This window comes from Numenius arquata, chromosome 11 (genome assembly GCF_964106895.1).
Source record: "Numenius arquata chromosome 11, bNumArq3.hap1.1, whole genome shotgun sequence".
Lineage (NCBI taxonomy): Eukaryota > Metazoa > Chordata > Aves > Charadriiformes > Scolopacidae > Numenius > Numenius arquata.
In genome coordinates this window covers 28,380,376-28,452,464 of record NC_133586.1, presented here as the reverse complement: position 1 = coordinate 28,452,464, position 72,089 = coordinate 28,380,376, and the positions used below count along the sequence as shown (strand labels likewise).

At 39.2% G+C, this 72,089-nt stretch overlaps 1 protein-coding gene across 2 annotated transcripts; it reads right to left on the bottom strand.

The window, feature by feature from the left end:
• Positions 1-37,757: 37,757 nt before the first annotated feature.
• Positions 37,758-69,416, bottom strand: LCP2 (lymphocyte cytosolic protein 2). 2 transcript variants are annotated; one of them, XM_074155895.1, is made up of 21 exons: positions 69,101-69,404; positions 66,086-66,148; positions 62,489-62,535; positions 54,267-54,332; positions 53,143-53,174; positions 52,271-52,305; positions 50,715-50,913; positions 50,265-50,365; positions 48,291-48,360; positions 47,995-48,078; positions 47,177-47,202; positions 47,066-47,085; positions 46,855-46,959; positions 45,904-45,934; positions 45,251-45,263; positions 44,414-44,534; positions 42,413-42,465; positions 41,458-41,558; positions 40,487-40,564; positions 39,265-39,420; positions 38,135-38,554 (listed from the first exon to the last, which is right to left on the bottom strand). In XM_074155895.1, the coding sequence occupies exons 1-21, from the start codon at positions 69,176-69,178 to the stop codon at positions 38,432-38,434; spliced, it is 1,602 nt and encodes a 533-aa protein (XP_074011996.1). In that variant the 5' UTR covers positions 69,179-69,404; the 3' UTR covers positions 38,135-38,431. The 2 variants fall into 2 exon arrangements, with proteins under 2 accessions (XP_074011997.1, XP_074011996.1); XM_074155896.1 differs by lacking the exons at positions 45,251-45,263; positions 47,066-47,085; positions 47,177-47,202 and having other exon boundaries at positions 37,758-38,554; positions 42,413-42,462; positions 45,900-45,934; ... (1 more) ...; positions 47,991-48,078; positions 69,101-69,416.
• Between the last annotated feature and the right edge of the window lie 2,673 nt (positions 69,417-72,089).

The following is a 72,089-nucleotide window of genomic DNA, read 5'->3' as shown; positions in this document are numbered from 1 at the left end:
GAAATGCCAGCAATGTGATCTGCAGGCTGAGGAGGTGCAGTGTGTCATCAGATTTTGTCCAGCTTATGCTTGAGCTAGGCTAAAGAGCAAAAGGAATTTGGAGCTTTTACCTCTTTCCTGTGTATTTTTAAAATCATTGTACACTTTAGTACAACTTGCAGTTCCAGCTAAAAGCTGTAAAAGTTGCTGTGTTCCAGGTCATAAATTGGGGTGAGATGGCAGTGCTGTGTGATGAGGCTTGCATAATACCCACACAGTTTATATCCGACTGAAGGCTTTGCTATTAATTCCTCACTTTCGTGAACACAAAATTCACATCCTGTTCTTTTTCCACTCTCTGAAGAACGCCTCCAATTACATGCCACAAGCAGAAATCTCTTTCTAGACAGTATAAAATTCCTCGAGATGTAAGGCAGTGAAGCAAGTTCGTCTCTGAAATGAGGTTATGCATTTCCCCATTACCCAGTGCCTCACATCACTGGAAAATGAAATGAGTTCCTGGCCTGAACGTTCCTGCTGTTATCTAACTCTCACTGTACTTCATGTCAATTATTAACATCAGCAATGATAGAAATCTTAACACATATTAAGAAACAAGACTCCTACATAATTTTTGTTAATCTGTATTATTTTCCCCTATGATCTTTGTTTTGGAGCCTACCTTTCTCCATCTCCTTCTCCAGTGTGGTCTCACAATTGGAGTGTTTTGGGCTGATATATTTCTTTCAGTCTTTGGAGGACAGGATGCAAAAGCTGTTTGCTCTCTCTTTCACCCTCCAGTCAAAGATCTTATTCATCATATATAAGCCTTCTGTTTACGAGCTAATGTTACCCATTAATACCACAAAGACTTTAACAGAAGACAGTAGACACCACTAAATGATTTAGCTGAGCTTTTGGATCAGAACATATTTATATATACTAAGGAAGTCACTGAATATCTGCCTTAAGTGTGAAAAGCGTTATTTATGTTGGCTCACTTAATATTTTTTTCAGTGAATTTCAGACCCAGTGATGCTCCTTTGATTTTCCTCAAGATAATAAATAATGACGTGTACAATCCGCTAACTGCTAAAAAAGCAAACATTCCAGTTATGTAAAGCGTGGGGTTGGAGGTGCATTCCAGGCACTTGGAATAAAGCATGAATGAGAGGCTGATTTGGCTTTACTTCCAATGCAGGTTTGAAACAGTACATGCTGACCAGAAAGTAGTTAGGATTCTCCAGCTGGGAAATCTGAATCTGTATCCAGTCCCCAGGAAATACTAATCTTGGTACAGCTTGTGTATTGGGGATGGAGAAAAATGTGACTGGAGACACGTCTTTCTGCTATTTCTTTTCAGAGGATGCAGTTTTAAGCTTTGTCATCTGTCAAGTGTCAAAACAGATTTCCGTCTCCTTCACCTTCTCCAGGTTTGGGTCTTGGGGAAGAGATTGAGAGCACCATAGCTTGCCTCTTGACAGCCCCACTGTCCCGGCCTTTGTCCAACAAAAATGGTTACACCCTAAATCTTACTTGGGAGAAGTTTGGGGGTGAAAAAAGTGCAGGACTGAGCTGATGGCATGCGGGTTTCTCAACTGGATAAATGATGGTAGTATCCCATTCTGTGTAATCCCACCCCCATGTTTTTTCAGTCTCATAATGTAAGCGCATGTGTGTAAATGGCATCATATGTGTCTCCTTTCTTTTTGCAATTGAATATTGTTAGGTACCTGGGACAATGAAATACAGAGATCAGCTAGAAAAAAAGATACCAGAAACTTTTACAGCTGAAGTTTCCTGAGCTTCATGGAGCCGTATCAGAACAGCTGGTTTAGTATTGCAGGTGTGAGCTAGTCATTTATTCTGAAGTGTCACAGCCTGTTACTTTTTCTCTTTTCCTTTCTCAACTAGAAAAAAGCTGCCAGGAGTAATCCATAGATGCGAACGTACTCAGCCTTCTTTGCAAAAAAACTGATCTCTGAATCACAATTCCGAGAGAAGTCAGCTAAATGGCAACCAGGCTGTAGGTTGCATTTGTACAGGCCATACATTAAAAGAAGAAGTAGCATTAAATAGTACCAGAATGAGTCTGTGATCCAGGCATGTAGAAGTGCTACTTTTAAATCCCTAGGAATTACAAAATTGCAGAACGCTTTGGATTAGAGAGCGGTATAGGACAGCCATAAAAATACAGCTCCTTTTTAAAGTCATTGGTATGTTTTATCTTTTCAGCTGTAAGGTGATTCAGTCTGGAAGCTCTTTGTGTTTGCTTTATTTCACATCAAATCACTTATTAAATGTAGAAAGGTGTAAAATTGAGAGCATCTAACTGGATTTTTATTTTAAATGCAGAAGTTTTAGAACAGATTCTCCCAATAAACTTTAGGAGAGCAGGGCAAATTCCTACTTAGAAAGAGAAGAGGTGGTGTTAGGTTCTAATAGACAAAATGAGCTAGTAAAAACCATCAGTTGAACTCAGAATGTCAGAAGAGTATATTGCATTTTCTTTGGTGTTAATTGTGGCTAGCTGCTGAACTACATAGCATGCAGGAGATAAAATATATGCCACCACTTCCTGGAACCCTTTTTTGAATGTGAAACTGTCTGTGTTTCAGTATGGCTTGAATTGGTAGCTAGCCCCACTGAGCTTCTAGGCCAAGGACTGAATGAAACTTACTCTGTTTAGGATGCTGTGCAATGCCAGATACCCTGGATATTGTGTTATTTCGTGTTCACAGGTGGAGGGAAAATTTATTGCTAGATACGAGCATAAGGCAAATGAGTGTGTTAGATTTTCTTCCCCTGTGGCGTGGCTTGTCTTTACCCAAGTCACACACATAAATACGTCTCATCCGGAGATGCACATGTCACCAGTGCAGTGGCCTCTGGGAGGGGTTTAGCATTCACCCAAGCCCTGCCAGTACAAGTACTGCAATGTTTTGATACTATCGGAATATCCCCCATTAGGATCAGCTGAGCCCAGCCATAGATAATTTGCTGCAGCATCAGAACACACAGTGCTAAGCACAAATAATTTTGGAAGAGTTGATACATTTGGGATGGATATCAAGTATGAGATCCTCATTATATGAGAAATGTTGCTGATTATTCCATTGTGCAATCACGGGACACTTTTCTGATGCCAGGAGCAGTTCTTTGTGTTTCAGGTCAAATGCTTTCTCAGAAACAAAGCCAAAACTCACCAAAAAATATAACCTGCAAAAGAAGTCAGGAAGAAATTAGTTTTTATGTTGCAATGTACTGCAATTGTGTGAGAGAGATGTTGAGAAGCAGTGGTCATAAAAGTACTGTTAGAAATTTTCTCCTTAGTACACAGGATTTATGATGGAACTAATCACACTGATTTCAAGAAAAATTCCAGAAGGCATTCTCCTGGAACGAGAGAGGTTTTATTTTAGAAAATTCAATTGAAAAAAGAAATTATCATAATACGTGAATTACTATCGGTTTTGCAGTGATATACCAGTATCAAAGCTCTTAGCTGACCTTGGATCCATCACTGTGAGAATTCGGCAGCTATATTACTTCTGTGAGCTGAAAAGTATGCTGTTAAGACATATGGTGTGTATTAGATTTCTACATAATTTTATAGTTGTGGAATCAGTTATATAGGAGCATGGGCGGATATTATCACCATTCTAAAATGGGGTACTTGAGATGCAGTCTTGTTTGTCTTCAACTGTGGCGTGGTGATGGCAGAATTGGAGATTGTACTGGCAGCTCTCAGTTTATTCCTCCTCCAAGTCCTCAGAATACATGATAACGTTGCCATCCCTAACTCATCAGTGCTATAAAAGGCACATGTGGTGTCATGATGAATTTCCAATAGACTTGAAGTATTAAGGCCAGTGATTTGGGGATTATTCATGTGGAATATAGTTATTATCTATCACCTGTGCTCAGGGAAGGAGAGTAAAATGGGAACAGGCAGAGAGAATTGTTACTAAAATGTTCAAGGAATTGGAGGGTTTCATCATAGCATAAAAGACAGAAACATGTTTAATTAAGCAAAACAGAGGCAGAGTAGGGGCTAACAGATAATGTTGACACAAGAACCAAAAAAAAAAAAATCTAGAGTGGAATTTTCATATAAGGTCAATTAGAGAAAAGAAATTCTGAAATAGTCTTCTAAGAGAGGTGGTGAGAGGGAAAAATAATCTAATTTTAAGATGGAACATAGTACTTTTATGAAAGGACAAAATTATGCAGTGCCATAAAAGGCAGCTCTGCTCAGTTACTCAGGAGATCACCTTCCAGTAAGTGTTCTTCTTATTCTAAATTCCTATGTACCATTTGAAAGCAAGAACAGAATTGTTACTGCTTGCAGGCGAGAATTTCATTATCACAGAATTAGGCTGTTTCTTGCCCTAGACACAGGGCTACCACAAATTTTACAGATTGCTCATAGTAGGTATTGGTTAATCAAGGGCTGGCACAGAGGGCTATGCTGATGTAGCTGCTACAGCATATGGGACATATATTTAGGAACTGCAGTCCTGCATCATCTGCTACTGAGTCATGTGGCACTACATGGACAGCAAAACAGGTGAGCTAATGATACTTCCAAGGACTCGCCTTATTTTTTGCCTTTTCTTTAATAATTACTGTTTAGAACAACCTTAATTCTATGCTGTCATTAGAGCCTGCTGTTACACTAGGGCTTTATCACCTTTCTGTAAGGTGATTCTTGAAATACCATGCTGCCCTCTTGAGGTTGCATAGGAGTTTGGGTTTGGGGTTTGTTAGCCACTTACTGGAAATAAAAAAGACATTTTAATGAAAATCTATTTCTTATGGAAATAAGCATATGAGGCATGAGGATTTCAAAGCCATCTCCATGTTTTGAATGTTCCAAAAGGAACTGGGCATGCAGGTCCTTGCAATGTCATTTCTCCACCTTAACTCTTCAAAAGATCTAGAGGATCATGTACAGAAGTGCAAATGGCTGGCCATAGGCATAGGGTTGTTTGGTTACAAACATTGTGCTCTTTAGATTTGCAGCACTGGGAAGAATCACGTTTTTAGTTCTCTGGTGTCGGCCAACAATCTTGCATGAGTTTGGTGCTGCTATTGTTAACCGTGGTAAGGCATACACTGGCTGATAATGTCCTCAGCTACCTGGTCTGGCTGCCTGATAGTTCCTTCCAACTGCAGTGTCTCGTTTGCAATGATTGCTTAAGAGAACTAAATGTGTCTATATTGGCAAAATGAGGAACGCAAGTGGTTAGAACAAGTGTTGTAAAGCACATGCAAAGTATAAGCACAGAGGAGGAAGACAGTGTGACAGAAATTGCCTCTGATAGTTTGGGGGTTTTAACCATTAAAAAAAGTGAAGTTACTGGAGTAACTGTGTAATAGTCTCTCTTAAATGAGTTGATTAATATGAGACCAGATGGACAATGGTGGGAATACACTTAGGTGAAGTAGGTTGCCTAATTGCTCATTTTTTATTCATTGCTCTGGGAATCGATTTATAGTACAGTGTGTTCATCATAGACAAACAGAGTGGAACAAAAGAAGAGGGAGCTGGTTAGGTCCCATGTGTTCCTGTGCCACTATAAGGCTTGTATTTGACAGGATATGAGAAGACATTTTAGCCATCTGTCTTCTCCCCTTCTGCTCCACAGCTCCTGTGCCATTCCAAGGGGTTCCTAGAGAAGATGAATGATACCAGCTAGAAGCAGAGCTATGCTGGGAGTGATTTCTAGTGGCAGAAAGTTTGGCAGAGCTTCTACTCTGCCTTGACTAGAGGCAAAGATTTCCATTTGTCCATCTAGTTTTTGAATATTTGCTGCCTGTCCCTGAGGGTTCATTCAAGCCTCAGCTGTGTTAACATGAGTGAGGCTCAGAGTCAGTGCAACGTTTGGTGAAGCTTCTTTCAGACTGGCTGCCGTGCTTGGCAGACAGCACTTCATTGGCAATGAGGGTGGGAATGACTGGCAGTTGTAATAGCAATGCCAAAATGAATGCTGGCCTATAAATTTCCATTCCAGCTGCTCAAACAGGAATCACGGGTCCCTGTAGTGCATCTCCAGTCTGCTTGCCTTGACTAGAAACTAGTAATTGTACTTCGCTGAGCAAACGTCTGTGGAATGGCTAATGCCAATGAACCTCAAAACCATCCCCAGTACAGGGACTAGTGTTACTAAATATAGGAGAAGTGTGTATTCTTAATATCATATAAAAGGAAAGCTAATGGCCTTTTCTGGTATCTTCTAAAATTCCTGAAAAATAGGCAATGGTCCATGTATTTATTTTTTTTTTCAAAAGTAGATATAAATGCTCCTTAGCCAGTCTTTTTGTATGCAAAATTTCCAGGCCCCAGTACTATACTTCCTCATACATATTTTCAAGTATTCTTGTATTCTCTCTGTAATGATTGGCACATATAACGAGTAAACACCACTACAAATAAGAAAAAGCCAAGTAAAAAATGAACTAGAAGTGTTTGTAGCTGACTGTGAAAAAGAACTTCCTTTTTCACAGCTTGCGTGGTTGAAAGCCAAACATTACATTCACTTTCAAATGATCAAACTCTTATTTTCAGATCAGGCTACACCTGATAAGGCCAGCAACCATGTTAAAAAAACCCAAACACAACAACCAGACCCCAAAACCCCCAAGAGCTTGACAGGGTTGTATTTCAAGTATGGAATAATGTGTTTAGAAATAATTTGAGAAGCAGGGCTGCTGACACAAAAACCTTAAGTTTCTTCCTGAAAATTAATCCTATTTACTGACACCATGACTTTTCACAAACAAAACTTTTTTAGTGTGAAGAGAGCTTAACTGAGTACGATCTCTTTCCTTTCCCTAATGCAGAATAGGTATCCCTTGCTCCTAAAGGCAATGTGACTCTCCAGCAGCTTTCCTGCCTGATAGAGCATGCCTCCTCACTTCTGGTGTTCATAACTTTAACTTGGAGACCTGCAAATTGAAAATACTGACATAGGTCCTCATGCCTTGGGATATTGGTGGGTAATTACAGGAAAATAAGTACTGAATAGAGAAAAGATATATGTTCAGCCGCCTCGCATCTCTCTGGTGGTGTTGCTCTCGTTCCCTTTTTAACAGGAGAGGGGAGAAACAGATAAAGAGGAAAGGAAGTTAAGGGAGGATTGGAGCTGTTAGTCCTGTTTTCTTGATACCACTGACACCACTCTGACAGGGGAGAAGATGGGATACATCGTGCGCATAAAAAGGCACTCTGAGCCTGTTGCTAGTCCCCTTTTGACAAAGAGGGGCTTTAGTCTGAAAGATGTTCCAAAGTGTTATATGGGCGCAGGGGGTGCCAGATACAGTATTTTGCTCTTTGTGCTTATTTTCAAAGCAATAAGTTGTGACATATCCACAGTTCTGGAATACATTATAAGAATACTGTTGCAAACATGGCCAGAATGCAGAGCTTCTTTATGAGCAAAATTTCTGAAAGAACCCTTAGAAATAGAACTAGGGACATGATGAGAACTGGTAACTGGTAACAAACAGACATTTTTTAAAAATGCCTATCCTACATTTTATATCTCAACGGCAGCTCTGTTCTTCAGAAATTTCTTCCTTTGAGACAGTGTACATGCAGACGGATCAATGTGTGACTTCATAAGCCAAGTGTACTCAGTGATGTTTTGGCTATAACATCTAGAGCAGTGCTTTTCAGAATTTTTGTGGACCCCAAGATGTCCACAAATGAAAGGGAAGTGAAGCAAGTGAAAACTTGCTTAGACATCTCGCATGCAAAAATTGTTGTAGAGCTCTCATTGAGATTCATGCACTTTTCATACTTGTTTTATTGGTTTCCAGAAGTTCATGGAAAGTGCTGTTGTAAAGTTCCTAATTTTCCTTTCATTGTTGTCAAATTAACATTAAATAGGGACATTACTTATACATGCTTCATTTTAATATCCGCTGTTATCCTGGTGAAATGTCTGACATGAAACCTAAGCGCACATTTAGTAGGAGCTGCGAAGTATCTGTATATTTGTGTGCTACATTTCTTCTATTTTATTCTGCCAACCACCATCTGTATCTTATTTCCCTGAACTAGTGTGTTACAGCCTTAACAGAGGAAAGCTCAAGCTTTTGTATGCAGTAGAAATATGCATCAGTAAACAAAAGCGGCAGCTGTGAACTCAGCATCTATAAACTGTGCTGGTTTGTGTATTTCTCTTCTTTTTAAACTGAAATTGTACATAACATCCAACTTAATGACTAGGCTTAGCTCATTTTGCCTGAAGCCATATGACCTTGAACTCTGACACTGTCTGATTTCAGGCTAAACAAGGTTGGTCTGGATCGGTACTAAACTGTGAAGAAACAGGAAATGACCTTCAATAACAACGCTTACTGCTGGTTCGGAGGGGGCGTATTCAGTAAGGACACACTTGTTCCTGAGTTGGTACTGAGCAAGGTGGGAAGCAAAGTGTTATTAAAAATGCTGCCCAAAGTAAAATTTCATCGACACTTATATATTCAGTCTTATTCTCAATTATAAGATACCTCTTTCTATGCTTGCATTTACATATCTAAACTAGAGAAGTGTTTCAGAATATGAAACAAGTGATATGTAAAATATTATTTTATTAGTAACTAGTAGCAAGTTGTTTCTGCCTCAGAATCTGAGTGTAAACAAAAAGAAATTTGATCTTGACAGAGGCAAATACATTTTTTGCTGAAATCTTATGGAGAGATCCTATGAGAGCAAAATTCTAATTTTCAGCATAAGTTCCTCTGAAACCAAATATCTGCAAAGATGTATGGAGCTGAAAAGAAAATGTAATGTGAGTTCAGCAGATTATCTGGGCTTGTCACATGTTTTGGAGGTCTTACTGACAGAAGTGTCCATAGACATTCTAGGCTTGAAACAGCCAGTGTTACATTACTAGAATTTCTTATGCAACTGTTTTCATGGCTTTGTTTAAGATAAGGTATTGTACACTGCTATAGTAATCCTTAGATAAGTGTAATTAATAATAGTACATTATACAATTTGTCATCTCAGATTCTGTTTCTTGGCAATGGAGCATATTGGTTTACGTGGTTTCATTCTGCTACTATATACCCGCTGCTTCTGAAGCGGCACGACTCTAACCCTTTTCAAGGTATCCAGATAAAGAGTTAAGTTCTGTTGTTTTATACATAGACCTGGAACCCCTACTTTTCAGACAGCTGAGACAAAAATGATAAAAGGTTATGTACACAGCAAATAGAAAGTTCTCCCTGAAGCTATCATGGGCATCTTCCTAGTGGAGTAATGAAGGAAATGCCTGAGAACCTTAACCACAAGCAAAAGGTAGGAAGATCCAAAAGACTTTTGTGCAATCCAAAAAAGTCTGTCTTGGAAAGAAGCTTCTGTCTATGGAGGTAATTAGAGAAGCTGCTGAGAAGGTCTTGAATAGAGAACTTGCCCTGTGGCTTCTTACTCATTCTTGCTACACTGAGGCGTAAGAGGAGTAGCTGTGAATTTCTATGTAATACATATTCTGTATATATATAACACTGAGAAATTTGAAGTGTTACTTTACTCTGAAAATGACTACAAATCTTACTTCCTTATCAGTCAGATCTTCATGCTATGTATATCCAGTTACAACTTCTTACTTTAAATGAAGAAAAAGGATTAAAGAAACTTTGCTTCAAACATTAGTCCCACAGACCCAACTCCGCTAACAATTAGGGAGCCGGATTCATTTTCCATCACAGTAGCTGCATTTCTCATGAGGTTCTAAATGGTGACATGTAAACAGAGACACTCTCGTCAGTACAGAGATGCAGCCTGCAAATCTCTCCTGGTGTTAGTAGTGTCAGGATTAGAAAGGACTCCTTTAAACTGACAGTCCACAAGACTGGAAATTAAAGGGAGAAAAGTGTGTGTGACATGATCATAATAACAATTTAAACACTTTAAAGGCACTGCTTGAAATAGAAAATGTGTTGAGTGTAAAAAGTGTACTAACAAACCTGATGCCTTTTCAGAATCTTGAAGAAGTACATTATACAGTTTGCATATTTTTTTCTCTTTCTTTCTAATTGGCTCTCAATACAGTTTTCCCTCTGTGATTATGAGTCAGCCTGGGCTCAAGTGTCCTGGAGGACGTGTAGTGGTCCTTCACTAAACAAATATAGATGGCCACCTAAGCATAATTTGAAGTAAGCATTTGCAGTGATATAGATACACCATACAACTTGGCATATTCATCATTTGGACAAAATGGAACCTATTTTCATTAAGATCAGATCATCAGTTAAAAAGTTTTTGCAGTATCAAGTTTTTCAAGCTTCATTATAAGATACAAAGTTTTAAATTCAGGAGTATGCTTTGACAGCGTGAGGGATTTCTCTTTAAACGTTTCAAATATTAGATCATGATGAAACATCATCTTTAGGTGACCTTCTGAAGGTCATGATGAAGAAAAGACTTTTGGGTTGTTTTGGTAACAAACGTATCACCAATAATGGCAAAACAGGACGGACTGAACTTATAAACATTACATCAGACCTGTTGCTAGAGATAACATGTTTGCTAAACTACTCAAAATGAGCTGATACCACGAGTCATCTGGTTGTGATCAGCACAAGGACTATTTCCTGCTAAGACTGGCTACTAGACTGGTATATTATTGCTTGCCCAAAATATTGAACTTATGAAGTGAAGCTATCTTTATTTTGTGTAAATAAGTACAAGCGTTCTCCCCTGGAAGGACAAAAAGGTTGCTAGCAAATGCAAATAATGGTAAATACCAGTGTGCTAATGACAAAGACATTTGGAGATAATCTATTTTTAAGGAAATCTTATTATTACATTGATAAGTGTGAAATTTATACCTTTCAGTCTTTTCAAACAACATAATGTGTATATTTTGAATTCAGCAAAATTGGGCTTTTATATTTAAATAGGTTCTCATCATGCTACAGGATCTTAAATTTTAGGAAGTTCAAAAAGCACTAGTCTTAGTAATCAGTGAAATAGGGTAGAAATTTGTTCAGATTTTGCTGTGAGCTGTTTATTGTCTTCTCAGAGACCACTTCATGTTCAGGAATTTTCCAAAAGCTAAGGAGAACAGTGCCGAGTCCACTTAATTAGGAGGACAGGGATAAAAAGAAAAGTAGAGAAATAAATGTGTAAAACTAGATCAGAGCACTTTCCTGCATTTACAGAAGGAAGTAGCTTGAATTGGTAATGGTATTTTTGTAAAAAATTGTAAGTATTAAAAATATTCCGTAGATAATCAGGCTAATTTTCAGTGGACTGTAAAGCCAGATTTTATGACCTGGTATGGACCAATGATGAGTCTGTGGGAACTAACATAACTTGGCAAATAAAACATTGTGCAAAAGTTGTTTTAGTTGCTGGACAGAAAAGGATGAGTATTTTGTAGGAGGTGTCCCTATCCAGTTTGACCATGGCTCTGTTACCAGAGAGAAACTCATAGAAAAACAGCACCGGCTTGTGGGTAATTATTAGACGGCAACTAATGCAAGTCAAACTGAACAGATCTTTCAGTTTTTTATTTATACTCTGTGCTGCAGACTGTTGGCATCTTGAGCCATCTTTGGATCATCTTATCTGGCACTGAAAACCTACTGAGGAAGTAAAGACTAATTTACTTGAGATGATGAGAAGCAAGGCAAAATTAGCTTTGTTGTCTGGGCTCTGTGGCCAGATTCTATCCACTAGCTCAGGCACCTCTATGTTAACACAAGTGACACTTTCAATGTCCTTTCCCTTGATTTTGTTTCATAACTAGCAAGCTTTCTTACAAAAACAAAGTATCATTTGTTGTCTATCAAGCAAAAAACATATTTCATGTAAGATTACAAGCTAGATGTGAAATTTAGCACTGCTGCTGAAATTTAGGTTATATCTCTAATGCAACGCACAGCAGCCCTGCGATGAAAGCAGAACTGGTTCTATTGTGCAGCAAAGCAAATTAATGCTTTGCATGAAGGCTCAGGTCGAAATAGTTGATAGCTTGTGTGCAGAAGCTATTCCGTTATGCGATTGGGCTGTAGTATATAAGTAGAAATCTGAACACATACTCGTATTTATTTTCAAATTTCAATTGGGACGTTTTGGAAACCATTTGTTTTTAGGATCAGCATTAGTAACATTTCTTATGTTAGAAGAGAACCCCATTTATACAGAGAGCAGATGACCTTTTCGAGTAACATATGCTGAATATGTTAAATATTTTAATTAATTTTAAGTGAAGAAATAGGTAATATTATTTATTTGCAACATAAAAATGCCAATGAGCTTGAAAGAAAATTAAGTTTACATCCAATTGTGTATTACCTAATCTTTGCTACTTATCCGTATTTTCTTTGTTTTTCTTAGGACTCCAAATTTAACCAATATTTCAGTTACATATCTTTGAAAGACAGTTGAGCTAAAAACAAGATAAGTATTTTTATATCACAAAGTAAAACTCCTGAGTAGTTTTGGAAATGTGACTGATAATTAGGGAATTTTCAAATTAACTTTAAAGTGTTGTAAGCAAAACCTTGCCTTCCCTAGGACTTCATGAGTCAGTTTTGATTTCTGTATCTTTTTCTGCTTGTGAAGAATCATTAAAGAAAACATTCTGTCATATTAAAAAAAAAGCCACATTGCTGGCCCTGCAAAAAGCACATTCTTTTTCTCCTAAGGTTCCTCCAGTTGACTATTTGTCCAAAAATGAGTAAAAATGTTTACAAAGGCAGTTGTATGTTACTTCCAAAGGCACCAGTGTTCAGTCTCCACATTGTTCTCATGGTGCACATTTTATTAGTTGCTTACTTGCAGACACAAGTGCTATCTTGAATTTTTCAGTCCTTACAACTATCCATTTCCTTTATTTAATTAAACTTTATGTTCAGAAAAGATACAGCATTTACATTTCAAATCCTATCATACTATTTAATCCGTTTTTCTGGTGCTAGATTTGCGTTTAATTCAGGATTTGAATTAGGCTCACCCTCATTGTTCCAAGTAATAGAGTTTATTAGGATGCATATAGACAGTAGTGCACATAATGAAAATGTGAGAAACAGAAAGATAAATTGCAAAGCCAACAGTGGAACAAAAAAGACTAGCAATTTTGGGTGACTCCATTTTGGAAGGCCAATGTGTTTCCAAGGCCTCGTTTTCCAAAAGCGTCACTAGTGCCGAGAAGATCTGTTGTAATTTCTTATTAATCAGACTAAGTCCGAAAATCACACCCTGTACATTTTCAGAAATGGTGTCAAATTCCTTGAATAATTGAAAGGAAAATTAAAATCTTCCATTCTCAGCAATGTTTTGTAGCTGTTGTTGTAGCTTTCTTTTCATATTTCCTACACTACAGTAAGACAAACTGTCCTAAAACTTATGTTCGGTACCTGAAGGAAACACCTCTCACATTAATACAACTCTAATAAACCTTATGAGACTGCCTTCTCAGTTGCTTACATGTATGAGAGATTTTTGCTATTTGGTGTTAAAAGTAAGCTTCATAAAGTCGGAAGAGGAAGAAAAAAATCTTTAAAAATAATGTAGAAATTGATTCATAGAATCATAGAATCGTAGAATCATCTAGGTTGGAAAAGACCCTTGGGATCATCGAGTCCAACCATTCTTTCATTTAGTGAAAAATGAGATTAAAAAATGAAATGAATTAGCTTTTAAGGCATTCTTAAACAAGAGGATGTATTTTTAAGGAAAAAAACAAACAAACAGCAGATGTGGATCAGTATTTCTGTAAATAAAAATTACCTTCTTATTTCTAGGTACATGCCTTAAGATTGAAAAGAATTTCCAGTTACCTGCCTTATGCATCACTAAAATGTAAAAGTAAGTAAAACCAACTTAATTACACGCAAAACTTCATGCACTAGAAAGCATTTATTAGGTAGAGCACAGATGTGCATTACTTCCCCCTAAAAATAAATGTTTACTAATCATTTCTTATTCCGTCCTCCCAGTGACACAGTGGTTTTGCTAAATCCCAGAATTATAAGTAGTAATAGAACTATTTTCTTGCGTCCCCCCTTCCCATCCTTCCCATGATTATCTAGTAGATTTAAAGCACTAGTTAGACTAAAATATCTTCAGATTACTTTGCATTAGTAATATTCCCTCTCGAAAATTATTTGTATGAAATAATTTGACTAAAATAATCACTTAAAAATAACTTCCCTGACTTGTAATCCAAACGCGTATCGACAGTTCTTGTTGAAGTAACTTTCCCATAGATTCAGCCAATAAACCATATTGAAGTACCATATGATCACCTGTGTCACTGCATGATGCTATCCCAAGAAACGGGGCTTTCTCAAAGTGAGCTTAGTGGATCTCTGCTCTGGGATTTATACAATGCAATAAAAAATGACAAAAAAACACAAATGCAAATATATTTTAAAATATAATATTAGCATTGTCAACACGAAAGACTTTATTTACTGGATGGAAAAGAAAATATTCAGAATAGTGTACTTTGTTTCGGGGAATGCGCAAAAAAGTTTCAACAACTAACACACAGTGTTTCTTTGCAAAATAGCCCTTTGCATGATGCTGAAGCTGAAATGGTTTTTGCCCACTGGTATCTACATTCTTGTAAAAGAAGGTCATTAGCCTCTATTGTTACTGCTCCTTTTGGATTACCTGTCTTTGTCTTTACACAAGTCAAACAATAAATAAAGGTTGTCTGTTAATATAGATTAGAGGTTAAACTGTTATTTATTGTCACATTTTATGGAGAGATTCTGTAGAGACTCTTTTATTGACCTTCTCTGCCTACAAAATAAGAGTCATGTATTTATCCCAGGCAATCCATTTGCAATGAAAAAGAAATTATAGTCTTTCTGGAGAGGTACAGGCATGCATGCAGAAACTCAGGTACAACAATAAATCCTGACAAGGAACAGTTGCTGAGTTAAAGTGCGTCACAAATTCACATCATGTTATGTCTCTGAGCGTATTAGATGAGGAAGTAGGTGAGAAACAACAGATTTCCTCCTGCAATTTTTGAAGTCTTCATTTAAACGTTGTCTGTGATTTGGATAGAGTTGAGCGTGAGAAAAGTATCAAGCACATTTTCATTCCTTTTTTATGTAATAAAGTTTATGTAATAAAAACAGCTGTAAAAGTAATGAAAAAAATTTACATTCTCTTTCGTATAGAAATAGCTGAAGAAAAATCAACATAACAGCCACCCACTTAGTGTGCCTTAATCACATTAACAGCATGCCCTTACGTTGGTTTGTGACAGTACTGCTGCAACATACCCAAAGTCAGAACACACCTCAGAAATAGGTCTGCAAGGGTCGCTATAACCTTGAAACCATGAAAGTACTTCCTGACTGCATATAGTACGGAAGCTTCTTGTTATAGAATGAAAAGAAACTCCTTAGCTGAACACCTTAAATTGTGAGGATGTCAGAAATCCACACTAAGCCTCACATAATGCTAAAAATGGAGAGGAGAGGAAGAAAGAGAAGACCTCACAAAAATGTACTTCTCTTTTGTATAAAGCAGTCACAGTCTTCTGCTTCCTCACCCAGTCTATCGTTCAGGCCCAGACCTGAGCAAACTCTGACCATTTGAAAAACTTTAAAAGCTACTTTCTTCTGCAGCCCTTCCAGCCTGCCTCCTTGTCACTTCACCCGTTACCACACCACAGTATTACACACAGAAGTAAATGAGCCATAATGCCTCTTTGAAGAAGAAATTATACCCATCCAAGACATGGCCTTCTTTCCTAGCCTGACTTGTCAAAGCATGTGAGAAAATGCTCAGAGGAGGCAGCAAAGAAGTCTTACAGGCAGGTGGATAACTACTGGTAGTATAGCTCTGCCTAACAGCAAAAGCAGAGTAGGGAAGGGAGTGCTCTACAGCCAAGTATGAGATAGGTTTGAAGTGGTGGCAAAGAAACTGTCTAACATTGCTTCTGCATTTTGTCTTTGCAAAGGATTACACAACTGCATTGTTCCCTTTTTGTCCAGAACTAAATGGTCTGCAGGACACTGGTTGGCTGCTCAGACTAACAGAGGTAAGAGGACAGTCACTCTACTTACTTACTGCATCTTCCTTGTTTCAAAAACAAAACACTTAGATTAAAATATTTTAAACACTTGAAGAACTAGGGTCGTGGTTCATTTCCCAGCTGATATCTGGGCAAGTACCTCAGAAGTCTGCTGTCTTTAACTACTGGAGAAGCATTCTGATTAGTTTATTTCTTCATTCATTCTTGTTTATTCTTCAGAGTAAACCCCAAATTATCAAATTCATTAAATAAGACACATAGATAAGTAAGTCCTTATCCAGTGCTCTCTTACAAATACCTTCACAAAAAGTACACGAAAAACAGCCAGGAAACATCATAAGGAAATGAGGAAATTGTAGCATAAAAATAAGACAATCACATTTTCCAGAAACTTCTGACTTTTTCAGGACGATGCTTATCTGGAAAAAATATTACTGAGAGTAGGCTAGATATGATTGTACTAGCCACAACCCTGGAGATAATACAAGGTAAGAAAAATGTGAGATAAGGCCTCAGCTCCTCAACAGCATTTTAATGGTATGCTCCTGCTAACAACATTGTTCTACCTAAAAGTTTTTTGACTTCAGTTGCGTTGCCCTCCTTGTAGCACGTACTCTAATTTGGAAAGAACGTCTACACATTGGCAAGGTTTCAGTAGTCGCGTATTTTTGGGACAAAACCTACCAAATCTAGTACTGATATTTTGTTTGTGAATGGATTGTTATGAAATATGTCTTGCTTTTCATTTTTATAAATTCCTTCTTGGAAAATCTGCCTTTTTAATGACCAAAGTTTTTCTTTTTCCCCTCTTAGTATTAGAAATGACAAAAATTTCCAAAGGAATTCTTTTCATGATAGCACATTGGTTCAGATTTGTGCTTACTCTTGGGTTTAGGTCCCCCAAAGCAGGATCTGCTGAATATCTCCTAATTTTGTTTTTGTTTAACATACAAAGGATTCGTTATTTTCTTGTGTACCACACTTGCACTTTACATTGAATCCTGTCTCCAAACACCTTCCAATGTCCCCCACAAATATCTTGACAGTTGATCCTTTATATATACACCTCTGTTTCTCTCTGAAGCATCCAAACATTTGTGAATAAGTAAATTCCATCTCATTTTTCAAAACTATATCTTAATTTAGTCAAACTACGAGTCCTGTACTTGACAAGATGTTGACTGAGGAATAAAATAAGCAAAGTGCTTTAATGAAGGTGATTACTTTCATCTAAAAGTGGCAGAAGGTGGTTCAATATTTTTATGAGGTGTATGTGGTTCTACATGTCATGTTAGACAGATGAGTTGTACAATAACATTTTTTTAGCTAAAATGGATGGTGAGGGACGTTTAGTGAAACAGTGCCCCTTGCTGGGAGTTTTGTGTTACTGTTGCGGGTTATTTTGGTTTTGAAAGCTCATGCGGAGGTCAGTTTCTCATTTTAATGAGTTCATTCCTGGAGGGTATATTAAACATGTTATTGCTAACAATAAACACCACCTTGCTTATGTTATCAAATTATTTTAGTACTGGCTATAGAAAGAGGTGGGTAAGATTGGGAATAGAAAGGAAACATTTTCAGTGACATCCCCCGTTCACAAGCATATGTGTTAGATCTGTCAGAGTGTACATCTGTAAAAGGTTTAAAAGGTGTAATAGTTTACTTCTGCTGTCACAAAAGACAGTACCTACCTCTCTTTCTTTCTTTTTTTCTTTATTGAGGACACAGAGGGAATCATCACTATTGTGAGCATGCCTTGAAAAATGCAGAATACTAGAATAAATGGGTGGCCTTTCTTACATGGGAACATAATCCCTGAAAAAAATTACTTTATTCCCTGAAATCCCTGAAAAAGTTTAAATCCATGAATCAAATTTACCCCTTTTCTTTCCTGTGTGAGAGTCACAGTGAGCCAGACTGCCATAGTTACTGTTTCTGGCCCAAAATCTCGTTGCTTACATAGTTCTCCCCAGGGTAGTATTAGAGAGAATCGTTTCAGGTGCAGTCAAATTAACATCTCAACAGGTTAGTCCAAAGTGCTTCTATTTACTGGTTACACCATTAAAGCTTAGACAAATGAATAGGAACAATTGAACTGCTAATTGTTGGTACATCAGACCTCCTGGCATGTGCATTCCTGAGTAATGTGCATCTTATTTTGTGTACACCCATATACACAATGAAAACTCTGTATTTTTCAAACCCAGCAAGATCATTTTAAGTGACCTTAAGACTCACTTGTTCTGCTGTTCATATCATGGTTAATATGGATTTTTTTTTTTCCTCAAATACATTACATTTTATTATACAGTTATTTCTAAAGTAGTTCAGCCTTGCTTTCACCTCAAATACAGAGACACATTTTACTGGCAGATTAGTGCTGCCACTGCAGTTTTTCAGATTGATTCCTTCTGAAAACAATTAAAATGGGTTGTTACCACCCATATTAACCAGGTTATCGTTCAGACTATCAGCTGTATGCACTGTCCAAAATTTTTAGCCACCTGACAGGTGTACAGAGCTTGATTTAAAGTGACTGTATGCCACTTGTCCAGCTATTGTATCCTGCAGTCTCTGGGTTACCAGTGGCAGACTTGCAGGACTCTGCAGGGAGGCAAGGTGAGAAGGTATCAGTGACTCATGCTCTTACTCACAATCAAGCTGCACCTTAAAGTACATTGGGAGGTGGAAGTTTAAATTTCTTCTGCATCAGCTGTAATATTTTATTTGCTTATTTTCAGGTTGCCTGTTTGCAGCCAAGTAAAATAAAATTTAGGGAGCTTTTTAAACCAAGATTTTAACTTATGTATTCCAAGATCTTGAGCACTGCACTACACAGAACGTTAAAGGTGCTTCATTGCTGCCAATTCTGCTTCACAGCAGCAAGGAAAGAGGGATTTAATCAGACAAGAGTACCTGGGCAAAGTGATAAATCATGCACCACTTTCCAACAGTGGGCAGTGCCAGTCAGATTAGGCACAGTAGATTCTACATCCAATGCATTTAAAAGGCTTAACAAATATATATCTTATCGCATTGGCAGTTGCCAACAAATCCTTGCTAATGTGATCAAAGTGTTAATGAACAATGGCATGAAAGTTGCTTCTTGCAGCTTTTTCAGAAAGTGACCAAGGCCACGCTACTTATGCAGTGACGTTCACCTGCTGATAGACCTGTGTCAGAGAAACTTTTAAGAAGGAAGCAATAAAACAACCTTATGTGAATCATCTTTGTGAAGTAAATTGACCTCCATATTTTGGAATGACTTCGTACTTGTATTTGGGAATATATTTATGGCACTTGTAGTATTTTTTTCCACTGGTACAGTCATCAAAAACAAATGTATAACAGTTAGAAGATGGACTTCTTGAGAGTAAAACCAACAAGTGGGTAATAAAACATTGAGTATCAGAGAACTGATGAATTTTTGCTTCACTAAAGGTTGATTTGCAAGAGGGGCCAGGATTTGTTACATGTACACAGTGCACATTGCTCTGATGAGATATGATGATTGAAGTAAGTCAGCATGGGATTTTAGACTTCTAAATTCCTCTTTACTGTTTTTTATACTTTTTTAAAACATTTACATTGAAAGTCCTTCTTAGAGGAAAAAGCTGTAAAAAGCAGACACTGAAGCAATATAACCTTGGTGTTATAAAAAGCTTGGGCAGTAAAGTGTCATCATTTTTCTCCAGAAAATAATTGCTGTCATGTCATTCAGTGGAGGCCCATTGCTTCCTTTAAGTAATAAGGTGGAGTGGGAGAACATGTGGCTAGTGAAAGGAGATAAAGAAGTGATGGGCACAGAGCAGTGACACTGAAATGATCCTAAAGTTTAGTGATCAGTTGCTAGTATCAGCTGTGCCAAGGTAGCTAAGACCGCAACGTAGAATCATATCATAAGGCATAAAAATTACTCCATAAATTACTAAGGGATATATATCTGAGAAGAGCCCTTTTATGCCATGATATTTATTCTTCCTACTTTCTTTTTGGATTTTAGAGGCATACACAGATTTTAAGTGTTCAGTTGCTGAAAAGACACAGTAGTTAAGCACAGTCCTTAGAGGCCAAACTTTTTATTATATTCAAATCTTCACTAACACAAAACTAAAAAGAAAAATCTTGTACTTCTGTTTGAATACCATTTTTGTGCTCTCACAGATTTAATTCCTGTTCTTCCACTCTTCAGCAGAGCCTGGATTATGAGACAGCTCCTTAGGGTCCCTCTAGGTCTTTCTTTCTGCAAGAAAAGCCCAGGCTGGAGTCTGGGTCCTGCTCTGGGTCCAGGCCTCCACTTTGACATAGCAACTAGTTTCCGTAATTGTTCAAGAGATTTTGTGGCTTCTTGGTCCACTTCCTAATTCAACCACTGGTTTCTTTGGCTTCTCTCTCACCTGTGCAAGAACAGGATAGGTTTGTTAAAAGTACAGCTGGGCTTGGGTCATTCTTAAAGGCATTAGTTATCCTGCAGCAAAAGGTGATATTAATTGCCTCACTGGTGTGTGTTTGCTGGGCTGTTACATCATGAAAAGGGTATTTGTTGGAATCTGCTCTGTGCTTGCTCTCTTCTCCCTGAGACACAGAAATGGACACATTAGCAGAGCAAGATCTCTCTTACATCGTAATCAGTCACTGTCTGTAGTCTTTGTTTGATTCCATTTAGAAAATAAAAATACAAACACACAACCTGGAACCTGCACTCTTGCTTTCTGAAGAAAGGGAAGCTGCTGGGCAGGAAATGATTTTCACAATGTCATAATGAAGGACTGTCACAATGAATGAAGCAAATGAATGTCACCGTCTTGATTTGAATGTCACCATCTTGATCATCACCAGATGACTGGAGGGTGGTCAATGTGGCGCCCATCTACAAGAAGGGCCGGAAGGAGGATCCGGGAAACTATAGGCCTGTCAGTCTGACCTCGGTACCAGGAAAGATCATGGAGAGGATCATCTTGAGTGAGCTCTCATGGCAAGTGCAGGGCAGCCGAGGGATCAGGGCCAGCCAGCATGGGTTTATGAAAGGGAGGTCTGGCTTAACCAACTTGATCTCTTTCTGTGACCATGTGACCCGCCTTCTCGATGCGGGGAAGGCTGTGGATGTTGTCTACCTGGACTTTGGTAAGGCCTTTGACACCGTCCCCCACAGCGTTCTCCTGGAGAAGCTGGCGAATCGTGGCATAGACAAGTGTACTCTTCACTGGGTAAGCAACTGGCTGGATGGCCGTGCCCAGAGAGTTGTAATTAATGGGGTGAAATCCAGTTGGCGGCCGGTCACCAGTGGTGTCCCTCAGGCTCAGTTTTGGGGCCTGTCTTGCTTAATATCTTTATTGATGATCTGGATAAGGGCATTGAGTGCACCCTAAGTAAGTTTGCAGATGACACCAAGCTAGGTGGGAGTATTGATCTGCTTGAGGGTCAGCAGGCTCTACAGAGGGACCTGGACAGGTTGGATCAATGGGCCAAGGCCAATGGGATGAGGTTTAATAAGGCCAAGTGCCGGGTCCTGCATTTCGGTCACAACAACCCCAGGCAACGCTACAGGCTTGGGGAAGAGTGGCTGGAAAGCTGCCCAGCAGAAAAGGACCTGGGGATGTTGGTGGACAGCCGGCTTAACATGAGCCAGCAATGTGCCCAGGTGGCCAAGAAGGCCAAGAGCATCCTGGCCTGTATCAGGAATAGCGTAGCCAGCAGGAGTAGGGAAGTGATCGTACCTCTGTACTTGGCCCTGGTGAGGCCTCACCTCGAGTGCTGTGTTCAGTTCTGGGCCCCTCACTACAGGAAGGACATTGAGCTGCTGGAGCGTGTCCAGAGGAGAGCCACCAAGCTGGTGAGGGGTCTAGAGAACAAGTCATATGAGGAAAGGCTGAGGGAACTGGGCATGTTTAGTTTGGAGAAGAGGAGGCTGAGGGGGGACCTCATTGCCCTCTACAGCTACCTGAAAGGAGGTTGTAAGGAGGTGGGTGTTGGCCTCTTCTACCAAGGGAATAATGACAGGACCAGAGGAAATGATCTGAAGTTGGGGCAGGGGAGGTTTAGATTAGATATTAGGAAGAATGACTTTCCTGAGAGAGTGGTCAGGCACTGGAACAGCCTGCCCAGGGAGGTGGTGGAGTCGCCATCCCTGGAGGTATTTAAGAAACGTGTAGACGTGGCACTTCAGGGCATGCTCTAGTGCCTGGGATTGTTGGTTTGTGTCTGTGGGTGGGTGGGGTGTGGTTTTTTTTTGTTTGGGTTGTTGGTTTTTTTTGTGTTGGTTGGACTAGATGATCTCAAAGGTCCCTTCCAACCATGAAGATTCTGTGATTCTGTGATTTCTGAAGTTTGTGAAAAAAAATCTGGTCTAATTGGGACAAAATTCAAAATCTCAAACAAAAAAAGTAATGACTTGACAAATCACGAAAAAAAAAAAGTGAAAATGTGTTTAAGTCAGGATAATGAAAACACTTACTTCTGATACTTTAAAGATGGCAAGTTGAGATTGGCTTTTGAAATTCAGATTCACAGGTGTTGATTCAGTTTTAAGAACAGTTCATATTCAAGTCAGAGCTTTTTAACAGAATAAGTAGGAGGAAAGTTTATAAAAATATTCTTGATCAGCTGTCCTGATTACCTGAAAAGAGAGGTGAGTGACTCTTTTATAGCATTTGTAACTTGCTATAACTATTTTCAACCTACTGTGATGTTTTAAAAAGAAACCTGCTATCAGTAAAAGTGCTTTTGTTCTATGTATTACTAAATATATGTCCCGTTGTACACAGCCTGCCTTACCAGTAAGTGGTTGTGGGGAAAGGCAGCACAGAGCTCCTCAGAAGTGTATTTCAGGACAGCTTTGCCAATGCGGGATGCAGAGCAATGCAGAATGGGGTACATTGCAGAATGCGCTCATGAAAGAACTGCTTGGGAAACCCAGAATGAGACTAGACACAAAACTGGTTAAATGTATTAAAAAGGCACGATGGCACTGTCAGGGAGCTGGAAAGTCTAATCTGATGCACAGGAACCTTGGCAGTTCTGTAACAAAAACCTGCAGATTCATTACAATCATGAAAAAGGAGCCTGACCAGCAGTGAGCTATTTATTTTGTAGCTGCTCATTTTTTACATAATCTCCATTGCACGAGTGTAAATTCACTAGAAAATATCTTCGTGTGATACTAATCCAAATGTATATTACAGGAGGGCTTATGTGAATAAAATATTGAAATAAGTTTGCTCAGAAAAAGTAAATATTTACAGGGGCAAAGCAGTTTTTAATTTCACAGGTTACTTATTTGGAGCTAGCTCTTATAAATGTCAGCAACAAAAACCCTGCAATATTATCCATAAATCAGCAATTAATGTCAGAATATTCTTACGATTTCTGTTTTACTTATTTTCGGTATATCTCACTTAACTTTAGAAGGAAATTAATAGTGATTTACATGTCCTGGGGTGTCAAAAGAGATATTAAGTAGTATTAGACATAAAAAAATAATCCCACTTTATTTTCATTCCTCCTGTGGACTGTGCAGAATAATAATGGAAATGGATTAGGAAATTGGTGTAATACCTGTCAGGTAATGTTATGTGTGAATGTCTGTGAACTCTCAAAAGTTAAGCTAACTGTTTTATGTTAAATTCCTGAAGTGCTTAAGGAAGAAAGGTACAAAAATAACCTACTGTCAAATTGGCTTGTAAAGATCCACTAATTCAGTGCTTTGTACATGTGTTTCCGGCTGAGCCCACAGTTCTTTGCTGCAAGGATCTTTCTGCACCTTAAGTGAGAGCCAAGAAGAAAAGGGGGTAGCTTTGGACATGTAATTTCAGTCTTTGCAGCCACATCAGAGTGCAAGGATCTGCAAATGTTTTGGGGCACACAGCTCTGGTGGCACACCCTCTATTTTGTGACATGCTCTCTGCGAGGCGGAATGACTAACCCCATCCACACATGGTGTTGGGAGACATTGCTGCTACTGGCCGTGGCTGTAACTGAGCCAGCTAATTTTGGGAAGCAGATCTTGTCTGGATGGAATATACATACATCACACAGAGCAGTGTGTGATATTTATTTAAATATTATATCACACTTCCAGAAGGTATACTTGTGATGTCAAGGGAAAAGCCTCACAATGTAACTTTATGAAGGTTCGGGAAATGGACATGTCTTCTGCTGAGTGTTAGCTAAAGCATCTGCTTGGTCTGGAATAGGATATTTTGATGGCAAGCATTCAGACAATACACAGTTCTGCAGAGGAGCTAGACATTCAGGATTTTAGAGTAACTGTGATGAGGGTAGAAGGTACAGTGTGTAAGTATTAATTATTTCTGGATATTTGAAACCCAAAAAAAAAGCTGTTATTGATCCTTTTATTGATGTCAGCTGTGTGGTGACTGCATCAGAAAATATTTTTTGTGAGTTCACTGGAGTCGCCACACAGCTGACATAGTTGCAGAAAGCAGAGGCAGTTGGTATGACTAACGTGCCATAATTTGTACCCGGTGATGGCTGGAATCTGTTTCTTACCCTCCTGGAATGATACACAGGTCCATCATGTGCAGGGAGAAAGAGGAGGGCTCTGAAAGGATGCCTGCATTCACAGGACAAGTATATTGTCAGCTGTTAATAACTCTTGAGGGCCTTATTCTACATTCCACATTGTTAAATTTATATATGGTATTTCATGTTCATACAATTTGCAAGTGTTAGGACTGACTTCCTTCAGTTAGAGCTAACGTCAGGTCCAGCATTATTTGTGGGAGCTTGGAAACACCTCCCGTTTCTTTGTGCTGTGGTGCTCTTTGAGCGTGTGTCTGTAGCGTGCATCAATCTGGTAACCAAATGACACAGAACCTTTGTATGATTTATCTAGCTTCCAAACTTCTTGAGAAATGAGCGTAATTTAAAAGGATCGTGAAACATTTCTGTGGTTAAATGTCAGCGCTAATATATCAGAACATGGAGAAATGAGTATTATATATAACTATAGACATTTTGCTGCATTTAAATGTGCCTGATTTGTCATAAAATAATTTCTCTGTGGTTCCAAAGAAATATAGTAATGTCATAACTATGTCATTTAGAGTTTACAGGAGAAATTATCAACTCTCAGACCGGTTCCAGAAAGTCTCTTCCAAATTCTCATTTTTGTCTTTTTGAGGGGTTTTGGGTTGTTTTTTCTTTCCTTATACAGTTTGATGGTACATTTTAAATTATCTTTATTAGAGAAAAAATGAAAGCAATGATATTAATGTAAAACTAACCTGAGCAGGACAGACCCTGAAAAAAGCATAATTTTAGCATTAATTTTTATTGACTTTCTTAGCTATAAGCCAAGTGTGGTGAAGCAATGGGGAGAAGGACTGCACTTCCCATTTTTTGAAACATGATCAATAATAATAATACAAAGAGATATGTAACTGTTCACTTTACATTTTAGTTTGTGTAGGAACCTCAAGAGAAACCTTAACTTTGGCACGTAGAAGCATTTGTGAAACACTATCTGCCTATTAATGCTCATCAGTGGAGCCTGAAATACTGGGAGGATGATATTATCGTAGCTTAATTGGCCTGTGAGCCAAACAGACTTCTGAGGTGTTAATGAGTCTATTTATCCTTTGCAGGGTGTTGAAGCTTGATTAGACTTTTAAAGATCTCTTTTGTGTCTTATTTCAACTGTTTTTCATGTTGACATCCTTGTAAAACTAAGCAATAAAATGGCACACTTCGTTGCTCGTGATACATCCAGCAGAAAAAAAGTAAGTTTTTCATCTTTGCTCCCACTTAGACCCTCCAAGGCCTGGTACGTCGTGTGTGAGGTTCCTGCAGTTGGCGCCTGCAGCTCAGTAGCACTAATCATGCAGCGGCGCAGTCTCTTCTCATTGATCCCAGGAGCAAAACGCAAGAGAGATGCAGAGGCCTTTGCTCTTCTTTCTTTTCCACACTCCTCCCTCTGCTAAGCGATGGACATGCAGGTACAGCCCCCATCACATGGGATTCCTCTTACAGAGCTTCAGAGAGCGGTGCAGGAAGCTGAGAGTTGTATCTTATCTACTGCACCTCTACAGGTGTGTTACATTTCCTTCTCCACTTGTCCCATATCCACTTCCTCTCTCACTGGAAATATTTATAACAGAAATACTGACTTTTATTTCTCTTAATAAGTTCTGGGTTTATGCTCTGTTTTGCATATTTGTTTTCAAGCTAACATTCACATTCGTACCTGTCCTAACTCATTGAACACAATGTGGCCATTGTCTCACTGTGAGAAATCTGAGACAGGACATGCAAATGCAGGGAGGTGAGGTCTTAGTCTTTGATGCTCAGTAGTTGCAACAAAATGATCACATACTAACTTACATCCTAGTTATTTCAGAGCAGTCTTCGTCATATTTGAAAGTGTTAAACTTCAGTTGAAATAACTGATTTAACATATTCTGTCTTCTGACAAAAGAATCTGAACAAAATACTAGTATTTCAGTTTACTTATTTGTTTCAGAAGATAATGCAACTTTGACCATAACCACACATATAATATGGCAGCTCATCCAGGCAGACACATGATGATTTTTGTACAGACACAGACCCAGCCAAGATATGTAAATATGAGATTTTCCACAAGATAAAGGCAAAAGCCAGAATCAAAGATTAGCAACTTACAGTTTGCTAGAGTCAGCAGTCCTCTAAACTTGATGCTATTTCCTGAGTTCAATAAAGAAAACAACCTGGATCACAGATTTTTATTTTTTTTAACACTGTAAACACAGATAAAAGACAGCAAAGCACATCAAAAAGTAACTTCAGTGAGGGGAGGTCCAGTTCTCTCAAGTGCCACTGTAGTCAACAGGAGGGAAGAGGCTTCCTTTCGGGTTATTTGAATAAGCCTGAATTTCCTCCTGTGTATGGCACTGAGAGGGATAATCACCCTGACAGCAGAGCGAGCGCCTGGTGTGAGTGGCTTTTTGAGTGTCTTCCTTCCTCTTGCTACATCCCTTCCCTCCAGGATTACAATATCACTGAGTGGGAAGCTAATACAATATGCTATTAAGGCAGTGGCATTAATTATCTCACATATTACATACTTGTCATTTTCACATCACCAACCTTCTCAGCCAAGCGTTTCACTGCTGTCAATTCACTTTTCCCTGATGCAGTTTAAGGAGGCCTCTAGTGGCAACTCTTTTGTTGCTCCGTAGTTGTGCCATTCCAGTTTTCAGAGATTCTGATACTTACTGAGAGTGCATCATGTGGAATTTGTGGCACATTTGTATTTATACAGTATAAACATCACTGCAAAAATGAAGTCTGTTGTGTTCTTTCATTCCAGACAGCCAATTTGCGAAAAGCCTTAGTTACAGGGAAATGCCCCAGTCAAAGAGCTGAGACAGGAATTGTTTCAGGATCTTTTGTTGTGCCTCCTACTGAACATTTCATGAGTTAATACAAAGAAGTCTTCTGATAAAGCAACAAAAGTAATCAAGCCTGTAATTTCAAAATAATAATAGAATTTCCTTGAGCAGATTGTCATTCTTTTGTTCTTTTTTAATTCTCATTTCTATACCTCTAATGCTTATATGGTATTTCAGGTAGTAATGTATGCAAGTTGGCAAATGAAAAATAATGTAGATAATTACAATAGAAACAGCTAATAAAAGATGTAATATCTACATTGTGTCTCTAACCATCACAGCTTATAGTATTAAATGAATTTAAGTGAAGAAAGGATAATTTGCAGTGTAGCTGATGATAACCCTGACTTACTGATATTAGCATATGCCCTTCTCTCACTCTGCAGTTTTTCAGGCAGTGTGCTGCTATTGCTATGAAAATCTAGGAAGGTAAAACAGCAGTGTGGTAAGATATGTGTAAAAACTGAGCTATTAAGCAATGCCATCTCAATCAAAAGGGCTCAGCATTTTCCAAAAGGCAGTTTGGAATCACTGTTTTATTAGGATCTGGAGACAATTGCACAGTTCCTTGCTTTATAAACTTACTTTCCCCGTGCAGATTAGAAAAATCTTACTGGATGGCATTTGGTATGTGAAAGGCTGTAGAGTGGTATATGTGAGTGCATATAGGAACTAGAAGCAGATACAGTTCTATTGCTCTAGATAGCTGCATGCTCGTGAGTAAAGATTCACAGCACCTATGAGGTCCTGTGTCATTCCTAATAAGGAATGAGAAAAATAGAAGATAACATCAGAGATCACTTTTATTGTGAAATCCAAAAAGCATGAGGAATTCCTGAATGCTTCTTAAGAATCTTCCACCCAACCCTCAGATGTATCTGAATTTCACTTGTAGAAGCGCTGCAAGACTAGTTGTGCTTCCAAATTCCATTGGCTCAGACTTTGCATGTCAAGTGAGACTCCTGCTCTCCTGAGTGGTTCTCCCTTTGCAGGATATATGGACCATAAAGAAAGCAAAAATATTTGTGAATCTTCCAATGTTTCGTTAAGCATAACATTTATGATTAATTGCCCAAGCTCTCCCACCAGAATCGCTATTTACTCTTTTCATGATTTTTACTTTTAACCTAATGGATATTTACTGTTTATCTCTTCAGAAATTCACTACCTAATCATTTCACTTTACCAAAAAACTGAACAGCACAAATGTTCCATCTGAAAGAGCTCCAGGAAATATGCCTTTATTTTTATGGAAAAGTTATTCATATCAACTAAGCAGTTTCAACAGATGATTCTGTCTGTATTTGCATTATACATGCACTTGTCTTCAATCACTGATTATTCGCATCTTTAGCATCCCATACAAGTAAGTTAAATACTACAGTTAAGAACTGCTTAAAATCTATAATTTAAAATCTATTACTACATAAAAGACCAGATCACCAAGTGGAGACCTTCCAATGTATCCGCAAAACATAAGCTTATGCTGTTTATTGTTTAAAGATGTTTTTCAGAAAAATATTTCAGGGCAAGAGGAAGCACCTTGTAGATTTGCTGTTATTAAACTGGCCATGCAAACAAACAGAAGACAAGAACATCTTGAGATGCTAAAACCTGATGCACTGTCAGCTTGAAGAACATACCACTGACCAGAAAGATATTTCCTGGCCAAGCAGCAGAAGGAAACAGGGCTCTCTATAGTGATGTCCATCTTCCACTCAGATGCCACTGTGTATTTTCTTAGTTCTTTGCCCTCTGTAGGGAAGGTATTAAAGCAGGTGCTTAGATGGGCATCCTCATGTATTGCCTTCTATAAGCTGGTGCTGCTCAGGATCTCCCTGAGTGAAAATGAGTATGTAAAATGGAAGGCAATGACAGGTGCATCTAAGCCTGATAATGGTGTGCATACAGCAATCAGCCAACTTAAGTAAGCAGACAAACACTTACTAAATTAAGTGCAGGATTTTAAGTGGTCTGAACCGTTGTTTGTGGGTTTTTTTAAATGTATGCATTTAATGTAGTCATTTTCTTAGAGCAGCACAGACTTAATTACTGCTGTGAAGTGCTGTAATGGCTTTCATTCTGTAGGTGGAACACTAGTGTTTTTAATGTTTTCTTAATCAAGTATTATTAAAACATTCTCAGACAAGGTGTATTATGTGTTATATAATTTCTGGAAGTTTTCTGGCTGAAAACTCCTCAAGCGATGGAGCTTCAACCCCGTATATTTTGTCACAAATATATATTTAACTCAGGGTTTACACCTCCTGGTTCACGAGCATGTATTCAGGTGAGTCAGTTCACTTAGCAGTCTTTTCTGCCTGTCACTCTTTGCCTCAACTAAGTGGGTTGTAAACTTTTCAAGACAAAGTCTGACTTTTGCTTTACTCTTTTGCACCATGATTGGGTCAGGCTTCTTTTGGCCCTCAGCATTTGCCAGTTTTCATCTGTGAAAATCCTACATGTGCTCTAAAGCTGATGACCTACCTTATTTCATCAGAAAGAACTGTCATATTGTGAGGTTGTGTGATTTTTTTTGTATCCCGGTTTGGTTTCTGTTTGACTTCCCTTGCAATCTGGATTAACATTTTTTATACTCGGGCAATGGTGAAAAATCGGTCCCTCTTTTATTAAGGCTTTTCATGTGGAAGTTTAATAACATGCGTTGGAAATTCAAACTCTCCTGTTAGATCCACTAGAAAATTGTTATGAAAGCTAAAGCTTTCAAAGGCACAGCAAATGGCAGTTCTGTAAAGTGGTCCGCACTGTTGTAGTTGCCTGCAGTGTTTGCTGATTCACATCATAATCCTGAATTCATGACCTGAAATATATTTCTGATCTTTTTTCCTCCTTAGAGAACTGGTTTGGTAGTAATTCTGTCTTTATCTGAGATTCATGAAGGTGGGTGAATGGCTTCACCTTCCAGAACTGAATGTGTCTCAGAGAGGCTCCGGGGAGGTGGCTGTTTGATGTGTTCAAGTACCACAGGCAGCCACATCAGCCCAGGATTAAAAAGAGTTACCATCAGCTTCAGCTGCACGGATCTGTGCACATAAACCTGTAGGCTTATTTCAGGCAAAGCTGAAACTCCAGCTCGTAAACTGACACACTGATAGGAAATTGTTAGCAGCACTTAGGAACACACTCCTCACATAGACGTGTAGCTTAATAATTTACTTTATTAATTTCAATTTTTCATTTTGAAACATTACCTTATAAAGAAATACAGAAGGTTTTTCAGTTCCAAGTAAATTTGATTGTAGAAATTAAATACCTCTTACTCTCTTTTTTTCTTTTTGAAAGAAAATGCCTTGTACAATCAACCTCCTACATGATCGGTCATCTTGCTTGCTAGTATCTCAAATTATTGAAGATTATTTTTAGAAAGGCCTTGCCTTTAAGAACCACTCTACTTAGTTTGTCCAGTTAGTTCTGGCAACTCAGTTTATTGTACATATTTTGAATCTAATTTTTCTAGTGGTTACAATAATCTATTTTTCCTTCTACAGTTAATTCACAGAAGAATCTAAGAACGGTGTGAGAGATTATTTATAAGATGTGGGAAAAAAACCCAAGCAAACTTAAATAAACTATTTGAACAGAGGTCGACGTGGCCTCCCATGTCTTGAAAAACCCCCCATTACTCGATAACTCACTTCTCTTGCCGTCAGCTTGATCTTTCCCTGCTACCGTGCTGGGATACGAGGGGTCTGTAAGGGGAAAGCAGGTGCCGGTTGTCTCCATTACAGCTTCCTCTGCTCACCTCAGTGCTGGCAGCCCTTCCAGCCTTCTCCTGTCCACCTTCTGCTTCTACTAACGCAAATGTTTTCAGGAACTTGCTAGGCTACCATTTTACTTCTTTATAGATGTATTTTATATACACTTTTATATATTCTTTTACATATAGGATATACATAAAAACTCCTTGTTGTATGTTTTCTTTGTATGGATATATAAAAACACTGTGTCTTATATTTCTTTTGTACACAGCTCTACTCTGTTATTCTGCCAGCAAAATCTCCAGCTTCTGCAAACCAGGGAGGACTTTTTCCTTAACGGTGTACAGACAGGACACAGTTAAATTCTTTGCACTGGGCTCCTTGCAAGACGTAATAAACTGAAAGACTGTAGTACAGGAATTAGTGTGCATGTGAAGTGTTTCCTGCTCTGCATTTCTCATCTTCAGAAAGCCCCACAATCTGAGCAGCGTCTCATGTTTTCTCTTTGAATCACAGTTTAATTGTGCCTGAACAGAAAATGCTATTCTGGGTTGCGATTTAGCTTCACCCGCTGTCACAAAGCAATACGTTTAAAACACTTTATTTTAAAGAAGTAGTTCTGTGAAAGCACGCCCATGAAAAAACGCAGAGCATGGAAGAGTAAGTAAATGGCAGGCAGCTGATTTCTCTGTCCTCTCCTGCTCATCCAAGTAATTCCCCTCTCCTCTGAGGTGCTGGTAACTCCTCTGCTGGTGCCGAGCAGCGAGTTCAAAATCCAGGTGAACGCTGAGCAGCAGGAAAAGTGGTTGCAGTAAATTAAATAAAAGTGCTGACAGCCGTTCCCTCGCATGGTGTTCCTGGCCTTAAGCACTGCGGGGCGCACACGGGGGGAGAAATGAGCAGTGCCCAACTCCAGGTCATTATTTAGCAGTTTTTGTTGATTTCAGCTCAGGTCAGGTACGTGCACTGAAGGATGGCGATCTCTGCTGGAGTCTAAATTGATAAATCTGTAGAGCAAAGTGCCTTTCTTGTCTTCCTTGAATTTAGGTTCGTTATTTGATCTTTACTCGTCATAAATTATTCTTACTCCATGTGAATTTAAATCGATGAGGAAGAGGAGCTGACTGCTTATAAATTAGTTGCTGCAACACGCAATAAGCGCTCCACAGGCAGGGCCTGAAAGGCCAAGAGGAAATGGCCATTCAGCGCTCCCCCCTTGACACCTCAGTCCTCTCTTCTGCGTTCCTTCCTCAGCTCTGGCACCATTTGTGGTTACGTTTTACCTCTCACTCCTAAAATCACAACTCTACAGGGTCTGCCGACCTTTCGCGTGCTGGAAGAGGGACGCGTTGAGGGGCTTTCCTCGCTGAGCAAAGCTGTGAAGCCAGGGGTCGGTGCCTCCCAGGTGGGAGCTGGAGTCATTGGCTCGTCCTGCTGGGAGGAAGCCGTGGCACAGGCTGGCTCCACACCTCTGGTGGAAAGGGCTGTGTTGGAGCCCACCTGCAGACCCCACCAGCACCCATGGGGTGCCAGCTCAGCCAGACTGTGGTTCCTCCAGGGATAGTCCCGCCTGCCTTTGTGGCAGCAGGGCAGGAGCAGCAAAATGCCCCTGTGGTATCTGCTGTTCGGCGAGTTGCTGGGGCATGGGGGCAGCCAGGAGGACTGACAGTGCCACCAGCTGTTAGGAGTGGTGGCAGGAGCAGCCGGGCCACCCCTGAGCTGTCACCTTGGCCTTACCCACCTATGAGGCAGCCACCATTGCTGCGTTCCAGCCCTTGGGCCACTCAGTGTGGCACCCTTCTTGCATGACTGCTTGGCCAGGGCAGCCTCTGGTTCAGGGGAACCCTCAAGCCCTGCAGGGCTCCCTCCCGGCAGGCTCCACAGTGGCCTGTGTGACATGGAAGCTGGTGGCCTCCTGGGGGGCATCCCAGCTGCTGGCCCTGGAGAGATTGGTGCTCACCACCTTTCAGCGGAGTAGGAGAGAGGCGGCTGGTCTGGCTGCCCTTCAGCCAAGAGCAGGGTCTTGTTCATTTCATTGCACCCTTTCTGAACACACAAACTACCAGGGAGAAATAAACCCTATTTTTTCCTTTTCTCCCCTTTTCAGTGTTGAAAGAGCGCTGCAGTGACATCACGCACCTCAGCTGTGCAAGGAGAGCAGAGCGGAGAGAATGGGGGAAGAGCGAGCCCAGGGATCGGGTATTTAATCTCAGCTCTGTTGCTGCCCAGCAGATGTTCTGCACTTGACCCTTTCTGTGTGTGCTTTAGATTCTCCTTCCAGAAACTGACTGCCGTGCCTTTTTAGACCTTTGATAAAATTTTCTATTAAAAAAAAATTAGCATTTTGTTTGCGGAATTCTTCATCACTATTATAAATATGTTTATTCACTATTATTAGTTCCATGTTTAACTCCTAAAAAAATTCTGAAACACTATCATCTCTAAAAGAAAGTGAAATAAGTAAAAGTCAAGGTTTAAACAAAAAAGATTTCCTCAAGAAGAAATCATAGAATGGTTTGGGTTGGAAAGGACCTTAAAGATCATCCAGTGCCACTGCCCTGGGCAGGGACACCTCCCACCACACCAGGTTGCTCAAAGCCCCATCCAACCTGGCCTTGAACCCCTCCAGGGATGGGACAGCCACAGCTTCTCTGGGCAACATGGGCCAGGCTCTCACCACCCTCACAGCAAAGAATTTCTTCCTAAATAAAACTATTCAACCCCTTAGAGTCTACTTTCAAGTAACACTAATGAAAACAAGGTATAGTCATTATATTTATCAAATATTGTTATATATTTGATATGAGATATATACATATATATTATATATATTGCTCCATAATAATTAGGGCTGTCTTTTTAGCATCTTTGGCCCTGGCTGGTGACCTGAATGCAAAGCTGCTGTCGGGAGGGAAAACAGACTTGGACAAAAAATCTGTGTTAAACGTATGTTTATTTTTTTTGGCATACTTTCAAATGTGTTGAGCTGTTCTACACAGTGAGCATTATTTATGAATCACACAGAGTTTTTCCAGATTTTATTTTTAGAGTTTCTGAATTATAAATGGGGAGCTGATAACTAGGCCAGAAAACATGGTATGTGTGATTTTTAATAATATTTTTCCTAAAAAAAAAAAAATTCTAAAAAAGTATAAATTTAAAAATTTAAATTATACTTAATTTCAAACCATTTCTAGTCTTAATTTTCTCCAGACTTTTGATTGGTTTTTAATTAAATGTTAAAAGGAGGGAATATGATCTCCAAAATAAGCAAAAATATGTTGAATATAAAATAATTACCTATACAGACATAAATGTTCCTGAGCAGGTATTAAGAGATTCATCAGTATTCAGCGCTAATATTGTTGTTAATGTCTTTTATGCATGTTAACGTCACAATAGCTCCATCTTGTGGTTGATTAAATATTACTCAATGATTAATTTTCATTTAGATTCTATAGGAAAAGTAAGGTCAAAAACAAAAATAATAAAAATGCTGGTGAGGAGAGGAAATTTTAGATATGATTAATTTAAATGCAGTTGTTTGTAAAAAAAAGGAACAGAAAAGAAAAATAAAAGAAAAATAAAGTCTAAGTGTTTAGTCGTTGCCTTCAGTAGTTGCAATATGTCACATCTAAGTAGATAATTATAAAAGCGGGTAAGTTTTAGTTAAAATAGTTTAGAAAATCACTGCAAAGATTTCATAAAGACTATGATTAGCTGTATTCCTGAGTGTATGAATCCCATGTGCACTGCCAGGTATGTTTTGTTTCTGTTTCATACAGGCCTTCAAAACCGCTGCTGCCGATCAGCAGTTTGACCTTGAAGCTGCAATTAAAAACGTTGAGAAAATGTCCAGTGAGCTGAAGAAACTAAACGGTAATTCTAAGTTAAATCCAGCTAAACAAGAAGCTGTTTAAGGCATTGTGTTGTGGATGGCTCGTGTTTTCTATGTCATGCAACTGTTTTTTAATCTAATGTAACAATACAGTTGCTCTTTTATTTTGAAAAATTAATGAACGAGTAGTTACACAGCAATGGAATCATGTTAGCGACCCAGGGCAAATTCTGGTAGGTAGTCGGTCAGTCCTTTGCAGGAACAGTAGTAACAGTCTCCTAATAGAAATGTTACAGTGTGCAAATACCAAACTTTATTTAACCATCTTGATGTAAACAAAACGAGGCAGCCCTTTTTGGAAGAGCTGATAGATGAAGACTTCAAAAAGTGCTGTGTATAAATTGCCATCCACACAATCACAGTATGATATGGGGTTGGAAGGGACCTCTGGAGATCATCTAGTCCAACCCCCTGCCAAAGCAGGTCCACCCAGAGCAGGTTGCACAGGAACGTGTCCAGGTGGGTTTTGAATGTCTCCAGAGATGGAGACTCTACCACCTCTCTGGGCAGCCTCTTCCAGGCCTCTGCCACCCTCACGGGAAAGAAGTTCCTCCTCGTGTTGAGGTGGAACTTCTTATATACAAGTTTGTTCCCGTTCCCTCTTGTCCTGTCACTGGGCACCACTGAAAAAAGACCGACCTCATCCTCCTGACACCCACCCTTTAAGTATTTATAGGCGTTGATCAGATCCCCCCTCAGCCTTCTCTTCTCCAGACTGAAAAGACCCAAGTCCCTCAGCCTTTCCTCCTAAGAGAGATGCTCCAGGCCCCTCATCATTCATTGAGCTGCCATTCAGTGAACACCACGGTGATGCACTGCCCTTTGTCTTGCAGTGGAAAGCCAGCTACTGCTCTGTGACCTTATTTTGAATTTCAGCCACCCTGTGAAGGCCAAAGATTTAAAAGAAGCTGAAGAAAAAACTTGGAGTTTGACAGATTAAATAGTAACACCCATTTTCATGCGTCGTATACTATTAATACTGCTTCCGTTTGAAGAGTAAAATGATAGTATAGTTTCCTGCAGTTAGGCTATTTTTATTTTAAACTAAAAATGTGGAGTGGAAAAATGTTATAAGTAGGTTATTGATTTTGAGAGGGGTTTTTTAACCCAAATTTCCCAAATTAAGCCCACTAGGGCTGGAAAGACTGATATCACTTACTAGAAAGGTCAGGAAACTGGGCATGAAGTTTTTCACGTGTGGTTGTCTCCTTTTAAACGACGACATACTGGAACAGTAACAAAAGAGTTTAAATTATGTCAAGTCATTGCTTTTTTATCTCCGTTGTGCTCTGGAAAATGGGATAAGAAGCAGTCGGTGAAGGAGGAACTGCAACTTGTCATTTGATCTTCCTTCCTCATTCTAAAAATGTTGCTGAGGACGGGGCCCGAGGAACGGGCCACTTCTGGAAAACCGAAAGTACTTTCATTCTAGTTTCTGTAGTGACTTTTTAATGCCCCTCGCTAGAAAAGAAAGAAAGAGTGAGTGCTCTCAATACTCTGTCCTGAAATCTTCTTGCCCCCAAATTTAAGTAGCCCGTATTTTCCTGTAGTTCATTACATTTAATGTTCAATCACACTTTACTTGTGGACATGTTTGAATGTTGAGGTGTGGTTTTTCTTCATATACAAAATATATTTATCTGAATAAATATCAAACCAAAATTGACTGTGCTGAAAAAGATCTGCAGTGTTGTAATTTGTTGTGCTGGTTTGTATTTTATTTATCTTTCACCAATCAGATGATTTAAAACAAATAAAGCACAATTCTGTAGGAGGCATTTCTGGGTCGTCAGGCTTTTCAAGGCAGTGCAATGGAATAGAATTACAGCCTCCAGCTCACGGGTAGTATGGGGAATGTGGTTCTTCATTTTAGCATTATTTGAGAAACATACATTTTAACTGACTTGTCTTTCACAAGATTAGTGGGGACTCTTAGGTGGTGAGAAACTGTTTTTTTCAGCTGAATAATTTTTAGAATTTTATTTTTCATCTTTTTTTTGACTCATAGTCACATGGAAATTAAGTTTGCTAGCTTTGAATTCCAGCTCCTAGCTAAATATATTAGGATGGAAGATAACATTTACAAAACATATATATTTAAAGGAAAACTGTTTATGAAATCTGATTATCTCATCTGAGAAGCTATGCAGATTACATGGAAGGTCTTTTTCTGCTTTGAAGTTTCATTCAAATAATTCAAGTGATAAACACACAAATGGCTTTAAAGGAAAAGAAGTGTGACAAAATCTAACATAATTATCAAACCAAGGTCTTGTCAGAAAACAAAGGTTACTAGAAAACTGAGGCAAAGAGTTGGGTTTTTTTTTAACCCAACTCCCAGTTAGCAAAGGAAAGGGAAAAAATTCTTGATATAGTATGCTTCAGTGGTCCTCAGCTGCAACTTATATTTTAGAACTGAGAAAGTTATTGTTTTTCTTGAAAAAATACAGTAAAACCAGAAAGCAGTTGTATAAGAGGAACCAAGTTCAACCTGATTATGTCTGTCTGTTTTCTAAGAGAATTGGGTGTGTTCTGCCAATTAAGAATCACATGATGATAATCTTGTTGATGTGTCTCCTATAAAAAAGCAGTTGCTTAAGTTAGAGTCAGAAAGACAGAGTTGAAGAGAGTTCTGTGTTAGGGGAGAACAGCATCTAAGAGGTTGGAGGATCCCAGGAGATACATAATTCCAGTTTGTGGGCCAAGGCGTGCCGTCAGTGAATCACCAGTGGTTTGGCAGAGAGAACATGGTATCTGTAGACATTTTATTTTTCTAGAAAGCTGTGAACAAAGACAGTTCCAGCTGAGTAACACAGACCCAGACCCTGACAGGCAGCTGTGTATCCAGGCTTGGGTTTTTTTTGATGTTGCTGAAACCTATGTGTCTTTAGGATCCAGGTCAGAGTCCCAGTCTTCTCGTAGAAGTGGCCACAGTTAGATTTATTGGGAAATGTTTGTGGGGAAAAAATAGGCTTTTAGTGTCTTTTGTCTACTCCTCAACTTTGACAAGGTTTGGGGGCTACTCTGTGTGACTTTAAATAACATCATGGCTGCTGCAGTTCTCATCTGAAAACAACCTTTCTTTTTTTATTCCTTCCTATGAAAGCAGAGACTCATATTGGTACTTATTTATGGGTCCTTTAATTTGGCGTGGAAATCATTTCAAGAAGATACATGTGTTGGAAGATAAAAAATTCTCTTGTACTGTATGATTAGTGGACAGTAATAAACGCATTGTAGGAAAATCAGATTTATAGAGTACTGCATTAAAGGCATAATTTAAAAATAACATTGTCCATTTTCCTTAAAATGAAAGGATTTTTAATTACTTCATGATTTTAGTTTGTTGCAAAAGGAAATATCCTGAAGTTTACAAACTTCAGTAGGCTTCGATACTATATGTGATCTTCATTCTGGTCTTATTTAAATGTGTCCTGCAGCGTATTTTAATATGCACTGGTTTCTTGAACCTCTGTCTTTTCCATCAATCAGAAGAAGAGGTGTTCTTTGGAAGTAATCAATGATATCTGCTACCGAAGAAAAATCCTGTGGGATGGAAAAAATGAGAAGGCTATGGCAAAAATGTCAGAATTATTAGTAATTAGTAAAACCAAAATTTCTTTTTAAACTCTAAATATTTAGCAATCTTATAAGGTCCAGTAAGTACTATCAGATCAGCTGTTTTCATTCCTGCCGTAACCTGTAGCTAGGTGTACAACCTATTCCAATGTTGTACAATTACTTTATGCAGGCTTGGCCTGTTCAATCCATGATGTTGTCATTCCGCTTGACATAATGATCACACTTGGTTTAGAAGGTTGACTGATAGATTCCCAGAGTTCTGACTCGACCAGAACTGCAGTTTCTGTGCTGACCGGTCTGGCTGGTGCCAGTAAATCCAACGCAGCGCTGCTGGACGTGAGTAAACCAGCAGTCTGGGAGCAAAGCAGGAAAGTTAGCACATATGGATTTGCTCTCAACTGTCTATTTCCCTTATCTGGTATCTTAGTGGTAAACAAACATTCCCAACCCGGTATATGGATTTCTATTAGCTGTATTCTAAGGCTGTCCCTTCGTTCCTTCAGTGCAAACAGGAGAATCTGATTTTACTTCCAGCAGTAAGATATTCTATCAGGAATAACTCTTCAGACAATAAGCAGAATTCCCCTGGAACAAAGCAGCTGGCAGGGTAAGTAGCCTGACACTTCAGAATGAGACAGGGGATGAAGGGAAGTAGCATGAAAAACACATAGTACCTCTTTTCCTTTTAAGCCGGTTCCTAACAAATATATTTGATTTTGCTCCTGGTACCGTATCTGGATGTTGTATACTTTATCTCTGTACAACACCATCAGGACATACGGATGAGTAGCAGTTTTTCTTGAGCTGTCTCTTACCAAGAAAGTTCCATCCTGAAAGATGAAAAAATGCAAGATGACAAATAAACATCATTTTTGGGTTTGATCAGCATAACAACCTTAACTAGAGCTCCCCTGCTTTTAAGTGCTTTTTATTTCCCTTTCCTCCTGGTAAGAGTGTTTTCCCTTTCCTCCTGGTAAGAGAAACTGCATTATTAAAGAGTTTAGGTCATTTCTCAAATGTTTTGTCTTTCAGTTTGCTACTTAAAAGTTTCCTGTTGGATACAAATGCAGATTTTTAGGGAAGGGAGAGATTCCATTAAAGGAGGGAGTAAAATATCAAAGGCCAAACCTCATGTCACTTTAACCAGAGAAGTTCATTTCTGGTAAGTGCCCATTGAGAGATCATTGTGTGATCTCTTCACAGGCAGCCTGAAATACTGACAGTGTCTGTGTCATTTTGGTAAAGGCAGTGAGATTGCTCCTCCCGCCCCGCCTCTGCTTTTCTGCATTTCAGATCTTTTAACAAGTCTTCCCTCGAAACGCCCTTTCTTAGAGGCACTGAATGTGGTCTCATAAGCTGGACCTCAGTGCAAGTCATTGAAATGCTGTACGTGTCATCTCCAGCTCATTGCACGTGCTGAGAAGCAGTGGAGAGTAAACAGAGTAAACAGATTTCCCACAGTGATGGGATACGATTTGGTTTAGCTCCACACGCACGGCTAAGCCTGGGTTTCATCTGTTTGAGTCTGTGCTTCATTTTGCTGGTAAATGTGGCCTAGAAAAGGGGGGGGATTCATCTCATCTAATTCAAGCAATCTAAAACTCAGAATTTGCAACAAATTCCTCACCAGTGACAGAGAACTATGTCCAGAGGTAAGTCACTTCTAAGGGAGGTGAGGTGAAAGAGCTTTCTGGGGACACAGAACTCCTTCTCTTAGACTAGAGGTGTAACTTCTATGCGGGTAAGGATATTCAAGGTGAATCCCTCACTCCAGGTATCTCTCCTGGGGCTATAACCATACCAGGTTCTTTACCCTCGCTCCTCCCACCTGAGTGCCAGGCCATCCAGCCAGACCAGTGGGGAGATGGTGAGATTCACCAACGACTTACTGAGTACCTTGTTTATCTTTCGAAGAGCTGCTTCTGCTTCTGGCCGGCTTACGTAAGCGACGTACCATTCCTCATTCAGTGAGTCCTGTGGTTTGTGAGAGAGGAGAAAGGAAAGGAGAAAGGCAGCTGTCAATGAATTAGCTTCTGATATTAATAAGGTACAAATAAGCAGAGAGAAATTTGAATGTGAGGGGTATTTGGGTCTATGTGCAGAATCTCTGAAGGTGTGAGCTCCAGGGATCATACTAGTACGTATTACTCTATGGTAAGTGGCACTACATGATTTTAAAATGATTTGCTCACTTTGATACATTTGAAAATATCACAGCCCTAGTTATAATATGTCTGTAGGTAAGCCAGGAAAATGGGTATTTCCAAATATTTTCAGTGAAAGGTACATTTTATGTGATTTACTCTTTTGTCTACCTGGGACAGTAGCATCCTTTGCCTTCTTTTCTCTGTATTTTGGTTTTGGTTTGTGGTTGTTGGTTTTTTTTTAAAATACTTCATTTTATTTTTCCTGTTTTAACTATCATCTGAGACAATAATGCAGACTTCCTGTGACCATACCATCGATGGTTGCCCCGCAGTGTTATCACCGGGGACGGTTTGCTCTCAACTCGTCATATTTAAAGAAATGTGAAACTAAAATGCACTTAAAGGGTATGAATTCTTTACTCACCAAGGATTTATGGAAGAAGGGCTGAATATGTAATGCTAATTGAAGGCAATTGTGCAAAACAAGTAATCCTCCAAACAAGTATTTTATTTTGTTTTACTGGGATTTTGCTATTGTTTTTCTTGTTGAAGACAAAATAAGGCACTAAAGTTTGACACAGAAAAGGAAACTGAAAGCACCTACTGACATCCTGGCAGTGGCTACCAGCTAGAAAAACAACTTTGAAGAGCAGTTTCTCTTGAAATCAGAAAATTTGCTGTGTTTAGCAGTTATGGTTAATACTTGTAATGTTTTTATACCTCATCTTCTTCCATGTTTGTTTGGTGAACAGTCTGCCTGCTCGGAATTGGCAATGGAGGTCTAATGTCAGCTGCGCCTCTTGACGGAGATCTGCTGTTGCCTTCAAAGAGATAAAAGGAGAAAAAAAATGTGAAAACCAGGAAAATAACTTAATCTGTGGAGTGCATACATGGTGTGGTATCTTGCTTTTGTGAGGCATGAAGAATTTATATCACTGATAGTGAGAAACTTTGAATTGATTTGAAGTCAGATTTAGGCTCCTGTATGAGAACCAGGTTTTTTACATAAATTCGTCCTTGGCGCGCAGAAACTTTAACTGAACTCATGCAGTTCAGGTTTCTTTAAAATCAGATGAACTTGAAACAGAGGTTACATTGTTTTAGCTTCTGTACCACAACTACTCAGCTGAGAGCATCTCTGGTTGCTTTAGAGACAGCAGTAACGTTATCTCTTTGCATTCCTTGCCTTCTTAGAACATGGAAACTAAAAACTGTCACTGTAAGACACTGGCAGCTGTTACCATGTGTGAAAAATTATTTGCAAAGCAATTGATTTCTAAGCTTCCTTTATTTTTGTATCTGTTATTACAAGATAAATATGCAGCGTATTTCACATGGGAAGTGTTTTCTCCCTTTTTCAAGAGCATTGGTGTGCCACAGTGACTTGCAGGCAGTGCTGCTCAGCTCTCAGTGGTGTTAGCTACATGGAAAAAGCTACCTAAATGAAGTTTTGTCAGTGGTTTAACCAGGCATTAAGCCCACACTTCATGGGAGAAGAACATCTTGATTCACACTAAGCAAGTTACTCAAGATGCCCTTCAGGAATTTGATGGTTTTCTGTTCACAGTCCAACCAGAAACATCCATTAAAAAAAGGATTATAGTAACTGCACTGAAACCACCTTTCAACCTTCAATCATTTTTGTACAAAAAATGCAGGAATGCAGGATACAAACCTAGATGTAAGCGTGGTGGTAGTGAGCCACTTGAAGACAGGTTTCTAGCACTGCTTAAAAAAAAAAAAAGGAAAAGAAAAAGGTGGTCAGTATAAATGTATTGCTATACAACATTTCTGTGCTCTGAAGACTTGATCTGGACTTTGTGCCTGTTTTACAGAATGTAAGATCCTCTTGAGACCTATGAAGGATGAGGATAAGCTTTCTCTTTCAGTTTTTCTTTCCTTCTTTTTGTGTAAGCAGATGCACCATTAAGTTTATTTGAAGCTCAATATCTGGGAGTAAGGTAGAGGGAATCAGTAAAGGGCCACCAAGACTTCTGTATCAGGATCAATGCAGAAACTGCTTCAGCTGGTTGATTTTTCATAAGGAATGACTACTTTATACCTTACAGCAGGAAGCACAGGCAACAGATATTTCTTTCTGTGGGGTTCCATTTAAAGGGTCATTTTTCTTGTGGCTTCTTTAATATTGTTAATGAAAATGCAGTTTCTCATCATTAATGTTGCAGCTACGGATATGGAGCTACTGGAGAGAGTCCAGTGAAGGGCCACTAACATGACTGGAGCATCTCACATACGAGGAAAGGCTGAGGGAGCTGGGACTGTTTAGCCTAGAAAAGAGAAGTCTTAGGAGGGACCTTATTATTATATATAAATACCTGAAGGCTCTTTTCCGTGGTGCCCAGTGACAGGACCAGAGGCAGTGGGCACAAACTGAAACACAGGAGGTTCCCTCTGAATATCAGGAATCACTGTTTTCCTGTGAGGGTGGTTGAGCACTGGAGCAGGTTGGCCTGATCCCAGAACCCACATCCAAAACTTCTTAAAATGAGAAGTCCCAATCTTCTTTTTGTTTTCCTTCTTTTTTATTTATGCACCTAATTGGGAACAAACTGCCTGCAGGCTTTTCCTTTACAGTTCATATTTCTCTTCTGCTTAAATGAACTGTACACAAAGCTCTAGGATGAATATGTTAATTACGTTTGCATGACACGAACACCCTGTCAGGACTTGTGATTCACGGGAGAGAATCAGCCAAATGGGGGCCTCTGCTACAGCAAAATCTGGCAATGCTGTTCAAATATAAGCCAAAGTGTTCATCATAGGAATAGTTTATATTTGCATATGACCTTGCTGTTGCTAATGTGATAGTTGTTCTACTGGGGTCTCAGCAGTTCCAGAGGATGATGGTAAATGGGAGGAATTCATCAAAGAGCCATTAAAAAAATACAGATATTAGGAAATGTACTTAGACTTAGACTCAGGGAGCCCACTCTAACTCATCAAAGGCTAAGTCCGTTGCACACTGCATCAGAAATCAAAACTGAATTAAGGGCTTTTCCATCTAGCAAATGAAGATGTAACAATCTAATATTTGGAAGTTGAAGCTAGAAGAAATCATAGTTGAAGCAAGGTTCACAGTTTTAAATAGGAATTATTAACCATTAGAGAAAAGTTTAGTAAAAGAGTGCTGAATTTTTTTCAGATTCAACTGTAGACAACTAAGGTTGTGGGGTGTTTTTAGTTTTGAAGCAATTAGTAGTTGCAGCTCTAGCACGTAGGCTCCTAGAGTGGGCAGAATCCTGTTAAAGAAGGACCTTTCTGACCTCCATCCTGCATAGTTTTGTGGGAGAAGATGATCCCTTCCCAAAAGGGTTGTCATTCTTGTGGATCCTGCAGGCAGTGGGTGAGGTGTCTCAGGAATGGAAGCATTTTACCACGTAGCCCCTAAAATACTTCCGTGACATAAATCTGAGAGATTTGAATTTTTCCTTGCTTGCCTGATCTACACTCTCTGCTTCACCCTCCTTGATAGTAGGAACAAGCCAAATTAGGATGTAGTGGAGGCAAGGGTATAGCCTGAAAAATAATGGACTGCTTAAAAAAGTTATCCTGTGTTCACCTGAGAACCCTGTAGCCACGTATATACACTATTATTTGCTAAATTGCAAAGAGATTGAGATTCAAAAGAAAAGACACAATAACGGGTGAAACAAACCTTTCTGCCCCAGGCATACTGTTGGATCCTGGCTTAGGTGGAGGCTTGACAGATTTGGATGGGAAGGTATTGGAGCTGTACGGGGGCAAAGAGAGCTGTGGCACTGGCCTTTGGGGTGCAGCTGTGGAGAGGAAAAGAAGGAAAATTAAAACTTATGTGACACATTCTTAAATGAGGTAGAATGAAGAAATGCCATAATGTTACTTCTGTTTAATTAGATAAAGGTAATGGAATGAACTTCTCTAAAAAGTGCTTGATATGTTAGTTACAGATTATAAACTCATATGGTCCACCGTACTATGAGGCAGCAATAATTTGTAGAGACTTGGCCAAATGTTCTGCTTCTGTTATGGTGTCACTTTACCAACTTACTTAATTTTAGAACCAGGATTCTGAAGTAATTTATAAATACCGTTATTACATAGAACCAGTGCTGCCTCTGTTCCTAAGAGTAAATAACATTACACAGAAGACTAGTACCAGTGGGCTTTGACTGAACATTTGGTCAAAAACTGGGCGGATAGGAAGTTTTCGTGCCCAGCTGTCTGATGCTGTGTGCAGGTCACAAATCTCTGCAGCGTAATGTGTTTCAAAATAAGAAATTCTGCTCTCTCATACCTGGCCGTCTGAAGGAAGCTATTAGCTATTGATTTCCTGTGCTTTGCGCCTTTGATATATAAATCTGCATGAGGTACTTCGTAAGCATTCTACAGCCTGTCAAGATACCACCTGACTTTTTGAAACGGCTCTAAAGAAACAACTCTGTGATCTTTTTTTTTTTTTTTTAGAACTAAGGCAAAGACTTTAAGTTTTAAAAATCACTGTAGAAATACTTACTGTCGTCTTCTTCCTGGGGAGCCAAAAGAAAGTAAACATTAGCAACATGTTACAGCACAGTTCTTAGGAATATTTTACAGAACAAAAACCTGGAAGTTGGTGAATTTTGAGTGTACAAGGAGTCTAATATTTATACTGTCACTATTATTTAAAATGCTGGGTTCTCTATCTTCATGCAACACCAAATAATTTTTAGTTCTCGCGTTAAGGTGCAGTGATTATTTACAAATAAGCCGTGGGGAGACTTCCCGTAATGGATCTTGACCCAAAGTAATCAGAAACTCTCAGCAGATGTAAACTTTCCGTATGCTTTCAGTAAGTGTAGGCTCTCAGAGTCAAATCCTTAGGTCAGCTTAAGCTGAAAAAAAAACCCCAAAACCCAAAACCTAGTGTAAGCAAAATCACTGCTCCCATGTCACAGACAAAATCTGGCCTTATTCTTCCTGTTACCTGACACAAAGTACTGAGGGAATAAACTGAGCTTCAATTAGAAGTGTTTAAAAAGAAACCATGTGCTATGAAAGATCTGCGAGTATTCAGTATAACTAATAAAAGAAACAAGTTTACCTTTTCCAGAATTATTAGTTTATACAGGGACTTCATTTTATTGTAGTCCCTATCCCTTTAAATGTTTGCTTTGAAACTATACTTACTTCATTTTTTTTGTGTGGTGGCCAACCCTGCCTGAAACGAAGCAGAGAAAACAAACCATGAATCGTAGATGGGATATTCATTCACTTTGTGTGCATTAGGCCATATTTTCAACTAAGACATGAATTTATAGTAAGTTTTCCAGACCAAATGAACACAGAAACATTTTTTTTTTCCTCATAAAAATATCTAAGATTCTAATTTTCAGGCTTTATCTACAATGTTGTGCTAGTTCTTGGCCCATCTTGATTCTGTCAGCAAGGAAAATGTCTGATGAACTGCTTATAAGATTAGAGCTTAAAACAAGTTTTTACAAGGATGAAACATTGGACTTCACATCTTGAACTCGTTTCTAGTGTTTAGCAACATTGCTGGAGCATATGATAAGCCTTCCAGGCTTTGTTTCTGTGATAAATTATCCTGGCTGATCAGCAGATCTCAATTACTTTCTTATTTTCTTTTACAATCGGTCACACTGCTCAGCCCTCAAGTTATCTAGGAAGTGCTGGAGGATGATGTGGTTCTGCTGGAGAATGCTGATTGCTATTAAGAAGGAGCTTTGCAGGCTGGTGCAATTAATAGTAGGAAAGTAAAGCTTTCTTTTTCTAACATCCTAAAAAAATAGCAATAGGACTCGTGAAAGAATGTTCCCTAGAGCAAGAACTTGCTCTGGTGGAAAAAACATGGATCATATATTTCTTTGTGCAACTGGGAAGTGAATCATGCCCGACATAATCGCTGTTTGAGATACGACTGGAGAGAGACCTCTTCTGCATTCACACTGCCCTGTAGCTCACAGCCCATCCCGTGCCTATTCATAAAGCAAAACTTGGGTATCTGCAGACACTGCTGTCATGCAATAGCAGTAAATTATACTGTCCTCTGTTGCTTATCCATATTTTTTGTTACATTTAATTTATCCTTTATTAAATTTCAATTAAATGAACACTTACTTTACAGGGGTTGGCTTCCTTAGAGGTGATGGGTTGCCTCTTTCATACCTGTCACCGGGTGGAACAGGAGGTTTAGGCATCATTGCTAGCTGTTCCCCCAGGGATCTAAAGCAGGAGCAAGATGATGAAATAATGGCAAAAAGCTGCTTACTGAGAAATAAGTGGGTAATACTGGCATCGAGAGTCTCATTTCCAGAGGCAAAACTCTTACCTTAGCTGTGAAGTCAGAGGCTGTAAAACAACAAGGAATAGTTAAGAGACTGTGTAAGTGTATCAAAATAGGGGGAAAACATCAATAAGCACCAAACAAAAAAGGCCTTACCTTATCAGGAAAGCCTGGCTTCCTCCCTGAAAACAGTAAAAGCTTACATTTAGAAAAAAAATAAATTTAAGATTATTAATTAAACTTTCTGTGAAACAAACAAGTTTTCAATAACATCGAAAGTGAATTTTGCAGATTGGAGCACTCAGCTTTCTGAGATGTAAGCCAGAAAAATATTTGGCTTTGCAAGGGATGGCAAAATTGCAATATCTTTTATTAAAAGAAAATTTGAAAGTTTTTAATGTTGCATGTTTTAGAATCATATTTTCTATGGTTTAGCTTTGAATTACTGGATACTTTTATGCCATTATATACCAGATGAAAGTGTTTAGATAATAAAAAAATATCAGAGAGTAGTCTCTTTAGATTCTTTGTATATACTGTTTTTCAGGTCTGAAACAAATGCATTTTTTTCCTATGTTTTTTCAGTTCTCAGCATTCTTTTAGGTCTGGATGCCAAATTACAGATAGTAGTGTATGCAGAGCTTCGTTAGCTTTGTATGCAAAAGTTATTTCCTCTTTTAACCTGCTAAATATTTCCTTGTTCATTCACTTAAGTATTACATAAAGCCTTTATTGCACAGGGATCTCATAGTGACTTTCTGTTCAACTAGTCCTGAGCTACGGTTGCTACTGTCTCGATACAATTTCTCTCACTTTATAAGTACTGATCACATTATTTATTCATAAACAGATCACCTTGTGATTGGATTACAGTCCGTTTGGTTAAGTCTTGTTCTTTTGCATGAATGATACTCAAACTGATAATTTTGAATAATTAAAAAACCCCATTGCTATTAGCTGGAGCAAATACTGACCTGACACGGGGCTTTCTCTCTCAAACGGTGGAGCGAGGCGATCCAGTGTGGGTTTTGTGCTTCTGTCTATAGAAGGAGCTGGGGCTAAACACAAAAGCTGTGTAAGGTAATTTGCCGGTATAGGTCAATATATCTTTATTTTGCATGGCCAGGAACTGGTGTTACTTCTTAAAATAACAAGTGAGGCTTCTTTATAAAGAGTAGAAGGGAGTGGAACTGAAGAGATAACAGGCAAAAGTGAAGTGCTGGGGAGCCTGCAGGAAAAGCTCCGCAAAGAGAAAACCAGCTCTACTTACGTTTCAAAGGCTTGATATTTCTGTCTCTACTCAAGTCGTTGTTGCTTGGTGGAGGAGGAAAAGCTGGCAGCTAAAACAAATATTTTACACGTGGTTAAAGTGTGTCTTCACCTTTCTGTTTTAATTTTAGTATATTAAGCCCACCCACACCACATCTGCCAGTCTTTGTCTCTGCTACAGCACAAGGAATGAGGTCTCTGCTCAACGCAGGAAGGACAGGAGCCATTAATGCTCCTGAAGAATGACCTACACGCATGGGGTTTTTGTTAGACGCAGAGTTGCCTCCATCTGTTTGGTATCACAAGGAATACTCTAGTGGGATGTTATCTTAGGGAAGGGCATGAGTATTGTCAAAGGAAATCAATTGTGTCGCCAATCACATCCTGGGCTGCATCAAAAGAAGTGTTGCCAGCAGATCCAGAGAGGTGATTCTGCCACTTTACTCTGCTCTGGTGAGACCTCACCTGGAGTACTGTGTGCAGGTCTGGAGCCCTCAATATAGAAAGGACACGGACCTGATGGAGCGGGTCCAGAGGAGGGCCACCAAAATGATCAGGGGGCTGGAGCACCTCTCCTATGAGGACAGACTGAGGGAGCTGGGGTTGTTTAGCTTGGAGAAAAGGAGGCTCCGGGGAGACCTCATAGCGGCCTTCCAGTACCTGAGGGGGGCCTACAGGAAGGCTGGGGAGGGTCTGTTTACAAAGGCCTGCAGCGCCAGGACGAGGGGCAATGGTTTTAAGCTGGAGAAGGGGAGATTTAGATTGGATATTAGGAAAAAATTCTTTACCATGAGGGTGGTGGAACACTGGAACAGGTTGCCCAGGGAGGTGGTTGAGGCCCCTTCCCTTGAGATATTCAAGGTGAAGCTCGACGAGGCCCTGGGCAACCTCGTCTAGTTGGGGGTGTCCCTGCTGACTGCGGGGAGGTCGGACTAGATGACCTTTGGAGGTCCCTTCCGGCCTGGACCAATCTATGAATCTATGAATCTATGAAAGAAACGGGAGCTTCAACAATGCTGTTGTGTCTTTGCCCCTTCGGTGCAGCTGGTGTTAGTTTTGAAAACTGGTATTGAAATTAGTGGATGTGAATTTGAAGTTGAGAAGTGTGTATTAAGTCTGTGTTACTGACTGGGGCGGACTGAGGCAGGGGGAGAAAGGACTGTTCTCTGTTACTGGGAGAGCTGGAGTAGAACACCATTGTGTTGTCAGCAGCTGCAACAGACATTTGCATCTAAACCTAGATTTCTCCAGAAAAATGCCTTCCAATGTTTGTTCTTATTCCAAAGAAATAGAGCAGCAATTTAGGACAGCAGGCTTGAGAACTCGTGATACCTATGAGTCCTGTGTGTTTTATTTACATGAACTATGACACTGGGCCAGACGAAAAGTCCCTCTATCACATCCTAAAATGACCTTTACTTGTGTACATGGGTAGGTCTAATGTACATCTGTTGTGGCACACAGTGACCGGATAGTGCCACTTCTAAACAGCACAACAGCTTTCAGTTTTGAAGTATTCACAGGACCAAAAAAAAAAGAAAGGAAAAAAACTGGGTTCATCGGGGTTCATCATTATACAGTCCCTTATACTTTTATGTGGTCTTAATTCAATTGGACAATTGCTAAAAGTATAGCTTGGAAAGACTTAGCCTTTTTTTCATTTTACAAGTATCACTGAAGAAACAAAGAGGGATCTATTACAAATCTGTAATTTATATGGGAGAGGTGTTCACAAGTGGCTACAAATTTCCAGTGCAAGAAACACCCAAGTAATGTGAAATAACTTAATATATTTGTCCGATGAAATTGAATTGTTCCATGAAAAAATGGCCACTCTGTGATAGAGTTCGTCTCTATTTTGGTGGTTGCAGTTCTTTCCTCTACATCCACTATCCAAATAAAAAGGGCATTACACTTTGACTTCTAAGAAGGTACCAGCAAAAAATCTAGGTGAAATATTAAGAAAGAAACCTACAGAAGCACATCTTCCCCCAAATGAGGCTGGTACTGGGGACGGGCCAGGCCGCTGGGGTGGTACTGGAGGCTGATGTGATGATCTACTTGTCGGAGGTCTGTCTGAAGAAAACAAAAATACCAAACTAAACAACTACACCAAGAGTTTGGTTATTTTAGTCTCATTACATCTTTATGAAAAAAAGAGCCCTTGCAGTAACCTACACACTTAGGTTACTATATCATAAGGCCATTGTTTTCATATATAAAGGCTTTAAAAGGCAAAAAGCCCCAGCATGGGGTAAGTCTGTGTCACTAAATCTTGTTCATGGACTATACTGTTAACTTCCAGTTAAAAAACCTTCTGTACTCCATTAATTCCATTACCAGACGCTTTAAATGTGGCTGATAACGTGTGAAAATAGAATTATATAATAACAATTATATAAAACGTTTAATTTTTAGTAATTACCTATATAATCTGTGTTGTTTGCAAGTGACTTGGCAGGAAATATGACGTTGTGGTGTGCTTCATCGTTATTGGAGGGAGGTGGCTCATAGCCGTCACTGTCATGTTCTGCTTCCTCAGGTTCTTCTGTTGGTGATTCATAGTCAGCCTCATCTTCCTTTTCCTGGTCATCGTCAGGGCTTTCGTAGTCATCGTCTTCATCCTGGCAAAGGTACATAAAGGATGGATGCTCTAACAGGACACTAAACACTGCACTACAATTTCCTTGTGGCCTTTCACTGTGAGATTTTTCACTCTGGAGGATATCAAGTTTTTACAACCGGTTTGAGTGAAAAAAAATCTCTGTTGAAATAAAATGGGGAAAGGAGGCAGGATTTTATTAATGCATACAGCACTCAACAGCTTAAGAAAGTAAATGAGTATCATTTTATAACAGGAACTGCAGTGGAAGGTCAAGATAAGGTGATTGCTGATTGAAATGCACAGTACCTTTGTTTTAAGTAGCAGACAGGGCACCAGCAAAGAATTCAGTGCTGCCTAGAAACACACTGGAGCAGCAGTTGGTGCCTGTTGATAATCGTTCTTGCTTAATAGCATGTACAGCCTGCAACTCGGCTATTTAAAAATGCTTCAGACAAAATGAGGTCTTTGATATGGGTCTTGGTGCCCTCCGCTGATCAGGACCAAACCAGCTTCATCCAGTTTGCAGGACACAGTAAGAACGCAGCGAGAATGGGGCAGTGCTCATCGCACACACCTTCTGTGCCTCTGCCAAGGCTTACAAGAAAAAGCCTGTTCGGTTTGTCGTTGGTGTCTTGGCTAAAAAGTTCCAGACTAGCTCCATACTGACGCGGAGCCCAGCTGCTACCAGGTGGTTATTTTTACCTTTAGTGCTCCTAAAATAGCTGCCAATCTCCTGAAAACTTAGTAGCAAGTGGTTTTTAAAAAATTCTCTCCATTTTTTTGCAAAAAAACGTTGGCACTGGTCCATGTAAGAGATCTTCATAAACCCAGACTGGGCATCAGCCAGCTTATTCATTCGGCTTGCCGAGTGGTGTATGCTTCATGTAATGATGTTTAGCAATGATGTTTGGCATTTTCTATGCCAAAAAGCAGAAGGAACTTTTTCAGTCTAGCTGGCTCCAAAAAATTAGATTCTTCTAGAATATAAAATGCCAAGAATTTGCCATTGACTAACATAGCAACCTTCCCTTTACTAGCCACCTCTTTTAAGAGCTTGAAGTAGGTATATACAGCTCAGCTAAGGCTCTGGGGAGGCCTGGTCGTAGGCCGTGAGCTTCTTCTTAAGGCAGCGGTGTAGGGCTGTCCTTCTGAAGCTCTGCCTTGCACTACTGAGGGAGACCCTTTTCTCAGTGAAGAAATTTATTTGTGGCTACTCCAGTCATTCATGGTCCTCCTTCTCTTTCTCCTCATCCAACCACCCCCTGCCGTTGCTTCCTCCAGCCGTGCTACCCAAAGGAGGTAACGCAGGAACCAACAGACCCCACAGAAGAGGTTAATTCATTCAACCAGTAGGTTTTGTTAATCCCGATACTCACAAATGAAGACCAGCCACCGTCTTCTTGACCATATCCTGTGTAAAGAAGCGTAACCATAGGCTTTTTAGCATGTACAACCTTGAACTGTCAAGATGTAACTTGACAAAAAGGACGCAACAAATCCCAGATCAGTTCTGAACACCGATTGTATGTCACAGGAACAGAGCAGGTCTTGCAAAGGCAGGCAGGCACGAACGGTACCACGAGTAATGTTCTGATTCAGAACCGAGTACAGCTATCCTTGTATGAGGTGAGGTATGTGTTGTCGCTTCAAGCTTGTCCTACGCTTCCAGTTTTAAATATAATTTGAAGCAGAATGCTTTCAGAATGAGCACAGAGTTCTTATCTCTGTTTAATACTATTTTAGCTTTCGTATCAAAAGGTTTTTTTAATTTTCGTAGGACTGGGGGAGCAGGGTAGCTTGCAGAAATTTTAAGTGCTCGTGGCCTATTAAGAAAATATTTGAAATAAAAATTCAGGACATGGCAGACATCTAGAAGCTCAGTTCTCTAATGTCTGTTGCTGCCAGGAGAAGGGGCAGGGGGCAGAGGGCTTGGAACAGAAATATATAAGCACTGATACTATGTATTGGGTTAAAGAAAGGCAGTTTGGGGATGCTCATGTAAATGTCTTTGACCTTGCCTTTCTTCATCTTTTCTATTTTAAAATATTTTTTCTTACTTCTTCTTCTGTAACTACTCTTTATTCTTTTTGCAACTTCTTCATGCTCTCATGTTTTCCTGGCTGTTGCTTTGGGTCCCCCCTGCCACCCCTCCGCCCATCATTTACTCCGCCCTGCAAGGATTAACATCATATTTTGATGTTTCTAAACAGTTTTTGTTGTTAGAGACCATCTGCCAATACACACTTACCTGGATTTTCAGGACTTTTTTGTGTTTGGACCCTACAATGAAGATACAAACAAATAAATTCCTTTCATTTGCAATTCTTAAATGTTTGAAGCATACTACAATCTATTGCAAATCAAGGCAATCGTTAGCTTTAGCAGTAGAATGCAGTGGCCTCAAATGCCAAAACCGCACTACTTCAGCTTTCACACACGGGCTCCTAAATGTAAATGAAACTGTCTTGCAAATAATTCAAGTCAGTGAGGTCGAGTGTGTAGAAACAAGGGGACTCAGGAAATAAATTTACAAGGGGACGCTGTCCTGAAAATAAAATCTTTATTTACTCATTCCATTCGAGCTGCTGAAAGTCAAGTTCATAAATATTTGTAGGGCTGATAAATATTTTTACAGTTTTCAATTCTAGTTTTGAACTCGAGTTAATGCAAAGGTGTAAAATCCTGTTGATGTAAATCCTGATGATGTAAAAGCATGTTACATAGACTACGGACGGGGCTCTGAGCAACCTCATCCAGCTGAAGAAATCCCTGCTTGTTGCGGGGGGATGGGACTGGATGGCCTTTAAAGGTCCCTTCCCACCCAAACTATTCAATGATTCTGTGATTCTGTTATCATTGTATATGTATATAAATAGAAAGTGTTCTTTTCTCACGCAATGTTCCTGCCATTTTTGCTCTTTTTCTATTGCAAGAATATTATATTCAATGGTAAGTCATAAAATATTAAAAAGTGTAACAATGTTAGGTCTGTGAAATGCACTGATGATTAGTTATTAATGCAACAATATGTGCCTAGGCTTTATAGCATTCCTAAATGGGGAATTGGAGGGTTGGACTAGATGACCTTTGAAGTTCCCTTCCGGCCCAGATGATTCTATGAGTCTATGATTCTAAAGATAGAAAATTGTATGAAATGTATCTGTTACTTGGTTCTGGGCATGGCAGAAGTACCCTGGGTGTTCATGGGCTCAGGCTTTGCTGTTCTTAACAGATGACATTAACAAAACAGCATTTTATTTGATATAATTTCCAGGCTGTCCCTCTGACCCAGGTATTATTGATCAAATGGAAACAGTGCAGAAAAGATATATCTGAAAGCTTTGAAAAAGAAAGCTGAATTGTTTTACTTACCATTTTGGAAGGAAAGATAGCCTCCCTTCATTTCTGTTTATTTCTTGACTTAATTTACTTACAATTCTATTTAAAAGAAACACAAAAATAGTTAAGAAAACTTCTTGAAACTCGTCAGTCATTTCCTTAGCTGCTTTCCCTCAATATTTGCTGAATTAAATCTGGCAATTCAGAATTACTATTTGCTGTGTGGTAAGAATATTGAATTTATCATCTTATTACAAAGTTGCACTATAGCATATCCAATTGAAGACTAGGCTGTTTTTACATAGATAAAACCCCATATTGTTGGAAAAAGTTTAAAAATAAACATTAAAGCCAGCAAGACTTAGAAACTTTGGGTGTGGTAGACACCACGCACTAGAACAGTGCTTTACATAACGGTGATTGCATTTGTATGATTTTGCATGGAGAAAGCAGCTAATGCTTCAGGAAACAGCTTCTGCCAAGGTTATGGTTGCAAAAGCAGGGATTAAATATACCCTGTGCCTCCTCTATTCTTTTTGTCTCTCTTCTCCTGCAACCGAGATATACCTAATTCAGAATGCCTCCGGTAAGGACAGTGAAAAGGTTGATTTAGTTCCATGTTCCAACACATTGGCAGGGTGGAAATATTCATGGAACATATGAAGTCTATAGCTGTATGTCTAGAGATATTTTCCCAAGTTGATGTGTTTGTCATCACTCGTGAGCAGTTTGTACACAGCTGCAGGGTGAATAACAACCGATGAAATGCTAACCAAAACTGTACTCAAGACTGGAGCAAGCATTTCTGCGGCTGGCATCCACAGCCAGCACGGGCACCCGGGACCGAGAGTTTTACACTGACTGACTCCCCGAGAACAGCTCGGAGGCTACAGGACATTCGTTACTGAGATTAACAGAATACAGTCCACCAAGAGCAACAGAATCCTGCTCTGCTAGTAATGCAGTTTGCCTCCGATTATTTGGTTCCAAATAAAGCTTTTGTTTCAAAGAAAGCTTCTGACAAGTCACGCCCTGATTCTTAATTCTCAATATTTCTTTTCGAGGAAAGTCCCACCAAGAAAGTCCTGGGACAACCGAGGCAAATTGGTTACATGCATCTGATTAAAAATAACCCATTTAACTTCTAGTTTATATTCTTTAGGTCTATCAGAGACAGTAATTGTGGAAATAAAAAAAAAATAAAATCAGGAACTCAAAATGTCTGTTTATCTCAGATTCTAAATTCTGTAAAATCTTAACTTTATTGTTTGTTCATACAGAATTCTTTTCCATACTTTGTAGACCTGGTCAATCAACTTTTATATCAACACTGTAAAATCATTGTTTATGGCCAGGCAGTTACCACTCTGTTTTGTTTTTCTTCTGTCGTGTTTTTTTCTGCTACTCAGCAGTAATAATCCCCTAGTTTTTTCCAAACGACCTCATTAGTGCATCTCTTTAATGTCTAACTGCTTTTCTGGGCTGGGACTTGAGGGAGACAAGCTTTCAAGCAATCTAATATTTTTCAAAAAAAAAGACAACAAAAACATATTGGGTTTTTTTTTTGATCCTGAACCATACTAAAAATCTTTGTCTATTTTGACTACCCCTTCTCCTGCCCCTGCTGCTTTCCTAATACTTTAAATTAAATGTAATTTACATTAAAAAATAAATTCAAGGCATAGGGTTGCTCTGGTTTATTACAGAAAATGCAATAGGGACAGACCAGGCTGCCAGCGAGTACCAGAGAACAAGCGGTTTCAGATCAGTATGGTCGTGCTGTCTGAAGAGGATGAGGATGGGTAATTTGAAGTTAAGGATATGTACACAGGGATCCGAGTATGAAAATAAAGAGACAGAGGAAGAATATTTTTTTTTTATTATTTTTTAAGAGTACTTTGCAATTTTCTGATTTGAAGCAAATATTGTCATACTTGCCCCTTTTGAAAAAAACACATGGACAAACGTGTTTAATTTAAGAAGGGTTACAGCTGTCTAAATCTGACATCGTTACCTAAGCAAATTGTATAAAGCAAGAAAAATGCCAATTTATAGACATAGGACTCCTCTTGCTCATCTTTCCCATGCAATGAAGAAATTTCCTTGTGCTGCAGGTGACAGGGAAGTTGCCGTGTGAATAATAAATTCCATGTGAACCATCAGGAAATGCTGCGGGGTGAGCAGGGCAGTGCACAGACCAGTGCTTTGGGTGAGAAGTGGATTATGGAACTTGTGCCACCTTCTCTGTTGTAGAAGAGGTAGAGGAAGGATCTTTCATAATACTGTGTTTATTTTCAGCTAAAGAAGGAAAATGAAGATGACTGGTTTTAGAGCTAATAATTCTTTTAGTTCAGGCTCCCGTGGGTATGAATGAGACATGAGTGCTGGAAGCTTTCTGGACTAGACCTGGGCTGGCTGCTGTGAGGATTTACACCAACTGATTTTTGAGGAAAAACTGAAAGGAAAAAGTTGCTCATCCTATCTTGCTGCCAAAAAAATCAGTCATTTGCTGCTTAAAATACAGTATCTAATCTTTACCTCAAGTTTCTTTTAAGTGCTTCAAACCGATGGCTCAGATGGGTTGTTAGAAAAAAGCAAAGTTTAGGATGGTAACACTTTAGAGGGAACATTATTAGAGATGGGCGCACTGAGCAGCGGAGCCTGTAGCCATGTGAGGAAGGAAGTACCAAAACCACACTGCTCTCTGAGTTGTGGGAGTGGATGATAGGAGAGGATAAGGCAACAGCACTTGCAGAAAATGTTACTCAGACTTCTCTTTCTCTTTCGACCTCCTCCACCAGACACTGAGCTTCAAACTGGCAGGAAGTCGAAAATTGAAAAAACCCCACACCACACAGCAGCCCCCAAAGCAGTACTCTAAAACTGGCTTTTGTTCACTTCACTGCAGATATTGTTGTTGTGAGTAGAATCCATTCTACCTATATTGGGATAAAGGGCTTAAGATGTGTGAGAGAGAGGGAAGGCAAAGTCCCATAGTGCCAGTTGCATGTTGTATATTGAAGGCTGTCAAGAGCATGGTTTGTGATAGTCTTGGTTTTGGCCTTTGAGAAAAGTCTGTTGGGCAGACTTTTATAGCAGTGCTGTTATGTTGGCTTCAAAACTGACTGAATATCAGTTATGTTCTAAGCCTTTCAACAGCCTTTAGCATCCCACCTGAGAGAGCATGTGTGAGAGCCCACACATTCACTTCTGCCCAAGACATAACTTTTTAGAAGAGAAGGGCACCATAAATTCCTTAATTTTTTGGTTTGCGCTTTGTCTCTCCTGGAAGTAGAACGACTCTCAGACTGTGCCATGTTTGTAGGCTCTGGATGTGTCCCGTTCAGAACTCTGCACACTCACCATGTTTGAACTGGCAGATGCGATTATGTACTTTAGTGCAATGATGGGGTTTTTTTGTTTTATTACTGGAAATTTTCACAAGTGCTACGGGATATGCCATAAGCTTTCTGAGCAAGGCTGAAAATTTCCATCTCAGTTTTGAGACCTGCTAGTGACCTGCCACTGAGGACCGCCAAAGGCATCAACAGCCTGTGATAGTATCTGGGCTTACCAAAAACTTAGAAGTGTTTTCTCTCAGGATAGTAAACAATGAAAAGTGGCAAAGACTAATTTCAGTGTTCAGATCGCGGTTCAGGTATTGACCAACCACCAACGTTATTTTGAATGAGATCTTTGCTTTTATTTGTTTATTAATTCTGACCACTTTAAGTAAGGCACATTCTGTTGAATGTAGTTTGAAATATTTTTCAAGACTCAGGTTTGTTATCCACAAGTATAAATTCTTATGACCTTCTGTGACTGTGATAATGAGCATTAAGAAAACTCCATGTGTCCCTTAAGCTGAATATTGGCCTTTCACTTCATTAGATTTATAGCAAAATGTTAATTACACCCTTATGATTAGGTCTGAGTTTCATTTAATGCTTAAGACAGATATGCAGTGTCTGCTCGGTGTAAAATACACCATATCCCTTCCCTGGTTCACCACTGTGCTGCTTGCTCTTTCAGGATGCAGTGTGGTGTTTGGGAAGCTTCAGGTGTGTATGTTAACCTGCTGGTAGTAATATTAACTTCAGTAGTTCTTTTATAAGATATAGCAAGTACAAGAGTTCAAGAAAAAACATAACACTACAGTTTTTAACAGTTTTTCATAATATTACAAAAAGCCTATTGTTAAGCATAGTGTATGTTTGAAGAAACGAGGTTACAACTGAGCTAAGCTATTAATAACTGAATCAGTTCTTAGGTCAGCCGTGATGCTATCTCTTACTTAGGATGACAGCTACATTCATGACAACCCAGTGCCTAAATCTGATGGTCGTGCCACAATTATTTATTTTAATTTCTCAGTGGGAAGAGGGAGAAAATGTATGTGTTGGGCATTCCTACCAATAGATTGCTTGGCCCAAATGTTGCTGCTCCTTAAAGGTCTGTGGCAACGTGATAATGTTGGGATAATGGCTGAATGTCTCCTGGGCCGTAGATTTCCGCTAAATCTGTGAACAAGCGAAGTAGGGAAAACTCTTTGTGGTCTGGAACCTGGAGACTAGGTTCCACCACACGTAATCATGCAGTATCAGGTCTTCAAAGATCCTTCAGCAGTGCCATAGCAGGTCTATGTAGGTCACTGGTACAGATAGGGATATAACTTTTCATAGAATAGCAACTATGTTTGAATTTTTAACATATGAGTAGTATTCGTAAAAGTAAAATGTTACCAAGTGAATTAAAGCTGATACTCTGTATCTTCAAATGGAAATGTATATATTCAAGTACAAATTCTATGTGGTGGCATTTTCTGTTTAGCTTGAGGAAGTGCCTGAAGCTCAGCATGTGTCCAAATACTACCTTTTGAACTGAAACCTTAAACTAGTCCAAGAATCCCTCTTCACTCCCTCTTCCCCATGTAGTTGGGCTGCTCTGGGTGGACAACACAGAACTGGCAAAGGCCAAGTGGCTTTTCCCACCTCCCTCTTGTCTAAAGGAAAGGGTGAAGCTGAAGTGGTGAGTGGAGTTAGCTGTGCTCTGCCTTTTGCTTTGGGACCTTGTGCCTAAGCGACAAATTTGATGCTACTGTGCACGTAAGAGGGAATGAAAGAAAGGCTTCCATGTTAAATCAAAATAGAGCATTCAACAAAGCTAATTTTCTAAACTTCTCTCTAAGATTGCTGTAATAGCAACATAAGTTCAAGAGGTCTCAGGGTTCCAAAGAGTGACAGCATCGTCAATGTAAATATTCTGAATGAAAGTTAAAACTTCATATTTATCAGAGAAGGTCCAAATGGAATAATAGTTTCAAATTTGTGGGTTTATTCAGAGGCCTAGATACTGCAAAGAAAGGAGGGCATGTGGGTTTCCAGCTTACTGATGCTCTGTTGGCACAGCTTTATGCATAACACAAAGATGAAGACAGCTTTTGGTTTTGATCCTCTCAAGCGCTCCATAAAAAACTCAGTCTTCATTCAGTCTTCATTTGCCATTCTCCACAAGAGATAATGCCTCAGTAGACACGCGGGATGGATTTCCTTAACTACGCCAGTGACAATCATCCTTTGTACAAGACCTCAGGATTTCTGGCAGGCACACAGGAAAGTTGGGTGGCGACCACAAAGAAGACTGGGAATCCCTGCTGAGGTCAAAGGACTGTGGAGTTTGTTATGGTCCCTTGAGAAATCTATGTGTGGCTGATGCATATGCAGGTGCAGTGAATTCGGTGCAGACTTAGTGACCATTAAGCCCTTTGCCTGCAAAAGCGTTGCCAGAATAGACCTGCAGGACTGTCTGGATGCCTCAGCCACTTTTATGTGGTGCCCTTATATATGTAACATTTTTAGCAAAATTTTCAGTAAAGAGTTCAGCCTTTTAATGGAGAGTTTTAACAGTGTATTTCAAAATAGTGTATTTAAAATATGCATTTAAAAATAAGCAAAAAGAAGGCTTATGAAGATGTGCCCCTGTAACATGGCTGGTGGAGATTAGCTTTCAAATAATAATTCTGTTAATAACAGAAGATCGAGGGGGTGTATGAGTTGTATTTCCATTGAGGAAATGGCCTATCATACTTTGTCATGACAACTGTTACCTACTTAGGCACTTAAAGATTCTTGTAAAAGTCACAGAATCATCCCCAAGTAATGACACAGTTATATTCAAAACTTGATCAGTAGATTTGCTCAAACGTGTATATTTAGTAAAACCACATACCCAGCTCGGCAGGTCTGTATGGATGTAGGCTGTGGTTTGCAAACCTTGTCTAGTTGCAAGTGCTGGGTTCTGTTCTCAGTACATGTAGGTCACCATAACCCTGCTAAAGGTCCTGGAGAACAAGCTCTCTTGTACTCGCACTTTTTCTTCATTCCACTGGCAAGCTGAAAGTGTGACGCTTGCTATTTATATTAAGCATTTTCACAGAATATGCTCAGATTTTAGCACTGTTGTTAAGTTTCAGGCATAATACAACAAGATGCTACCATGTATTTCAGCTTGTAGAAGAACTAACTTCCTACTGGGTGAGTTTTGTGTTATGATATAAAAGTAAGGCGTGAATGTGTTCTAGTAGAAGTCAACAGCAAGTGCTTTCTGTTTTGCTCAGAGTGGAGATTCTAAAGTAATGAAATGAATGTTTTAAATGGCAACAAGTTCTCCTTCCTATTCAAACTCTAAATTCTTGTTTTAAACAGTGGCATTACATGGAGGACCCCATATCACACCAACCTTTTTCCATGTATATTCACAATATCCTAGTGAATGTTTCCATGTTTGAAGTGTGGAGAAAGCTGAGAACAAGGGCATTAATTCCAGAACTTTCATTCAGATTCATTAGTTTACGTATTTATTCAGTTTTTAAGGTTGTGCACGAAACTTCACTCTTCTTTTAAAGCTCTAGATTTCAAGTTCTCGTCTTGTTGAGAAACCCAAAAGATCTGACTAGAAAAGTCTATTCACTTTCTGCTAGAGTGTTACAAGGTAAGTGGACTGTGAAAATCGAATTTTCGAAACATTTCTGAGGTATCAGTATATTAGATGAGGAGACAGGAGCAACTTCACATTGTTTGATTTCATTTTAACCATTCACCTATGACATTAATATCTCTGTATGTGTGTGCTTATTAGACCTTCCACCGACCACTTCTGACTCATGAATTTGAAAGGAAAAGTTCTCAAAAGTTCAAAAAAGGAGAACACAAGACAATTTTGCCAAATGACGGTTAAGGAGGGACAAATTATCAGAGAATTATAAGCAATGTGTTTTACAGTATGGTAACATGAGTTTTTCACAGACCATCTGGTGTAACCCTGGTCCTTCAGTCTCAGTAACCACAGTTAAAAGTTGCTTGTAATTGACAGTAAGTTAAAAAATACTGAGATATTGGGGAGTCTTTTTTTTTTTTTTGTAGCACCTGGGCCCCCTTACTAATACATCCTACACAACCAATCCCTATTATCGGGAAATTTATTGTATGAAATTATTGACATGATCTTAAGAAATGTCACGTCTGAGGATTTCAAGTTCTTGCTTATCTGATCCTACCAGCAGTGTCCTCTGGCCCTCAGATCTAGCCACCAGCTTACCCACAAGCACACGAAGGTGACAGACCACGCAGATATTTCAAAATTTTTCAGTACTCTCTGCTTCACCAAAACATGTTACACAAGCTCTGATGCCTCAGAAAAGGTGAAGCAGACTGTATCTCCCATAGCAAAATAGAGACATGCAGAGAGGGAGGGAGTCTGGAACTGGGAAATGAGCAACAAAGACATTTAACACTGAATCAAATGTTCCAGAGTGATTTATCTTTAACGCCTACCTAAAGGAAAAGCACATGATGAAAAGCACTTGAACTCCTCAACTGCTGTGTGCGTACCTGACTTTTCTTTTTTCTTTGAGTTAAAGTCAACAGTTAAGCAGTGAAGAGTTAAATCATACTTCAAAGGCAATACTCACAAAAAAGTTTAACATTTGTATAGCTGCTGTTAGCCAAAGGATTTATGGACAAGTCCTTTTGAATGTCCCCCAGACGTTATTTTTTTGGGGTATTGCATCATTGTGCTTGAGCAGTCATGACAACACTCCTTTTATTTTGGAACATTCTTATTTTTGTCTCAGTGCAGTGCAATAAACAGGTCTCTAACTAATCACTTGCAAATTGTCTGCCCAACGTTTCGTATGAGTTTTCACTGCAGACCAGCTAAGAGTATTTTTAGAGTTAAATTGGTTTGGCTTTACTTACGGCACTCGGAGTTTGGGAAATTTCTGAATATCATTTTCAGACATGTTCTGAAAAGGAAACATATAGTATATTATCACAGAGCTGTCCACGGAACGCCCTGTGCCTTACAGAAGTGTGCATATTCAAAAATGGGGCATGAAGTTTCAACTGACAGGAACATGAAGTGCATGGAAAAGCAGTGCAGGACAACAGCCCATTCTGTGGGTTAGAAAAGAACTGAACCCATTTTAATAAAAAATCCTCTCTCTATTTTTTTTTTGTTTTGTTGGATGCTGGATTTTACTTTATGTTGCTGCCAGTTGTATTAAACTAGCTAAGAGGTGAATAAACATAATCTGTATTTGTTTACATACAGTGGACTTCAATGAAACAATCACATCTAACTTCAAAGAGAAGCGTAGCTAGAATGTTTTTAAGATAGCTTGTTAAAAAGATCAGTAAGGAGAAGTAAATCTTAAACCAGGTCTTACCAGATAAGAGTTGGGTAAATTTGTTTGTTTAGCAGCAGCAGATGAACCATTCTCCCAGTATTAATATCAAATTAACGGGACTATGTGCAAACTTGAAGTCAAGTAATTTGCTTTTCCGATTTGGGTTCTAACCCAGTCCTTTATTGATGTTATATTGTCATGTTGACTTACAGGCAAGGTTAAAATCCACCCCTGCTCTGCTTCTCAAAAGAACTGAAAATAAGGAAATGCTTTTCATTGTACATTGCCATCACCTAGCATACAGGGAAACGTGTCCTTTTCATATTTATTATTAAAGAAGTCTTGATATACAATAATTGATCTCAGTGGACAGTGTCAAACAATTAATAGAGAGCTACATCCTGGTAACATCATACGCTACTGATTCCAGGTGTGAGCTCAACAGAACATGCATGACCTGCTTGAAATGACCATCAGTGGCTTTATTCCTGGCAATTTTGGAATTATGCTTCTCAGTAAACATAAAAGGACAGGATATTTCAAATGCTCTTTTAAACACTTGTAATTTTAAGGCAACGTGCAAGGAAACACCCTTTGTAAAGGGCTGTTCCTGGTAAGGAAGGCAAACTTCTACCAGAGATTCTGATTTTATGCTATTTTTCCTTCACATCTTTTTAGTACAGCTAAAAAATGGTATTTAAGTGACTTCAGAAGCTAGATATATTGAATTCCTTCATGTCTGCATAGTGAATTCAAGCAAAGTTGTGCAGGACTGAAAAGTTTCAGGGTAAAACTGTAAATTTTAAAATCAAGCACCATTTGCTGGAGTTTTGTCTAAGAACCTTATCTATAACATCACAGTATATGTAAAATCAGATGTTCTAGTGGAGACGTAGCTGGAAAACTCCTTGGGCTTAAAAGCAGCCTCAGCAGCCTAACAAATACCTTCGCACAAACTGGGATGTGGCGTCGGGGGGCAGTGTTTCTTCCCCCTTCACCCATAACACAGCAGTTAGACTTCAGATCACTGCTGACCTTAGCTGGGATGGGCTAAATCGTGGGAGCTTCACTGATGCTCCTGCAGGGTTAGCCCCTCTCTTCTCCCATCGTGCGCAACTCCAAGTTTAGGACAGATTCATGCATTATGAAACCTTTTGAGAAAATGTTGTGTTTAGTTGATCACAAGCTTTGCAAATTCTCTTTGGAACGTGGCTGATAGTCTGGTTCTTTCCGTCTTTCTTACTGCCAACAATAAGGAGTTTCTAATTGCACATTGGTTCACAATGCTATCTAGGATTTTCAGGCCAGAACAAATCCTATCTGTGTTTTCCAGCACTATTTTGCCGCTGGGACTACCCACAGGAGTAAAACACAGAAAACGTGTACTCTCTTTATGAAAATGTCCTGCAGGAGTTACTGAAGAATCATAATTTTTGCTGAAGACTTTTTAAGCTTGTCTCTGGAATTCTATTCTGGTGATAAACTTGACAAATATTATGGGTTTAAACTCTCATAAAAGGGCCATGCTGCCATTTTAAATATTAGGGATTTTTATTAGAATACGTTATATGGAATCCCTCTAGTTTTATTCCTATGTAATCTCAACTGGACTTTCCTTGTGGTAGCCAGTAGATACAGAAATGCAACTTTGAAACCAGGATGTTATTCTGAAGAAGATGACAGCAATATTTTTACAGTCAGGTTTACTGTATAGATCTGACAATAGATACAAAACCTACAAACTCTCAGTTTTAGCAATTTCTTCTGTGCGAATGTAATTTGGCAGTTTCCAATAACTTACAAAATGTAAAAAGATATTTCTTAGAAAAAAACATTCATCCAGAGAAGCAGTTTTTTGCAAGATTGCATTGTACTCTAGAATATTCCACTTAAAGTCTCCTTTTGTTGTTCTGCTTAACAAGCGAACCTTTTTTGCATTATTCAATTGACAAGTAGGTCAAAAGCTTAAAAAAAAAGTCTCGGCAGAGATGAGCAGCTGCTTGCTCACTTAGTAGAAAAGCATCTTTTTAATCTATTAGAATGCTTCTGAAGAAATGCTGCACTTGGAGCTGTGTATTTACAGAAACACTCTGGAAATAATAAAAGATTACATAAATCACTTAGGAATCACACAGTTATTGCTCTTGCTATTTGTATCTCACAAACTTTCAGAATTTCATAATCCTCCCACTCCAGGCAGAGATCCTTAGTGCCTGAGCTAAGGAGACTCTTCTTAGGGGTCAGTAGGATAAATCCTGTGACACACGTCTGAATAATTCTGGCTCCACTCAATAAGAGGGAGGTGTAATATCCTCTTCCTACAAAAGGTGTTTGAAAACTTTTACGTCGCATTTCAATGAAATGTCAAAAAGCTTGATACATTAGGACAAGTAAATAAAAAATAAGACTTTAGAAGAGGTATGCATAGATTTCCCCACGATGACTAACTATGGAGGTGATCAAAATGACTACTTTGGGGGAAAACAGAATAGTTAATATTTGGAGAAAAAAAAGAAGTAAAATGAAGTAATAATCAAAGCCCTTACACATCTTCATGGATGTGTATTTAAGAGCTGAAAACAGCAGCTAAGCCAATGGAAGCTGGCATCTTTTCTAAAGTTAAGCCAAGTTGTTGGTAAAGCCTGGAGCAATGTTGATTTAAACCCACTGGGACTCTGCTTACTAGGTTTGGGGCTCTTAACCTTCATTGATTTTGTGTGTTGCTGCAGAAGAAATCTAATTTTAACTATAAAGTCATGCAACAGTGATTACAATAGAACGTCAGTCATTCTGACCGGGTCTGTGTCTCCTTTAGTAGGAGAGGGCAATTAAGAAATGTGAGTTTTCTATAGTCAGTATTTGAAAACAAGCAGTTCCTATAAAGGAAGAGATGAATTCAAGATAAGACTGTGGGTTTATAACTTCCCTGTCGGCTTAAAAAATACTAAAATATGTGGATATTAAACAACATGCTTGGGTTCCCAGCATTCCATACTTAATGCAAGATGTCTGGCTGATTTTAGCAAAGATATTTACTTCTCGTAAAGTATACCTCAGTGACGACCTGTGAGCTAAGTCATTTGCATCTGCCAATGCAAAGTAAGGAGGAGTCAAAACAATCACTTCATTGGAATTTGACAGGAAGGGATTTTACTGCTCTACTTACCAAAAACCTCTGTCCGTTTATGCTGTGCTTTCTCACGACTTTTTCACAATCCTTATACTTTAACTGTCAATGAAAAGAAGATGATTATTGCACCCTTCATTATAAGAACAGACATAGTTAGCTTAGAGTAGATGGTTCAAGTTACCCTTTTGTATGCTAGAGCCTGTCAAAACGGCTCATTTTGTTCTGTAAACGTGGATTTTTAAGACAAAAATTCTTCAGTGGACTCGAGATTTTTCCTCAAGTTTTAGGAACATATAATTCCAAACAACATTCAGGAACATATAATTCTTCATATTTAAAAACAACCCCACAGTTGCCTGGCCCAAAGAAACATGTGGAAAATAGATAGTTGTGGTACTGACTGGGATGAGCAGTTGTGGAAAACAGGAAGTACAGCAAAAACCTTAATATATTGGAATTCTGAAGCCCTCATGCCAGTCGCTGAACTCATTGTGATCAAAAAGCTTCCTCTTCTTGATGGAAATGTCGCTTATTAATCCTGGAAATTATCTATAATACCTATAATAGTTGGAAAGCTTTTCCACAATATTCTGTTTTATAATAGCATCTAGGACAAAGACATGCATTTTAGAAGTTGATCATATACGAAGCTCCTGGTCCTACCAGGCAAAAATTTAACAGTAATTTGAGGGACTTAGGAAAAAAAAACCCAACACCTAGCCACTTTCAGCAAGACATGACTCTTAAATGTTTCCAGCGGGTGTCTTAAGGTCTTTTTTTATTTGAACAGTAGTAGCATAATGTGAGAACACAGCCTATGTTTTTGATCTGGCTGGAATACATTTTCTCTGTTTAAGGTTGATCAAGTCCATACCAGAAGGAACCCAAAGAGTGGGCAGACAAAATGCCTTTTTGGATCCTTCAGGACAGAAGAATGGCTCTGGTCCTGCCTGAAACTTTAGTGAGTGAAAGTTATGCAGACAGATGATCTTGTGCTGCTGGGATAATTCCCCTAAAGCAGACAGATAACATTTTATTGGGAGCACCATCTCCTTCCTTAGTTCTATCCTGTTTACTCATTTTGAGGAGTAATCTTGTAACTTGGTGTTATATGAGAGCAGATCCTGAAAACATCTGAGCAGCTGTGTCATGACCAATCACTTCAGATGAGAGAAGATTTCAATATGATTGTCCTTTGAAAATCATCCCACAATTATCTCAGTTTAGGAGGAAATACAATTGCTTCTCCCTCTTGGACTTGAATCCTGGTCTTTTAACATATGGCTGCAGGCAACACAAATTAGTCAGATGCAAATAAAGCATAGCTAAGGTATAACATTCAACCCTGTAGTGATAAGTGTGAGGGAAATTGTGCGAGTTTATCTGGGGAGAAGATCTGGTCGCTTATGGCAGTTGCCCAGAGCTGGCTGACTTAGGCTGATATTATTGTCTTACAAAGATTTCTTAGATGACTTTAAGCAGCTTTTGCTCTGATTCACCTCCCCAAAAGTGGAATGCCAAGATTATCTCTGTCCTGGAGGGTATCTGGATCAGTAGAGGGGGAGCACTCGAAAATTAATGTAACTGGGCCTGTTCAGTTATGATAGAACTTAAGAGTTAATCCTTTTATCACTGTTAAGGATATCATTACCAGCTTTTTCAGGAAGCCATTTCCCTTCCTAGTCTCTTGGAAATGGTGATCCAAACCACCATGCACAAGTGTTGTGATGTTTTTCATATTTGTCTGAAACTGCCTGTTGATAACAATCTCATCTGTTCCATCTCCAATTCTTCCTTTCACTTTCCTGTGCCACTAACCCCTGCATTCGAAAATTAGAGGTTTGCAAGTAGTTGGCAGTTTCAGTTCTCTGGAGATTTGGTAGATACAGACTTTGTGTTTGATCTGCTTGTCTTTATTAGCTAGTTTTGTATTCTTGTATCCAGCTTGCCTCAACTCCCCAAAGAAAACTCTCATAGAGTTGTAGGAGCTGTTGAAACAATAAATTTTGCATGATTTCAAAATGAAGCCCAAACTGTTCCAGGTTTTACAAGTCTAGTGTGACAGCTCACTTGAAAAGTAACCAGCTGTGCTGGTAATACTTGAATATCTTCCCAAATCTTCTGCTAGATCTGAATGTTAAATTCCAGTCTGACAGTTTTGGACTTTGGGAGTTGCAAGGGAGACGGAGCAGGCACTATCTCTGATGTGAACTGAAAAATGTGCAATTTACAGAGAACACTCAGAAATGAAATTTCAGTATTGGCTCAGTTACGCATTCCTGGGCAATTACAAAGGTGTCAGCACTGCTGTGCAGAGGATAAATATTGGTAGTGAGTTCCTATATTGCCTTTCACAGTACTTCTTCAGTGTGGAAACTCCTCTGAATTGTAAAATCAAATTTATAGATTGTCACAAGTGAAAAAGGTGTCAGAAGAAACAGCAGATCCAAGCTCGTCACACAAGGTAATGTCAGAAAAAGCAACAGTGAGAGGAAAGAAGGGGTAGGTAGGAATCTTGAGCCATGAGTTCTGCCCAAGAAGTTTTAGAATAGGGAAGTCAAACCAAAAGCTGAAAGGTTTTTCCAACTGAGCCTAAAAAAATTAGGAGTCTTTGTATCCACAGCTGTTAAGTTCCTGGCTGGATTCTCGTGGATGTGATTAGCAAAGACATTCAGAGGCTCATTTGTGAACACCGAGCAATTAGAAAAAAAATCTAATTGAAAATCATTGAAGACAACCTAGAAAGCTTGTAATCTTCACACATTAAAGCCTTCTATAGCTGTTAATATATTTTATATCAACAACTGTTGTAGTAAAGTGTATATTTTCTCTGAAAAGCCATGAGTTTCTCTTTACCCAATTTAAAACACACTTTCACGATTCATTGATGTATTTCACTGGCCAGTTTAGCTCGGGTTCTTAATTGTCAGTGGTTTTGGTTTTAGTTTTGCAGCAAGCTCTGCCCACTATAAAAATGTGTAAATTTAGCACAAACAATATTACAGTAGTTTGCTCCCCCATCATACAAAGACGAAACACGGTTGAACTTACCATCCTAAAATATTCTGCTAAGTCATCTGGGTTCCACGTAACCACGTCTGAACGGTGGGGAATGTTTCGCGAATCCATTGTTAAGTTTTCTCCTCCAGGCAGTTAGCGAACGTTCATAGCAGTACCATTGATGAAACAGCCATATGGCCCCTGTGTGTGACCACCTCCAGCCTGTCCAGTAATTCCTTGTCTAAACCCCAGCTACTTCTGTTTGAGACCTGGTGGTTTTTTTTTAATTTAGAGCTAAGTTGTTAGGACATCCAAGAGAGATACTGCTTCCTCTAACACAAAATGGTCTCTTCTCAGAAAAGTTGTCAGCTAGTCAGCCTTACCACTTCCTTTGTCTGAATATAAATAAGTAAACAAGGAAGCAGAGCAAAGAGTTGAAAATGTTCTTCCTGCTACATATAAGTAAGCTGCTATGCACCTATTTGCTTGAAATTGCATACATAAATATTTATGTATTTACACACTCTGTACAGTATAAATACATTGGCATATTATCTGCATAGACATTGGTTACTGCTTCTGTGCAAGTCTAACGCAGACAAGTCCCCCTCCAAAGAAGAAAATGTTCACTTAAGAGAAACTTCTTCAACTTACCTCACTACCTGAAGTGTCACGTTATCTTTCTTCGATTTGTACGACAAGAGAAGTTGTTGGAGTTCTATGTGCGGAGATATGCATGAATAAGGGATGGAGTTACAGTCAGCATTGTTTCAAATAAGGAACCTCTCAGTGAAACTAAAAAATGGACAAGCTTAGATGAATAATTATTACATTGTCATTGTTTCGGTGCTCCATTTTTCAGCTACCTCTAACGAGGATTTTTGTGTCTGAAAAGAATCCACAGGACCATAGTATTAACACAGGGCTATTTCTAGTCACTGAAGACCTTCTAACCTTGCGCCTGTAATTTGCAAGTATATTTGCATACAAGTGCATGTATTTGAGTTCGTGTCTGCAAGTCTCTATAGTATTGTATACGAGTTCTCCTTTTAAAACAGTCTGATTTAAAGTAGCTTACTTTTTCTGGAGAAATTTTGGTAAATGATGGCAGCATGGTATTTAAAACTCCAGAACTAAACTGCTGTAACAGCTGTTCTAAACTGTGTAGCATTTATCAAATATATTATATATAGCTGTGTTTTACGGGTTCTTATTTGAAATTACCTGTATGAATCATCTGAGGCATGCACTGACAGCTTCACAGAAATATCATCACCTCTCCATTTAAAATCTTGGTCTGGGGATGAAACAGGACTAAATTAATTTGTGACAAAGAATCCCCAAAGAAGAAGTTGTTTTGACGATGCATCAGCAGCAGTGGTAAGGGAAGATCACCCAGCACACGTCTCACACACCCGATCACACACCACGTCTTTCAACAGAGAAACAAGTTCCTTACAGTACACAGACAGGAAGAAGCCTGTGCTATAATTTCAAATTGTTTGTTCTATTACAGTATTTCATTACCTTCTAATCTAATTTCTATCCCAAATCCAGCGTAGCAGCTCTAATTTCAATTGTGTTATTCCTCATTTGTACTAATATAAAACTAATCGGTCTGGTCAAAATTTATTCTGATGTTACAGCAGAATCATAGCATCATTTATTCTGATGCTGAGATAGAATCATAGAGTTGTTTAGGTTGGAAAAGACCTGTAAGATCATTGATTCCAACCTTTAACCTAGCACTGCCAAGTCCACCACTAAACCATGTCCCTAAAGAGCACACCTACACGTGTCAGAGATATGAGAGGAGATAGATAGGAGAAAAGCTGTGACCGTTTAAAGTCAATCTCCTTGTCTAGAGAGTGACTATCACAGAAATTCTAACACATTTATTTAATCATTTTTATTTGGTTGGATCCTGCTTATGTCACTGTGAGTATGTTATAGCTACGTGTGTATTTCATGCATTTTGCAAAACCCAGCTGCACAAGTACTTGAGTTTTGTCTCTGTCTAGAACTTCTTTTGTAATGCGATAAACACATAGGATGTGGTGGCCAAGCAAGGCTTGCTGAGGAAACATCACTTTGTAGGTTCTGCATTTGAAATTTCAGATATACTGTTAGATGAGTGTAACAATTTTAAACTGCATTTCCAACCTATGTATGTATTTGAACATATCAATGGAAAATGTTGTTGAACTCGCAAATAACCATGCATGAGTCATGGTCCCCAATCCCAACCAGACTGCAGAGTTGTTTTGAACAGGTGCTTTTAAATGTCTGTCTGTGGCCCAGAAGTGAAGTGTGGCAAATCCCGTGTTCCACAAAAGGAGAATCTTGATTCCAGAAAAAGGCCACACATCATCACCTCACTCTTTCTATTGTTCTTCTGTTCACTCTTCCCGTATTTTCCCACTTGTTTCTTATTTCTCTTTCTCTCTTCAGAGTCACTGTTGTTACCTCCAGAACTGGCACTTTCTCCCAGGTGCTTCTCTTGCCTCCAGTGTCCTCTGCTCAGAGAGGCCATTTCAACACTGATGGTCACTGAGAGAGAAAAAGTTGAATGTCCACACTTGTGCAAGCCCCCATGCCAGAACCTCCAGTCACATCTGGGTAGAGTGTAAGGGAGGATGTCTGGGAAGCAACCACAGCTGATTTTTACGGAGGAAGACAGAATGACTGCAGGGAGAGCATTAGGGTAGTTAAATGAATTGCAGCCAACAGATGGGGCCACAGAGAGTTCCTGGGGACGAATGTCAAGTTTAACAGGCTAGAAATTTGCAGAAATTTGGTTGATAACTAAATACATTTTAGAGGTGACAACCCTAGCTGTCTGCTGGAGATGATCACATGCTTTGAATCTTAGTAGTTTGATTTTACATTGCAAGAAATGAAGTCACAATAAGTAGGCAGCACAAGATACATCTGTTCTGTAGTATAATTTGTTATATACTTCAGTTGGCAATCTTCCATGAAACTGATTTTAAGCTCTTAGATTTTCAAATGCTGAGCAACATTGACATTACGTCAACAT

What these genes read in the sequence shown, in the direction of transcription:
- LCP2 (XM_074155895.1), bottom strand. Translation starts at nt 69,178, where the DNA reads ATGGATTCGCGAAACATTCCCCACCGTTCAGACGTGGTTACGTGGAAC. An exon ending in AGCCAGGCTTTCCTGATAAG is followed by an intron (nt 47,086 to 47,176) that starts GTAAGGCCTTTT and finishes GTTGTTTTACAG; the next exon opens with CCTCTGACTTCACAGCTAAG. An exon ending in CCTCTGACTTCACAGCTAAG is followed by an intron (nt 46,960 to 47,065) that starts GTAAGAGTTTTG and finishes CTCCTGCTTTAG; the next exon opens with ATCCCTGGGGGAACAGCTAG.